Source organism: Salvelinus sp. IW2-2015, linkage group LG3 (assembly GCF_002910315.2).
Source record: "Salvelinus sp. IW2-2015 linkage group LG3, ASM291031v2, whole genome shotgun sequence".
Lineage (NCBI taxonomy): Eukaryota > Metazoa > Chordata > Actinopteri > Salmoniformes > Salmonidae > Salvelinus > Salvelinus sp. IW2-2015.
In genome coordinates this window covers 1,078,224-1,150,312 of record NC_036840.1, presented here as the reverse complement: position 1 = coordinate 1,150,312, position 72,089 = coordinate 1,078,224, and the positions used below count along the sequence as shown (strand labels likewise).

Here is a 72,089-nt window from a genome sequence, read left to right as displayed (position 1 = left end):
GTCTATGGGCCAGGAAAACCTGTAATCTATGGTTCAGTCTTCTTTAAGTAGCCACTACAAACTTAAGCTAATTTTAAACACCGCTAACTACAAATCAAAGGGAGTGATAGGGTCAATTATGCAATTGTTCTAAATGTAATATCCAAATCACCAGAAATAAATCCAATATTATTGGTTTTACATTAGCATAAGGTAATTTAGCAATTTGTTTTACATTTCATGGTTGCCCCATATCACTTAAATTGATTGTCAGCTAGTGGGGGCTCAAGTTAGCTTGTTAGTTTGTAGTGTCTGTTTAAAGAAAACTGAAGCACAGATTACAGTGTCTCCTGGCCCATAGACTACTTAAAGGGTGAGGAATCGTCAAGCAGTAAATTACTGAACTTCCACTTGAACTGGGAAACAAGGCTTTAAAGTGTTGAGGATATGATAAATTAGTTTGGTACTGGGTGTACTTCCTGCATCTCCACTAATGCCACTATTACAAAAGCTCTACCAAAAAAAGCATATTGTAAATACACACAACTTTCAATGATTTTTCTTCATGTGATAGTTCAGGTGTGAACTGCGTTTGTAAGTATTCGGGCAACGAAGACATGAATATGGCCTCTCCCCTGAATGAACCAGCAAATGTTTTTTTAAGCAAGTTCTCCGGATAAAACCCCTTCCACATTCATTACAAGTGTAGGGACGCTCTCCCCTATGCCCACGCATGTGGACGACTAAATGGCTCGACTTAAAAAAACGTTTGTCACACTCTTTGCATTGGTAAGGTCTCTCCCCAGTGTGAAAGCGCTGGTGTACCTGCAGATCCCCTCCTGATGGAAACGCCTTCCCACAKACAGAGCACATGTASGGTCTCTCCCCTGTGTGGAGCCTTATGTGCACAGTGAGATTACCTTTCTGAGTGAAACATTTACCACAGTAGGAGCAGGAAAAGGGACGATAATTCATATGAGTACGCATGTGATCCTTGAGYCGYCGGTTTGTTACGAAGGACTTTCCACATTGGTGACAATGGTGTGTTCTCGGAAGTTGCAATCCTTTCTTCTTTGGAAGGTGCGACGATGGCCTCAGATCCGACCTCTTATGGGCTTCCACGTGGTGCACGAGGCTGGGCAAGTTGCTGAAGGTCATTCCACATTTGTGACAGTCGAGCGTTTGGACGACACTGTGACTTTTTTCGTGGGCATCCAGTTGATTCGATTCGGGAAAGCTCCTTGCACAGTGACGGCACTGGAATGGATATTGTGGTGATGTCTTAAAACTCTTCCCGCTCTGTGGACAGATGAACATGGACTCGTTGTGTGGACACTGGTGTCTCAATTTCTCACGCAGAGAACCAAACTCTCTCCAGCACTTCAGGCAGCTAAAGGCAGTGCCCACACATTGCATCCTCTTATGATTTGACAGACTTGTAAAGAATTTGAATCTATTCCCGCAGTTGGAGCACTTGTATGGATTATCCCCACAGTGAATTTGCTGGTGTTGGACAAGTTGAGACTGATAATTAAAGCACTTCCCACACTGAGGACACTGGTGGAAAATGTTCATGTGTGATGAATTGGAAGTAGATGGGGCACACTCATTTGAAGCTGAAGAAAGGGGAGTCAACACCTGAAACGATACCCCTGCAACGGTGTCTGCGGAAAAATGAATACAAATATTGAACTCATGAGGAAGTTTCCCCTACCATTGCCCCACAATGGTCAGCTGTGGCTATCCAAAGGGTAAATGTACTTGACAAAAAGTTTGTGAGGTCTCACCTGTATCACCACCTTGCATGACACTGGTAGGAGAAAGACCAGAACCAGCCCTGTGAAAGGCACAAAACAGAAATGCAAATTGATGACCATTACTAAGTCAAGTGGTAAAGTTGTTTCAAACAACAAAAATGCATAAATTAATTCTCACATACAGTGTCTCAAAGTATTCACACCACTTGACTTATTCCAAATTTTGTTGTTACATCCTGAATTTAAAATGGATTAAATAAAAACAATTCTCACCCATCTACACACAATACCCCATAATGACAAAGTGAAAACATGTTTTTAGAAATGTTTGCAAATGTATTAAATTATATACAGAAATAATTCATTTACATAAGTATTCACACCCCTGAGTCAATACTTTGTAGAAGCACCTTTAGCACTGATTACAGCTGTAAGTCAAAACTGTAACTCGGCCACTCTGGAACATTCACGGTCTTCTTGGTAAGCAACTTCAGTGTGGATTTTGTCTTGTGTTTTAGGTTATTGTCCTGCATCTCCCAGTGTCTGGTGGAAAGCAGACTGAACCAGGTTTTCCTCTATTTTGCCTGTGCTCTATTTTGCCTAATTTTGCCTGTGTTTAGCTCCATTCCGTTTACTCCATAACGATTACAAGCATACATATAACATGATGCAGCTACCAGTATGCTTGAAAATGTTGAGACTGCTACTGAGTAAGTATTATTTTAGTGCCTTGTATTTTTATTTTTTATTTAACCAGGCAAGTCAGTTAAGAACAAATTCTCATTTACAATGACGGCCTACTTGTAAAGCCCCCCCAGCCAAACCCTTCCCTAACCCGGATCACGCTGGGCCAATTGTGCGCCGCCCTATAGGACTCCCCCGATCACGGCCGATTGTGATACAGCCCGGGATCGAACCCGGGTCTCTAGTGACGCCTCTAGCACTGCAATGCATTGCCTTAGACTGCTGCGCCATTCAGGAGGCCAAGCATGATGCATGTTTTGGAATATTTGTTATTCTGTACAGGCTTCCTTCTTTTCACTCTGTCAATCAGGTTAGTATGATAGAGTAACTACAATGTTGTTGTCCATCCCCAGTTTTCTCCTATCACAGCCATTAAACTCTAACCGTTTTATATTCACCATTGGCCTCATGGTGAAATCCCTGAGCAGTTTTCTTCCTCTCCAGCAACTGAGTGGACGCCTGTATCTTTGTAGTGACTGGGTGTATTGATACATGATCCAAAGTATAATTAGTAACTTCACCATGCTCAAAGGGCTATTCAATGTCTGTCTTTTTATTTATTTGGAACCATCTACCAACAGTTGCCTTTCTTTGTGAAGCATTGGAAAACCTCCCTGGTCTTTGTGGTTGAATTTGTGTTTGAAATTCACTGAGGGACCGAACAGATAATTGTATGTGTGGGGTACAGAGATGAGGTAGTCATTGAAAAATAATGTTCAACACTTATTGCACACAGAGTGAGTCCATTCAACTTCTTATGTGACTTGTTAAGCAAATATTTACTCCTGAACTTATTTAGGCTTGCCATAAAAAAGGGGTTGAATACTTATTGACTCAAGACATTTCAGCTTTTCATTTGTAAACATTTCTAAAAACATAATTTAGGTGTAGGGTATTGTGTGTAGGCCAGTGACAAAACATCTAAATGTAATCCATTTTAAATTCAGGCTGTAACAACTACATTTGGAAAGAGTCAAGGGGTGTGAATACTTTCTGAAGGCACTGTACCTTTTCTGTGCTGACTCGTCCTCTACATCTATGTCATCTTCATTCGCTTCATCACACGTTTCATCGCAGCCTATAATATCTCTTGTGCTCCCCATTGCCACTAAATGTGCTGTCCTCATAGCCACACCAGTGTCCAGATTTGTACGGTTTAACTGGTCAGGGAAGGCATCGGATTCAATATCTGATTCCTGAGGAATGTCAGAGGAGGAAACTGCACAGACAAAAACAAATACGTTAAAAAGAAATGTCATATCTGCCAGGCTGTTCTGAATACTTATCTCATATCCATAATTTACATTTTAATCTGTCAAATTGTTTATTATTTGGCTAATCCATCCAAGTTTAAATCCCTTTAAAATTAACAAGAAAGGTAAGGAACATGGTGAGAGGAAGTTCCTGCACATAAATCAGATTATGATCCTCAGATGCAGTTGTTACATCAATAAACCTTATCTGACCATGTGGTGCTAAAATGATGTGTAAAAAAAAAAGAGAGTCATTTTCTATGAACTTACTGTTTGTGTACAATGTTCTGCATTGTTTGTAATTCTGGAGCAGAAACTGGAGATCTTCTGAGTGAGAGAAAGACTGCAGGCATTCATCTAGGCCAGAGGAGCCAGCACTCAGCAACAATGCGGTCTAGGGAAAAGAGGGACACAAATAAAATGCCAAAATAGATTCCAGGCCAATTACAGTTATTAATTTGAATGCCGTTCTCTCAAGACTGTCTTACGAAAGTGATTTCTGTACCTGCTTAAAATCTGGCAGTGTAAGCAGCTCTTCCAGCCGAGTGAGGAAGTCACAGACCAGTTCCTGAAGCGCTTTGTCAAAATCAGGTCTGAATTCCTCAAGGAACACCACCTGAAAAGATGGAGTCAGCGAGATAATGCAAAAGGAAAACGGTTAGCCTACTTAATGATTGGTTGGGAGACCCTGCATGATCCTACTTTGGGTGCCAAGTCTTTTCTTCTCTCTTGCCAGGGTCTACTAGTTATGACTTATCATACAACGAAATGCAATTTTTCAAGGACATTAATAATAGGTTCTCCCTGGCTGTACCATCGATCCAGTCAAGCCATATGGCAGAGACTGCCTTTCCAAACTGCCTCAACTATCTGAAGCGGACTAGACACCATTCACTTTCCATTTGGATTATTTGTTGTGCCGGTTTGTTTTGCTTTTGAAGCGTTTCGAGATTCTATTTTGTAATGAGAAGTGCTATATAAGCAAAATAAATGATTATTAGGTTGAGTCAGGCTAAAGAAAATGTTAAAGTAAAACAGGTTCAAGACAAGCTTGACATGAACAGCTACTTACTTGAACGAAGTGTTCACGCTCAACTGGGTCTGTAATCAAGCTTTGGGTGAGCTTGGCGAAGTTAGCTTCAGGTGATTCCATGCCTGCATCATAGGACTGTAAAACAACGTGGAAAACACACCGAAACCAGATGGTCATTTTTAGACTTGGTGTTAAAGGGGGTGACAAATGGCACACAACTGTCCATACCAACAAACTTAAGCTCTTGATTTTAATGTGGCTGAATTATCAGGGTGTTAATTCTCATGTAAGTGTCCAGCAGGGGGAAAAAAGTTAAAATCTTGGCATTGTACTATGACATTTGATTTACCAACCTGAACCTGTGCAAGTTGAGAAGACTTTATAGAAAAAAGGAGGGTTTGGAGGCTGACAGGGTGTTCAGCAGAAAATCGCCCCAAAGTTACCTGCAAGAAAAGTGGTGATGGAGTTCGATTCTTTGCATAAAACTATTCTCTGTTCTTCACCAATTGAAGTGATTCTGTATGAAAGATTAGACAGAATTCCTTACCCTTGCTCTCAGCCCCAAAATAAGGAGGGTCCTCTGTCTGTCAGTCATAAGTTCTGGGACAGTTTGTGTTACCACGGTCACAAACTCCTCTAATTTCCCATAGTGCTTAATGGCCCTCTGTTGTGATACCTGCCACATAAATGCAGACATCAGTCGTAGAGGTGGAACCAAAAGGCGCAGGGAGGAGAGAGGGATGGGGGAATCTATAATGTGAAAAGCACAGTGTGTTACTGTTAGATGGCTAGCTAAATCAATTACGTTTAGCTATGCATATCTTAGCTACCGTTATGTCATAATAACATTGTCATAACAAATGTCTTAACAATCCCAGCAGACAATAGCCTGCGCCGAATTTGCATGTGGACACTCAATAACATAATAATAGCTAGCTAGCTAGTCAATAACATATTATAAACGGGGTGGTTTGAACCCTTAATGCTGATTGGCTGACAGCCGTGGTATATCAGACCGTATACCACGGGTATGACAAAATATGTATTTTTACTGCTCTAATTACGTTGGAAACCAGTTTATAATAGCAATGACACCTCGGGGGTTTGTGGTATATTGCCAATATACAACGGCAATGCTCTGTATCCAGGCACTCCGCGTTGCGTCGTGAACAGCCCTTAGCCGTGGTATATTGGCCATATACCACACCCGCTCGGTCTTATTGCTTAAAAATATCGAATGGCACAGCTAGCTAACGTTAGATATACAAGAGGTTTTGCTAGAAACCGCACAATAGCTAGCTAGATAGACGGCTACTTCCTTGACGTCAGGGTCGTTTTCACTAGACACCAAATGCTAGAATACTGACCCGAAACATGGAGCGAAGACCCGAATTTGTCCAATTAGAAACGCTCGTTTACATGTTCCGTTGCAAAACGTTTAGCTACGGTTTGCTATTATACGACCCTGGTCATAGCTAGCTAGCGACCTGGTTATTACGCCCACCTAGGTTAGAAAGCTAGCTAGCAAACACACAATATTGTTTTCTATCTTGCAAGTTACCACGAATACCGTATACATACCCATTATGGCCCATGTGCCAATCAATATCTTAGCTACTTTAGCTAGTGAGCGCCGCATGAGACAGTAGAAAGTAAATCTAGCTAGCTAACGTTACCACCATAAAAGAGGATGTGAAACCTTTGCCACCAAGTACTATTTTAACATCAGTGTCCAAAAAGTCTTCAAAATAAAAGTCATCAATTATGCTAAATGTGTAATATTTAACTATCAAGCTGTTCAATAGATATATGTATTTATGAACTTGATTATTGCCAATACAATCTGCATTTTAGTTATTACTAACTGTATTTACATGTAACCATTAACTTCATCATTAGTATAATAAGAGATCTAAGACATCTGTAACAAGGGCATTGTAGATCACCATGAGACATCTACATCATCATGACCATACCATTATAGACCATATCTGTCTAAAATAGTATGCCTACTAATCACTTCCTCATGCTGTGATTGTGAATTGAATAGTCATAATCAATGGCAGCCTAAGATGTGTCCCTATCAAGGACAACTATGTAAGGGTAGGGCTTACATTCGTTATATACTTACATTTTATATTATGCGAGCCACTTGACCTACTGGAGCTTCATGGGATTGGAGTCATAATTCTCTGTGATATGTCAGACCAAGGGACCATAGGGAATTTGGTCATTTCTGATAGTTGAAAAGGTATCCACAAATGTGTTTACCTGTGTTGTTCATGATGCCACTCCATTGCTAATCACTTCGTGCCAATATAGAGCATGGCAGTCACACACACTAAACCCTGTTCATATAATTCACTGTACACTATTCAGGAAGAAAATGCTGATTACACCCACAATTCTATGAAACTGTATGGAAGAGGGTGAATGTTTTAATAAACCGTGTGTTGCGAGTATGGTTGCACATTTTGGGGAATATTCAGTGGTGAAAACTTTACATGGGAATTTACAGAATATATGGGAATTAATATCACTTAAATGTAGATGGTCTTTTGCATTGGATATACAGTTGAAGTCAGAAGTTTACATACACCTTAGCCAAATACCTTTAAACTCAGTTTTTCACAATTCCTGACATTTAATCCTATTTTATTTTTTATTTATCCATTATTTTACCAGGTAAGTTGACTGAGAACACGTTCTCATTTGCAGCAACGACCTGGGGAATAGTTACAGGGGAGAGGAGGGGGATGAGTGAGCCAATTGTAAACTGGGGATTATTAGGTGACCGTGATGGTTGAGGGCCAGATTGGGAATTTAGCCAGGACACCGGGGTTAACACCCCTACTCTTACGATAAGTGCCATGGGATCTTTAATGACCTCAGAGAGTCAGGACACCCGTTTAACGTCCCATCCGAAAGACAGCACCTTACACAGAGCAGTGTCCCCAATCACTGCCCTGGGGAATTGGGATCTTTGTTTAGACCAGAGGAAAGAGTGCCTCCTACTGGACCTCCAACACCACTTCCAGCAGCATCTGGTCTCCCATCCAGGGACTGACCAGGACCAACCCTGCTTAGCTTCAAAAGCAAGCCAGCAGTGGTATGCAGGGTGGTATGCTGCTGGCATACTATTAAACATTCACTGTCTTAGTAGGATCACCACGTTATTTTAAGAATGTGAAATGTCAGAATAATAGTAGAGAGAATGATTTATTTCATCACATTCCCAGTGGGTCAGAAATGTACATACACTCAATTAGTATTTGGTAGCATAGCCTTTAAATTGTGTCAAACATTTCGGGGAGCCTTTCACAAGTTTCCCACAATAAGTTGGGTGAATTTTGTCTCATTCCTCCTGACAGCGCTGGTGTAACAGTCAGGTTTGTAGGGCTCCTTGCTTCCTGAGCGGTACGACAGCTGCATGGTCCCATTGTGTTTATACTTGCGTACTATTGTTTGTACAGATTAACGTGGTACCTTCAGGCGTTTGGAAATTGCTCCCAAGGATGAACCAGATTTATTTATTTTTTCTGAGGTCTTGGCTGATTTCTTTTGATTTTCCCATGATGTCAAGCAAAGAGGCACTGAGTTTGAAGGTAGATCGTGAAATACATCCACAGGTACACCTCCAATTGACTCAAATGATGTCAATTAGCCTATCAGAAGCTTCTAATGCCATGACATAATTTTCTGGTATTTTCCAAGCTGTTTAAAGGCAGTCAACTTAGTGTATGTAATTTTCTGACCCACTGGAATTGTGAAACTGTGAATTATAAATTAAATAATCTGTTTGTAAACAATTGTTGGAAAAATTACTTGAGTCATGCACAAAGTAGATGTCCTAACAGACTTGCCAAAACTATAGTTTGTTAACAAGAAATGTGTGGATTGGTTGAAAAATTAGTTTTAATGACCCCGAACTAAGTATGTAAACTTCCGACTTCAACTGTATTTACCATATATGGACACATTAACATAAACCTTTTACCTTATCATAAGTAAACAGTTGTAAATCATTAAATCCTTCCAATAGAAATAAAACAATTTAGTTACAAATTCAACTTTAAATGAGTTGACTCTTCACATGGGATGATTTCACTGAACAACAAAAGGGAATATTGAATGATCCCCAATGATCCATCGCATCTACCAAAAACGTTTTCAACATACATCTGTAAAATGATAGTCTAGAAACTAAAGCTTTGGTTGTCTTCCTCTCAGGCTTCCATGTCTTCTCCCTGGACCTCCTCAATGTGCACCTCTTGAACATCAGACTGAGGACTCATCTTCACGGTCACTTTCCAACCCTGTTGAGGATGGCTCGTTGTCAGGCTCGAAAAGCCTAAAATTTGCCCAGATGGCCAATTTTTCAAACCTTGTATTGGTCAGCCTGTTGCGTGCTTTGGTGTATGTGTTCCCAAACAAGGACCAGTTGCGCTTCGAGGCGACTGATGTTGGTGGGATTTGGAGGATGATGGACGCAACAGGGGAAAGAGCCTCAGATCCACAAAGTCCCTTCCACCAGGTGGCTGATGAGATATTTTGGCACGACTGCCATATTGGATCTCCATCCCATAGCCCTTGCTTGGAAGTGTACTTCGCCAGACTGCCAAGAACCTTGTCCTCATCCAGGCCAAGGTGGCGAGACACGGTAGTGATGACACCATAGGCCTTGTTGATCTCTGCACCAGACCGGATGCTCTTGCCAGCATACTTGGGGTCCAACATGTACGCTGCGGCGTGTATGGGCTTCAGGCAAAATTCTTCACGCCTTTTGATGTATTTCAGAACTGCAGTTTCCTCTGCTTGGAGCAACAGTGAAGTGGGCAGGGCAGTACGGATTTCTTCTCTTACATCTGCAAGCAGAGTCTGAACATCAAACAGGATGACATTGTCTCCCTCAATCCGTGCAATGGCTACTGCAATAGGTTTCAGGAGTTTCAGGCTGCTTACCACTCTCTCCCAAAATACATCATCCAGGAGGATCCTCTTGATGGGGCTCTCCATATCGGCAGACTGTGATATGGCCATTTCTTGGAGATGCCTTCCCCTTCAGGAGACTGTCAAACATGATGACAACACCACCCAAACGGGTGTTGCTGGGCAGCTTCAATGTGGTGCTCTTATTCTTCTCACTTGGGCTTGGTGAGGTAGATTGCTGTTATAACTTGATGACCCTTCACATACCTAACCATTTCCTTTGCTCTCTTGTAGAGTGTATCCATTGTTTTCAGTGCCATGATGTCCATGAGGAGCAGATTCAATGCATGAGCAGCACAGCCAATGGGTGTGATGTGAGGGTAGGACTCCTCCACTTTAGACCAAGCAGCCTTCATGTTCGCAGCATTGTCTGTCACCAGAGCTAATACCTTCTGTGGTCCAAGGTCATTGATGACTGTCTTCAGCTCATCTGCAATGTAGAGACCGGTGTGTCTGTTGTCCCTTGTGTCTGTGCTCTTGTAGAATACTAGTTGAGGGGTGGAGATGTAGTTAATTATTCCTTTCCCACAAACAATCGACCACCCATCAGAGATGATTGCAATACAGTCTGCTTTCTCTATGATTTTCTTGACCTTCACTCGAACTCTGTTGAACTCTGCATCTAGCAAATTAGTAGAAAAAGCATGTCTGGTTGGAGGGGTGTATGCTGGGCGAAGAACATTCAGAAATCTCTTCCAATACACATTGCCTGTGCGCATCAGGAGGTGAACCAGTTGCATTCAAAGCTCGAGCAAGACATTCATTAGCATTTCTCTGGCTACGTTCCTCCATTGAGTCAAACAAACATCTGATTCCAGGAGGACCATGAGCTGTTGCTATCGATAAGGTGTCTGATTCATCATTTTCACCTCAAATAGAAGTAGAGGGACTTTTGTCAGAGGTTGCTTGTTATGAGTGCTGAGGGAACTTTATGCAATTGGCCAGATGATTCTGCATCTTTGTTGCATTTTTCACATATGATTTGGCACAGTATTTGCAAATGTACACAGCTTTTCCTTCTACATCAGCTGCAGTGAAATGTCTCCACACATCAGACAGTGCCCGTGGCATTTTCCTGTAAATATTAGAAAAAAAAGGAGTAAAAAAACAACAAATACAATTCCATGTACAGATATAGTTAAACAGTTAGATTAAACAACTTCTTTGTAAGATAAATGTTTTAAATGAAACATGTATGGAAACAGGTGAATTAACACTTCAGTTAGCAGGCGAAAACCCACATGGTAGCAAAAGCTAACTAGCAGAAATTGTTAACAAGTTAGAAATGATTTAAACACACTTTGCTGTAGGCTACTGTTTACTAGTTAACAAAAAATAATGTATGCCATATAAAATATATTCACCCCACCCAGTATTGTAATCAAAACTTACCAGAAAGCATGTAGTCCTTGGCTCAGACAGTGTAGTAGTGTGGGCTCAATAGCATCTCATTTGTGTGCAAGATCTTGAGAATCAGCTGTACATGTGATGGAAGAGTGCACTGTGCATGCAGAGGGTTGCAATTCCATTGAATTGGAGATCGTTTAACCAAAATATGCCACGAGACCTAGAAATGCCTTATGTGTATCCCACAACAAAAAAAGGTTCACTTTTATGAGCTAACTTTTTTGATGAATTTAAGCAAAATTCCCGGGCTTAACTTCCCATGGAAAATCTCCGGAAATTTCCCGTAATGTTTCCGACCCTTTGCAACCCTAGTTGTGAGCAGCCAATAACCCAGAAAACAGAACACACAACCTAATGGCCTTGTGATAGCATGCGATTGTGCAGGTTGGTCACAAGTAACACAGAGAGAGCACAGTGCTGAGTGCCCCTAAAATAAATAAATAGAAGCTTAAGTATTAAAACCTTTAATAATAGGTATAACAAAGAATATCACAACCCTCCAAATATAACACCAGAAAATACATTTTTCTAGATTCCTTGAAAGTCTAGAAATACGCTTATCAAATAACACATTATCATTATTACTGTTAGAGTAAATACTTATATTACAATTGCACATGCATTTCACCAGTTCAACCTCTATCCATGACTACCACTCCTATTACATAAACATGTGTACATGCAAACAGCTCTACATGTCTAATACATCTGTAAAGGAATAATATTTGTAATGAAAAAAACAGAATATCACATGAAACTATAAAGTAGCTTCTTAACTGGTCCGGTAACCTTGGCAACCAAATCAGCTACTTGATGAGGTTCTGAGACATGATGTATAGAGAAAGACTAGAGAGTCTACACCCCACCTCACCTACCAAAGCCCCTCCCCCATCCGTGAATGACGCCATTGCTGCACGTTTCTGGAAAACCTACATTGGACAATTCCTTTGTTTCTGTGTTAATGATAAATTCTTAGTTGTTCCAATTAAATTCCGTGCATGAAGCCATTGCAGAGGGTTTGTTTGAAACCTACAATGAAAAATGTCGTTGTTTCCGTGTTAACAATAATTAGAACACCCATTAATCTCTCTGGACTAGTATTGATCTTTCCCCATAACTTGGTTGCTTTGGGGCCACTTTCGGCTAGCCGAATTGCACTCCCAACGTACGCACTAAGAGGGGCTACTTCAATAGTGCGAGGTAGGCGCCGTGGGGGGGGGGAAGTATTTGGGAATTTCTTCTAATGCGCAGGGCAGCGTTCACACAATTTTTTGAAGGACGCCTTCCTAGATTCTCTCCATGGCCATAATTGTCTCGGAAACATTGCCAACTCGATGTGCCATTAGACATTCTGTTTAAATGTTAAGGCCTGTCATGACTAGATTTGCTGCGCTCAACACGGCACATCTAATGTCAGCACGGCGGCCGACACGTATGTCCAGCCATAGGCGGGCGCCGCATTGGTTCCAGCATGGCGGATCGCATGTCCAGCCATGGGCAGTGCGCAGTTAGTAGGATCTCCGTGTCTTCATCTGGGTGATAGCTTGGCTTGTGAATTGCGCTTGATGGCACATTCATTACCGCGTATATCGCCCGCATACGGAGGTGACGCATGAATATGCTGCTTTCTCTCGTGGCTTGAGACTTGTAAGGTCTCAGCAATTTTGTCACTTTAACGCAAGGTGTTATTTCGGGCCGCAAGAGAGAAAAATCTGGACCTTCTGAACAATTCAGCAGTGTCTGTACCAAGTGGACAGCGGACTCGCCACACGCTCGCAAAATATGCGTGCCTACACAAATAGCGAGGTTGGTGAACTAGATATTAAGATGTCCAACTAGTGAAACTGCTCTCACGCTGAAAAATACAACGAGTTGTTGATCAGGGCGAAGACCTCTACACGTTGAATATTTGTGTAAAGAGGCTCTTCTCCACAAGCCACGCTGATGAAGAGATTGGTGTCTCCCTAGCAAGATCCATCTGCCTGACAGTGAGGTCTTCCCACACACAGAGCACATGTAGGGTCTCTCCTGTGTGGATCTTTATGTGCACATTGAGATTACCTTTTGGTTGAAACATTTACCACAGTAGGAGCAGGGGAAGGGACGATAATTCAAATGAGTACGCACGTGATCCTTAAGGCGTCGGTTTGTTACAAGGACTTTCCACATGGTGACAATGGTGAGTTTTCGGAAGCTGCAATCCTTTCTTCTTCTTTGGAAGGTGCGACGATGGCCTCAGATCCGACCTCTGGGGGGCTCCACGTGGTGTACGAGGCTGGGCAAGTTTGAAGGTAATTCCACATGTGTGACAGTCAAGAGTTTGGGCGACTCCGTGAATTTTTTCGTGAGCATGCAGTTGATCATTTCGGAAAGGCCATTGCGCAATCAGGGCACTGGAATGGTTGTTGCTGTGGCGTCTTAAAACTCTTCCCGCTCTGTGGACAGATGTACATGACTTCGTTGTGTGGACACTGGTGTCTCAATTTCTCACGCAGAGAACCAAATCTCAGCACTTCAGACAGCTAAAGGCAGGGCCACACATTGCATCCTCTTATGATTTGACAACTTGTAAAGAATTTGAATCTATTCCCGTTGGAGCACTTGAATGGATTATCCCCACAGTGAATTTGCTGGTGTTGGACAAGTTGAGACTGATAATTAAAGCACTTTCCCACACTGAGGACACTGGTGGAAATTGTTCATGTGTGATGAATTGGAAGTAGATGGGGCACACTCATTTGAAGCTGAAGAAAGGGGAGTCAACACCTGAAACGATACCCTGCAACGTGTCTGCGGAAAAATGAATACAAATATTGAACTCATGAGGAAGTTTCCCCTACCATTGCCCACAATGGTCAGCTGAGGCTATCCAAAGGGTAAATGTACTTGACTAAAAGTCTGTGAGGTCTCACTGTATCACACCTTGCATGCACTGGTAGGAGAAAGACCAGAACAGCCCTGTGAAAGGCAAACAAACACTGGGTTAAGTGGTAAGTTTGTTTGATAGACTGTCCAAATCCAAATGGTTATTTACCAACTGTACCATTTGAAAAACAAAAATACATTTATTCTCATACCTTTTTCTGTGTTGGGTCATCCTCTACATCAATATCATCTTCATTCCCTTCATCACAGTTTCATCGCAGCCTATAATATCTCTTGTGCTCCCATTTCCACTAAATGTGATGCCAACTCATCCTTTGGCAGTCTCTGCTTTGTATCCCAGTCCTCATCCCACACCAGTGTCCAGATTGGTACGGTTTAACTGGTCAGGGAAGGCATCAGATTCAATATCTGATTCCTGAGGAATGTCAGAGGAGGAAACTGCACAGACAAAAACAAATACATTAAAAACACACTTTGAGTAATATCTAGGTGAGTGTTCTGAACACCTAGAGACAAAACTTCTCAAATCCATAATTTACATTTCAATCCATCACTTTATTTGGCTAATCCTTCCAACTTTAAATCCCTTTCAAATGAACATAGGAGAGGTAAGGAACATGGTGAGAGGAAGTTCCTGCACATAAATCAGATTATGATCCTCAGATGCAGTTGTTACATCAATAAACCTTATCTGACCATGTGGTGCTAAAATTATACATACAAAAATTTATACTTTTCTATGAACTTACTGTTTGTGTACAAAGTTCTGCATTGTTTGTAATTCTGGAGTAGAAACTGGAGATCTTCTGAGTGAGAGAAAGACAGCAGGCATTCATCTAGGCCAGAGGAGCCAGCACTCAGCAACAATGCAGTCTAGGGAAAATAGGGACACAAATAAAATGCCAAAATAGATTCCAGGCCAATTACAGTTATTAATTTGAATGCTGTTGTCTCAAGACTGTCTTACGAAAGTGATTTCTGCACCTGCTTAAAGTCTGGTAGTGTAAGCAGCTCTTCCAGCCGAGTGAGGAAGTCACAGACCAGTTCCTGAAGCACCTGGTCAAAATCAGGTCTGAATTCTTCAGGAAACACCACCTGAAAAGATGGAGAGTCAGTGAGATAATGCAAAAGGGAAAATAATAGACCAATTAATTATTGTTTTATATTTATAGACCCTGAATGATCCTAGCCTGGGTGCCAAGCCTGTTTCTGCTGTCTTGGCACCCAGGCTAGCACAGTACCCACAGAACAAGAATCAGTGTTGTGGCATGTAAGGCTACGTGTTGTGGCATAGACAGGCATCCCAATTCTGATATTTGCTTACACTTTTGACCAATCACACCAGATTTTTTCACATCAGATCTGATTGGTCAAAATACCAATGACTGAAAAAAAATCTGAATTGGGCTGTCTGTGTAAACGCAGTTTAGACAAATTAGTTAGTGAATGACTAGTTATGATTTATAATAGCGTAGGCCTATTCACTATTCAAATGCTATCTTGATTAACAATCTTACTGAATCTCAACAACTATATTTTCCACGAACATCATAACTAACTTGATTCAGGCCAGAGAAAATGTTCAAGTAAAGGCCCGCACAGACTGCATGATTTTAGCTGCCTTATGCCACGATTTTGCCATCCCAGACAAAATGTTCACGTGGTGGGCAAATTCTTAGGTCGTAAACAATTGTCGGACGTCTTGGCTTGTTCAGTGTGACAGGGTCTACCGCTACCTCCGCCTTTGTGCAAGGAGGAGCACTGCCAGAGCCCTGCAAAATGACCTCCAGCAGGCCACAAATGTGCATGTGTCAGCATATGGTCTCACAAGTGGTCTGAGGATCTCATCTCGGTACCTAATGGCAGTCAGGCTACCTCTGGACATTTGTGGCCTGCTGGAGGTCATTTTGCAGGGCTCTGGCAGTGCTACTCCTTGCACAAAGGCGGAGGTAGCGGTCCTGCTGCTGGGTTGTTGCCCTCCTACGGCCTCCTCCGCGTCTCCTGATGTACTGGCCTGTCTCCTGGTAGCGCCTCCATGCTCTGGACACTACGCTGACAGACACAGCAAACCTTCTTGCCACAGCTCGCATTGATGTGCCATCCTGGATGAGCTGCACTACCTGAGCCACTTGTGTGGGTTGTAGACTCCGTCTCATGCTACCACTAGAGTGAAAGCACCGCCAGCATTCAAAAGTGACCAAAACATCAGCCAGGAAGCATAGGAACTGAGAAGTGGTCTGTGGTCACCACCTGCAGAACCACTCCTTTATTGGGAGTGTCTTGCTAATTGCCTATAATTTCCACCTTTTGTCTATTCCATTTGCACAACAGCATGTGAAATGTATTGTCAATCAGTGTTGCTTCCTAAGTGGACAGTTTGATTTCACAGAAGTGTGATTGACTTGGAGTTACATTGTGTTGTTTAAGTGTTCCCTTTATTTTTTTGAGCAGTGTATATACTATTTCGGCCCCCTCAGGTTCTCCGGCAGGTTATTTTTATTTTACCTTTATTTAACCAGGTAGGCCAGTTGAGAACAAGTTCTCATTTACAACTGCGACCTGGCCAAAATAAAGCAAAGCAGTGCGACAAAAACACAGTTACAAATGGGATAAACAAACGTACAGTCAATAACACAATAGGAAAATATATGTACAGTGTGTGCAAATGTAGTAAGATTAGGGAGGTAAGGCAAAAAAATAGGCCAATAAAGGTGAATTAATTACAATTTAGCATTAACACTGGAGTGATAGATGTGCAGATGATGAATGTGTAAGTAGAGATACTGGGGTGCAAAAGAGCAAGAAGATAAATAACAATATAGGGATGAGGTAGTTGGGTGTGCTATTTACAGATGGGCTATGTACAGGTACAGTGATCGGTAACCTGCTCTGACAGCTGATGCTTAAAGTTAGTGAGGGAGGTAAGAGTCTCCAGCTTCAGTGATTTTTGCAATTCGTTCCAGTCATTGGCAGCAGAGAACTGGAAGGAAAGGCAGCCAAAGTAAGTGTTGGCTTTGGGGATGACCAGTGAAATATACCTGCTGGAGCGCGTGCTACTAGTGTTGCTATGGTGACCAGTGAGCTGAGATAAGGCGGGGCTTTACCTAGCAAAGACTTAAAGATGACCTGGAGCCAGTGGGTTTGGCAACGAATATGTAGCAAGGGCCAGCCAACGAGAGCATCCAGGTCGCAGTGGTGGGTAGTATATGGGGCTTTGGTGAGAAAACGGATGGCACTGTGATAGACTACATCCAGTTTGCTGAGTAGAGTGTTGGAGGCTATTTTGTAAATGAKGTCGCCGAAGTCAAGGATCTGTAGGATAGTCAGTTTTACGAGGGTATGTTTGGCAGCATGAGTGAAGGAGGCTTTATTGCGAAATAGGATGCCGATTCTAGATTTAATTTTGGATTGGAGATGCTTAATGCAAGTCTGGAAGGAGAGTTTACAGTCTAGCCAGACACCTAGGTATTTGTAGTTGTCCACATATTCTAGGTCAGAACCGTCCAGAGTAGAGATGCTAGCCGGGCGGGCGGGTAGCAATCGGTTGAAGAGCATGCATTTAGTTTTACCAGCATTTAAGAGCAGTTGGCGGCCACGGAAGGAGTGTTGTATGGCATTGAAGCTCATTTGGAGGTTTGTTAACAGTGTCCAAAGAAGGGCCAGATGTACAGTTGAAGTTGGAAGTTTACATACACTTAGGTTGGAGTCATTAAAACTCATTTTTCAACCACTCCACAAACTTCTTGTTAACAAACTATAGTTCTGGCAAGTCGGTTAGGACATTTACTTTCTGCATGACAAGTCATTTTTTCCAACAATTGTTTACAGTCAGATTATTTCACTGCATCACAATTCCATTGGGTCAGAAGTTTACATACATTAAGTTGACTGTGCCTTTAAACAGCTTGGAAAATTCCAGAAAATGAATATCATGGCTTTAGAACCTTCCGATAGGCTAATTGACATAATTTGAGTCAATTGGAGGTGTACCTGTGGATGTCTTTCAAGGCCTACCTTCAAACTCAGTGCCTCTTTAGTTGACATCATGGGAAAATCTAAAGAAATCAGCCAAGACCTCAGAAAAACAAAACAAATTGTAGACCTCCACAAGTCTGGTTCATCCTTGGGAGCAATTTCCAAACGCCTGAAGGTACCACGTTCATCTGTACAAACAATAGTACGCAAATATAAACACCATGGGACCACGCAGCCGTCATACCGCTCAGGAAGGAGACGTGTTCTGTCTCCTAGAGATGACCGTACTTAGGTGCGAAAAGTGCAAATCAATCCCAGAACAACAGCAAAGGACCTTGTGAAGATGCTGGAGGAAACAGGTACAAAAGTATCTATATCCACAGTAAAATGAGTCCTATATCGACATAAGCTGAAAGGCCGCTCAGCAAGGAAGAAGCCACTGCTCCAAAACCGCAATAAAAAAGCCAGACTACGGTTTGAAACTGCACATGGGGACAAAGATCATACGTTTTGGAGAAATGTCCTCTGGTCTGATGAAACAAAAATAGAACTGTTTGGCCACAATTATCATCATTACGTTTGGAACTTTTTGGAATTAGTGCTACAGGATGCAAATTTCTGCTTGAAAAAGCTAGCCTTAGCTTTCCTAACTGCCTGTGTATATTGGTTCCTGACTTCCTTGAAAAGTTGCATATCGCGGGGGCTATTCGATGCAAATGCAGAACGCCACAGGATGTTTTTGTACTGGTCAAGGGCAGTCAAGTCTGGGGTGAACCAAGGGCTATAATCTGTTCTTAGTTCTACCTTTTTGAACGGGGCATGATTATTTAAGATGGTGAGGAAAGCATGTTTAAAAGGCATTTAAAGACTATTCCAGAGGCATAGTAACTAAAGGCTGCCTCTCCATGACTCCTGGTCCCAGGCTTTGGGATAGTTAAAAGGCCAGTGCGCCAGAGGACCTGAGAGACCTACTAGGTACATAACTTAAAAGCATGTCTGACATGTATTGGGGTGAACAATCGTGGATTGATTTAAAAACCAATAGAAATTAATTCTAAAAATGTACAGGCAGCCAGTACCGAGACCTTACAACCAGTGTAATGTGTGCTGTCCTTCTGGTCTTGGTCAGTACCAGTGCTGCAGCCTTCTGTATGTTTTTGCAGTTAACCAATGACTTTCTTGGGTAGACCAGACAGAAGAGCATTACAGTAGACAAGCCTGGTTGTAACACAAGCATGGATGAGTCTCTCTGTATCAGCCCAAGAGAGAATTGGCCACACCTTGGTATTGTTCCTCTGGTGGTAAAAAGATGTCACATTCCTAATGCGTGAGTCGAAATGGAGTTCAGAATCTAAAATAACACCTAGGTTTTTTACCTGGTGTTTTATCTGTCTTGTCCGTGAATTAATAGGTGCGGACAGATTCTCTCTGTGCTTTGGCTCCAACAAGTACCACCTCGGTCTTGACTTGATTTAGTTGGAGGAAGTTGTGAGCCATCCAAGTATTTAAATCACTAATTCAGTCGAATAATTTATCTGTGGATCTAAAATCCTCTGGTGACACTAATGTAAAAAGTTGTGTATTGTCTGCATAGCAGTGATAATCAATGCTGTGCTTTCTGATAACGCTGCCAAGGGGTAACATATATAAACTGAACAGAACCCACTGGTTAAATATGTTAAATTAACCACTGGTTAAATTAACTCACTGGTTAAATATGTTAAATTAGAACTGGACCGGAGAGGCCAACCCACCTCTCCAGTCTGTCCAGAAGGACATCATGGTCAACAGTGTTGAATGTAGCACTTAAATCCAAGATTACAAAGGACAGAGAGCTGTTTGGCATCTGTGTTGCCTCGAAAATAATTTACAATTTTAACAAAGGCTGTCTTTGTGCTAGACCTGAAAACCATATTGAAAAAAAAGAAGCTGTTTGAAAACCAATTTCTCCAGACTTTTGCTTAAGAATGGAAGTTTGGAACATAGCCGAAAATTGCTAAAAGCTGAAGAATCTAGATTACTTTTCTTCTGAAGGGGTTTCACCATAGCAGTTTATTGCAGTGGGGAAAGTGCCTGTGAACAGGGAGTGATTAACAATAGCTTTCAATTCTTCAGATATGCAATTAAAAACTGTTTTGAAAAAGGTGGGGATAGGATTGAGAAGGCAGGTAGAAGGCTTAAGTTTTGATATCACTTTCCTGAGCATGTCTGTGTCAACCAGGGAAAATAAATCCACAGTGCCTTTGCGTGGTAGTCAGGTCTTGCTTGACTGATAAACATTAGGCTGGGTATCTCTGAAATATGCTGCAAACTCATCACATTTAGATGTAGAGTAAAGTTCACATAGATTTGCGAGGGTAGGATTGATCAGGCCATCAATGGTCGAGAAGAGCACTGTCTAATTATTCTGATTAATAGTGATCAAGTTACAAAAATGAGCCCTTCTGGCATTTCTAATTGCTTTGTTATACATGCCAAGATGCTCTCAGAATATCATAATGGACTTGTAACTTTTACTTTCTCCACTACTCCTTTCTGCAATTTCTCTTTAAAAATGTATTAGTTTCCTCTCTCAAATGCAAATAGCGAGTTGAAACCACTTGTCAAGGAGGAAGAAGTGATCTCTCATCTTTGTTGTTGTGAGTGACAGGAAGAGGGGCTTGGTGTGTGTGTAAACCAGAGGAAGAGGTGAAGCGAGCGGTTTCATGCGCGCTAAAATCTGTCCAAAATAAGCCCAATGCGTTTCAATGGGCTTATTTTGGACCTAAGCTTGTCGCTTGCCTTCCCGCCTTTGGGACAACAACCCCCTTTGTTAGGGTGGAGACGTGCATCTCATCATTATATACAGATCTCTGGTGTAAATGAGAAGGCGCACAGGAGCAAAGGAGACGAAACCAAAAAGACAACATGAGAACAAGTGAATATAAACGCTCATAAAAACAAAAACATGTGATTCTTGCGATAGTTACTTGGAATATCTCACAAAACATCAATTCAAATTAAATTTGATATAATCGGCCAGCCCTACAATGGACTAATAAACAAATACCAAAATATAGTTTTTGGGTGGAATTTTCCTTTAAGTACCTCTACTTTCCCTAAGCTCCGAAAAAGTTATTGCAGTATCAATAAAAACACGGCCAGCAATGACACCATTCATAAAAAATAAAAAATAAAAAAATTGCAATGCTTTTATTGAGCAATGCCAATGCTACGGGGCTTATATTCGGCATTAGCTTTTCTATGTTGTGATGTGCCTCTTCAATTAGAAAGTTAAGCTTTTTATTACAAGGACCGCTCAGTCACAGAGGTAGGAGGAGCAGTGTCTGTCAATCGACATAGCAACAGCTTGTTGTTCTTTTGACGCCAATGCGTGATACGCCCAGCTGACGTAGCCTAAGTCGACTGACGTAGCCTCGCAAGCCAATCGCAGAATGTGACAACAGAACTGAGGCAAACCTTACAACCCAGCCAGGTTGATGTCAAGATTTTAATTTGGTCACGTTGCACAGTGTGACATGTAATAATCGTAAAAGACTGAATCTGACATAGTGTGGGAAGGCCTTGTAGGTTCAAGACAAGCTTGGCATTAACAGCTACTTACTTGGACGAAGTGTTCACGCTCAACCGGGTCTATAATCAAGTTTTGGGTGAGCTTGGAAAAGTTAGCTTCAGGTGATTCTATGCCTGCATCATTGGACTGTAAAACAAAGTAAAACATAAAAAAAGGGGTGTTAATTATCTCATAAAAGTGTCCAGCAGAACAATAGCTCCAATCTTGGCACAATATTTATACTTTGATTCACCAACCTGTGCATGTTGAGAAGACTTTATTCTATAAAGGAGGGTCTGGAGGCTGACAGGGTTTACCTGCAAGAAAAGTGGACCAGTCAGATACTTTGCATAAAACTATTTTCTACATTTTACCTATACACTAAGAAAGTCCCCCTACTTCCTGGATAAAGTCTCATACTGTTTTTTAATGGGCTTCAATATATCATCAAATTCGTGAAAACACAGTAATTTGAGATATGTGAAATTCTTCCTGATGCCTTATGGTTTTCGATTACAAAAACACAATTGAAAACCTTCATAAAAGGCCTCGGGTAGAAGTAAATTAATCCACAAATACAATGTAATATCTTAAATGCCCATGTTCCCATGATTTTTTAAAAAGCCCATTCAAAAACAGTATGTGACTGGATGCAGGAAGTAGGTGGGACTATCCCAGCATATTGAAGTGATTCTGTATGGCATAATGTGGCATTTCTTACCCTTGCTCTCAGACCCAAAATAAGGAGGGTCCTCTGTCTGTCAGTCATAAGTTCTGGGACAGTTTGTGTTACCACGGTCACAAACTCCTCTAATTTCCCATAGTGCTTAATGGCCCTCTGTTGTGCTACCTGCCACATAAATGCAGACATCAGACGTAAAGGTGGAACCAAAAGGCGCAGGGAGGAGAGCGGAATGGGGGAATCTATAATGTGAAAAGTACAGTGAAGTGTGTTAGATGGCTAGCTAAATCAATTCCATTTTGTACGAAGATTAACATAGCAGAACTAACTAAATTTGCTAGTTTTGCATATCTTAACTACAGATAGTTATTCATTGAGTGATAAGAAATGTTACGGTTCATATAACATTGCCAGCAGATAGCTAACGTTAGCCAACTTAACGTTATAGTTTAGCTTGCACTTAAGTATTAGCTATAAGGCTAGCTTGCACAGAATGTGCCCAAGTGGACACAATAACATAATTCAAAACTGAACGTTAGTTAGTCAATAACATGACAGATCGCCGTAGCGGCACTGCTAGATAGATCAAGGGGTTTTGCTAAAAACGGCAAAGTAGGCCTAGCTAGCTACCCAGCTACTTCCTTGAAATCAGGGTCGTGTTCATTATACACCGGAGGAGAAAAAAACGGGCCGGGACAACCTGAACTTATCCAATAAGAAACGCTCGTTTTCATTTTGCGTTGCAAAACGTTCAGTAAAGTGTACACTAATGAGGACGACCCTGCCTGATCATGGCTAGTTGGCCACCTAGCTAGAAAACCCAACCTAGACAGATTTGTAGCAAACAAAAACAAAATATTGTTTTATATAATATAAGTTACCACGAATACATACCCATTATGGCCCATGTGCCAATCAGTATCTTAGCTACCTTTGCTAGTGAGCGCCGCATGAGACGGTAGAATGTAAACCTAGCTAGCCAACGTTACTGCCGACGAACAAAGAGGATGTGAAACCTTTGCCACCAGTAGGCCTATTACGCTTCAAAAATTGTCTTCAAAATAAAAGTCCTAATTAGGGGTTCACAGCAATGATGAACTGTACACTGAGTGTACAAAACATTAAGAGCACCTTCCTAATATTGAGTTGCACCCAATGTCCTCAGAACAGCCTCAATTCGTCGGGGCATGGACTCTACAAATCTGGCCCAAGTTGATTCCAATTCTTCCCACGGTTGTGTCAAGTTGGCTGGATGTCCTTTGGGTGGTGGACCATTCTTTATACACACGGGAAACTGTTGAGCGTGAAAAACCCAGCAGAGTTGCAGTTCATAACACAAAACGGTGCGCCTGGCACATACTACCATACATACCCCGTTCAAAGGCACGTAAATGTTGTGTCTTGCCCATTTACCCTCTGAATGGCACACATACACAATCCAGTCTCAATTATCTCAACTCTTAAAAATCCTTATTTAACCTGTCTCCTCCCATTCATCTACACTGACTGAAGTGGATTTAAAGCTGCAAAATGTCATATTTTTAGGCGACCAAATTTACATAGAAATGTGAGTTATAGATCTGTCATTCTCATTGAAAGTCTAAGAAGCAGTATGTGGGTATGTACGGATGTATTGTGATGGAAGGTGGGGTGTGTGTTTTTGTGTTTGGAAAAGTGTGGAGTTAAGTGAGTGACACTAGCAGCACTAGCTGCAGTAACCCATGGGGAGGGGATCACACTTGGATAATCAGAGAGGGGGGATATTATTGTGGCCCTGGTGGCACAAAATAAATATAATAAAATTGTCACATGCGCCGAATACGCCGTGAAATGCTTACTTACGAGCCCTTAACCAACAATGCAGTTCAAGAAATAGAGTTAAGAAAATATTTACAAAATAAACTTAAGTTAAAAAAAGTATTAATTTAAAATATATATATTTTTATTTCACCTTTATTTAACCAGGTAGGCTAGTTGAGAACAAGTTCTCATTTGCAACTGCGACCTGGCCAAGATAAAGCATAGCAATTCGACACATACAGAGTTACACATGGAAAACAAAACATAGTCAATAATACAGTAGAACAAAGAAAACAAAAAGTCTATATACAGTTTGTGCAAATGAGGTAAGATAAGGGAGTTAAGGCAATAAATAGGCCATGATGGCGAAGTAATTACAATATAGCAATTACAATATAGCAAAATATAGAAAAAATCTAAAAGTAACAAGAAAATTACATAACAATAATGAGGCTATATACTTGTGCCGAGTCAATGTGGGGGTACAGGTTAATCGAGGTAATTTGTAAAGTGACTATGCATAGATAATAAACAGTGAGTAGCAGCCGGGTGGCTATTTGATTAATTGTTCAGAAGTCTTATGGCTTGAAGGTAGAAGCTGTTAAGGAGCCCTTTGGTCCTAGACGTGGCGCTCCGGTACCGCTTGTTGTGCGGTAGCAGAGAGAACAGTCTTTGACAATTCTGTGTGCCTCCCTCTGACACCGCCCAGTATATAGGTCCTGGATGTCAGGAAGCTTGGCCCCAGTGATGTACTGGGCCGTACGCACTACCCTCTGTAACGCCTTATGGTCAGATGCCGAGCAGTTGCCATATCAGGCGGTGATGCAACCGATCAGGATGCTCTCGATGGTGCAGCTGTAGAACCTTTTGAGGATCTGGGGACCCATGCCAAATCTTTTCAGTCTCCTGAGGGGGAAAGGCGATGTCGTTCCCTCTTCACAACTGTCTTGGTGTGTTTGGACCATGATAGTTTGTTGGTGATGTGGACACCAAGGAACTTGAAACTCTCGACCTGCTCCACTTCAGCCCTGTCGATGTTAATGTTAATATAATCAAAGGTCTGACTGCACAGAGATGCTTGGGAAAATGGTCACAATGCGGGACCAGCGTATCTTTCAGGGGAAGGGGTGTATCTGATCTCATTCACCAAGGACTTGACGTTTAATCAAATCTCCCCGTTTTTGCATGCCTTCTCAAACAGCTGTAACTGTATATGCATTTATAAATCAAGTAATTTCTTGAGTTGGGCTCAGGGATGGAACCAATGTTGAGCATTTGAGCTTATGGTTGTTTGTCGGGGAAAGGGGTTGAGTGTCTATGAGTGTGTGTGTGTGTGTGTGTGTATCCCACATCTGTTGCTAGGGTGTAATGAAGTTAGGAACAATATAGGATGAATCACAATAATGGTTTGATAAAATAATTGCTTGCCAAAAATGTAATTTTTGTATTGGCAATCCTGGTTATAGGTAACAATCCTTTGCATGAACTGCCTACATTATTACTAGTTAATTATGGAAATTAAGACGCAGTATTTTTTATATATATATTGTTTTAATAGCTATATATATAATGCAAATCGAGGTGAGGACGATGGAAATGCTTTTGGGGGTTGATTTGCTTCAAATCTGTGGGTGGCACGGTGTGTTCTTTTCGAAGGATGGGTCCCGGTCTCTCGGGGCCTCTGGGGGAACGGGGGTGGTCTGCCGGTCCAAACACAACAAGACAGTTGTGAACCCCTCTCCAACCCAACTTGGGATGGGGAGGGGTTCTAGCGGGCGGAATAGTGGGGAACAATTGGAGGTTTACTTAGTAGCAATGCAAATATCATGGTATGGACACTCAATCACCATGGTACTTTTTAATGGTGAGTTTACAAACGTATATTATGATAAATAGATTTGAAATTTGGATCTCATTATGGTAAATGGTGAAGTAAGTATAGCCAGTTATAATTGTAATGGCTTAGCAGATAATAAGAAAAGACGATCAGTATTTACCTGGCAAAAAGAGAAGGAATATAATATCTATTGTTTACAGGAAACTCATTCAACAATTTTAGATGAAGTTGTGAGAAAAAAGGACTGGGGGACGAAATATATATCTCCCATGGGCAAAGAAATTCAAAAGGTGTGATGATATTAATTAACAGAAATGTTGATCCGAATGTGCAAATTGTCCAATCAAGGTAGATGGTTGATTTTAAATATGTTATTGGACCATAAACAGATATGGCTCATTAACCTATAGGGTCCAAATAATGATGATCCAAGCTTCTATGAAAATATATATAAGAATTTATCAACACTACAAGCAATACAAGACTATTATTATGGTGGGTGTTAATATTACGGTTTTAAATACCTGTATGGACCGTAAAGGAAATCACACTACAAACTATCACCCTCATGCACTTAAGGAAATCACGAATGTCATGGATATACACTGCTCAAAAAAATAAAGGGAACACTTAAACAACACAATGTAACTCCAAGTCAATCACACTTCTGTGAAATCAAACTGTCCACTTAGGAAGCAACACTGATTGACAATAGATTACACATGCTGTTGTGCAAATGGAATAGACAAAAGGTGGAAATTATAGGCAATTAGCAAGACACCCCCAAAAAAGGAGTGATTCTGCAGGTGGTGACCACAGACAACTTCTCAGTTCCTATGCTTCCTGGCTGATGTTTTGGTCACTTTTGAATGCTGGCGGTGCTCTCACTCTAGTGGTAGCATGAGACGGAGTCTACAACCCACACAAGTGGCTCAGGTAGTGCAGCTCATCCAGGATGGCACATCAATGCGAGCTGTGGCAAAAAGGTTTGCTGTGTCTGTCAGCGTAGTGTCCAGAGCATGGAGGCGCTACCAGGAGACAGGCCAGTACATCAGGAGACGTGGAGGAGGCCGTAGGAGGGCAACAACCCAGCAGCAGGACCGCTACCTCCGCCTTTGTGCAAGGAGGTGCACTGCCAGAGCCCTGCAAAATGACCTCCAGCAGGCCACAAATGTGCATGTGTCTGCTCAAACGGTCAGAAACAGACTCCAGACTCCACTCCAGTTACATTGTGTTGTTTAAGTGTTCCCTTTATTTTTTTGAGCAGTGTATTAGAACTAGTGGATATATGGAGGCTTAAATATCCTGACCTAGTGAGGAATACATGGTGGAGGCTCAGTCAAGCTAGTAGTCTTGACTACTTTCTTATGTCATTCTCACTGGCACCAAAAGTTAAAAGAGTGTTGATAGGGGACAGAATTCGTTCAGACAGTCAATTGCGAAAGTATTCAGACATCAATCTACACACAATACCCCATAATGACAAAAACAGGTTTTTAGAAATGTTAAAAAGCTGAAATATCACATTTACATAAGTATTCAGACCCTTTACTCAGTACTTTGTTGAAGCACCTTTGGCAGCGATTACAGCCTTGAGTCTTCTTGGGTATGAAGCTACATGCTTGGCACACCTGCATTTGGTGAGTTTCTCCCATTCTTCTCTGCAGATCCTCTCAAGCTCTGTCAGGTTTGATGGGGAGCTATTTTCAGGTCTCTCCAGAGATGTTCGATCAGGTTCAAGTCCGGGCACTGCCTGGGCCACTCAAGGACATTCAGAGACTTGTCCGAAGCCAATCCTGCTTTGTCTTGGCTGTGTGCTTAATGTTGTTGTCCTGTTGGAAGGTGAATCACCGCCCCAGTCTGAGGTCCTGAGCACTCTGGAGCAGGTTTTAAATCAAGGATCTCTCTGTACTTTGCGCCGTTAATCTTTCCCTCAATCCAGACTAGTCTCCCAGTCCCTGCCACTGAAAAACATCCTCACAGCATGATGCTACCACCACCATTCTTCACCGTAGGGATGGTGCCAGGTTTCCTCCAGACGTGACGCGTGGCATTCAGGCCAAAGAGTTCAATCTTGGCTTCATCAGACCAGAGAATCTTGTTTCTCATGGTCTGAGAGTCCAATTGGTGCCTTTTGACAAACTCCAAGCGGGCTGTCATGTGCTTTTTATTGGGGAGTGGCTTGCGTCTGGCCACTCTACCATAAAGGTCTTATTGGTGGAGTGCTGCAGAGATGGTCGTCCTTCTGGAAGGTTCTCCCATCTCCACAGAGGAACTCTGGAGTTATGTCAAAGTGACCGTTGGGTTCTTGGTCACCCCTCTGACCAAGGGCATTTTTCCTACCGATTGCTCAGTTTGGCAGGGAGGTCAGCTCTAGGAAGAGTTTTGGTGGTTCCAAACTTCTTCCATTAAAGAATGATGGAGGCCACTGTTCTTTGGGACCTTCAATGCTGCGGAACTGTTTTGGTACCCATCCCCAGATCTGTGCCTCAACACAATCCTGTCTCGGAGCGCTACGGACAATTCCCTCGACCTCATGGCTTAGTTTTTGCTCTGACATGTACTGTCAACTGTGGGATCTTATATAGACAGGTGTGTGCCTTTCCAAAAAATTTCCAATCAATTGAATTTACCACAGGTGTACTGCAATCAAGTTGTCTCATAGCAAAGGGTCTAAATACTTACAGTTGAAGTCGGAAGTTTACATGCACTTACGTTGGAGTCATTAAAACTCGTTTTTCAACCACTCCACAAATTCCTTGTTAACAAATTATAGTTTTGGCAAGTCAGTTAGGACATCTACTTTGTGCATGTCGCAAGTAATTTTTCCAACAATTGTGTACAGACAGATTAATTCACTGTATCACAATTCCAGTGGGTCAGAAGTTTACATACACTAAATTGGCTTGGAAAATTCCAGAAAATGATGTCTTGGCTTTAGAAGCTTCTTATATGCTAATTGACATCATTTGAGTCAATTGGAGGTGTACCTGTGGTTGCATTTCAAGGCCTACCTTCAAACTCAGTGCCTCTTTAGTTGACATCATGGGAAAATCAAAAGAAATCAGTCAAGACCTCAGAAAAAAATTTGTAGACCTCCACAGGTCTGGTTCATCCTTGGGAGCAATTTCCAAATGCCTGAAGTTACCACGTTCATCTGTACAAACAATAGTACGCAAATATAAACATCACGGGACCACGCAGCCGCCATACCGCTCAGGAAGGAGGAGATTAACGTACTTAGGTGCGAAAAGTGCAAATCATCCCAGAACAACACAAGGACCTTGTGAAGATGCTGGAGGAAGCAGGTATCTATATCCACAGTAAAACGAGTCCTATATCGACATAACCTGAAAGGCCGCTCAGCAAGGAAGAAGCCACTGCTCCAAAACCGCAATAAAAAAGCCCGACTACGGTTTGCAACTGCACATGGGGACAAAGATTGTACTTTTTGAAGAAATGTCTCTGGTTTGATGAAACAAAAATAGAACTGTTTGGCCATAATGACCATCATTATGTTTCGAAGGAAAAAGGGGGATGCTTGCAAGCCGAAGAACACCAACCCAACCGTGAAGCACGGGGGTGGCAGCATCATGTTGTGGGGGTACTATGCTGCATGAGGGACTGGTGCACTTCTCAAAATAGATGGCATCATGAGGTAGGAAAATTATGTGGAGATATTGAAGCAACATCTCAAGACATCAGTCAGGAAGTTAAAGCTTGGTCACAAATGGTCTTCCAAATGGACAATGACCCCAAGCATACTTCCCTTTCTGATATTCTGCATAGCACCAGGGACATGTAAAAGACAAACCTGACCTCTCTCCTCTCTGGGCCACAGTTGACTGAGCCCCAGCTGAGGGAAGAAGTGCAACTGCCAACACCAGAGTCCAAAGGGATACATTCTAATAAGTATATCACATAAGTATATTATGCAGAAAATACATCTTAATTATCTATGTTACACAACTAATTCTGATCCATCTGCCACATGTTGCTTCAATATATCTACATAATTTTCCTACCTCATGATGCCATCTATTTTGTGAAGGGCACCAGTCCCTCCTGCAGAAAAGCACCCCACAACATACTGAATTATAAGTGAAATAATCTGTCAGTAAACAATTGTTGGAAAAATTACTTGCGACATGCACAAAGTAGATGTCCTAACCGACTTGCCAAAACTATAGTTTGTTAACAAGAAATTTGTGGAGTGGTTGAAAACGAGTTGTAACGACTCCAACCTAAGTGTATGTAAACTTCCGACTTCAACTGCATTTATTATTGCCATCGAAATGTTAGCTGTTAAAATGAGATCCAACAATAATATCAAGGTGTTTCAAATCCAGGGCTTAAAAATATAGGTGTCATTGTACTCTGATGATTCATGTTTTCTTTTTAATCCACAATTTGGATCCCTCCACAGCCTCATAGAGGATCTAGAAACTTTTTCTAACCTCCCTGGACTACAACCAAATTATGATAAGTGTACTATATTTCGTGTTGGATCACAAAAAAGTTTGACATTACCGTGTAGTTTACCAATAAAATGATCTGATGGGGATGCGGGCATACTCGGAATAAATATCCCGAAAGAAAGAAATGAACTCACTCCAATACATTTTTATAGAAAGTTAGCAAAAATAGATAAGATCTTTCTACCATGGAAAGGAAAATAACTGTCTATTTGTGGAAAAATCACCCTGATTAACTCTTTAGTCATATCCAAATGTACCTATTTGCTTATGGTCTTGCCTACACCTAGCGACCTGTTTATTAAATTATATGAGCAAAATATATTCAATTTTGTTTGGAACGACCAAAATTGGTTAAAGAAAATTGTGATAAATAAAAAAGTATACAAGTTTCATTTAAGGACCAAAAAATGTACAGCTGTGCTATAAAAAATATATAAAGATTGCAAAATAGTTGGGAAGAGATTTGATGTACCGATTCCATGGTAAAACAATGCCAGAATCAAATATTTTAATTTTTCTATTTGAATTATTATACAAAATTCTTACAACCAAAAGAATGTTATATACAGTATATACAACCATCCCAGCTCTGCAGATTTTGCTGCGAAGAGAGATTCATTAGATCATTTGTTTTGGTACAGTCCATATGTAGCTTGTTTTTTGTCACAGGTCTAGGATTGGTTGGGAGAAGTGCAACATTTACCTGGAGCTAACTCTGCAGATAGCACTACTGGGTGATTTGAAAAGTAATGGTCAATTGATCAATAATATAATAATATTTTTAGCAGAAATGTTTATCTTTAATTTACAATCTGTAGAAACCATGAGAATAGAAAGGTTCAGAACATTTGTGAAACATCACAGCACAGTTTAATAAAAAATGTATGGTGTTATGAGATAGATGGGAGGGGTTGAGTGGAGCTGAAGGGTGGGATTAAAAACAACATAACTAATGTAAAATATACTGTGTCCGTAAAATGTATATATGTTCAGAACTTTTGTGAAACAGCACAGTTAAAAATATATGGCAAAATAAAATCAAACTAATGAGCTTCAGAGATAGATGGGAGGGGTTGATGGTAGTTGAAGGATGGGATTAAAAACAAACAAAAGATAACTATTGTAAAATACATTGTGTCCGTAAAATGTATATAGTATGTATAAGCTGGAAGTAGAAGCCTAAGTGTTGTTGTCCATTAGTTTACTCCAATAAGGAGAGGGGTGGTAGGGTTAGGGGAAAATAATGAAGGAAAACATATTAAAAAAATATATATATATATATATATATATATATATATTTACAAAAAATATATGGGGGATTAGAAATTATTGCTTCCCGTTCTTAAATTGAGTTTTTGCTTCAAACAGCTGAAAATACAATATTTTTGATTATGGAAAATATGTCCGGCTTAACAGATTCAGTCCAGATTTTGTATTTAGACTCATTACATCCGTTTTTTATGGTTTCAATAAAAAAAGTGTTGTTGCTCATTTCAAATATGGCCACACTGTACTTAGCACATAGGCTAATGCTAAAAATATTCTTCTCATGAACCATAAATCAGATTGACTCCAGATTTGGTATATACACTATGAATTAGCCTCTAATGAATTTGAGAATGATTAGTTGCTGTATGGTGCCACTAGATGACACCATAGCACACCAGGTCTATAAACACTGATGGACATAGGGCCATGACATATGCTATGTAAACCTTATGCACAGTGCCGTCTATACTCCTAAAGGTTGGATTTGAAAGCAAAAAAATTACTGTGCAGATCGTTTAGAAATTACAGCACTTTTTCTACATAGTCCCCCCCATTTTAGGGGAGTATTGGGGCAAAATTATTGGGACAAATTCACTTATGTGTATTAAAGTGTTTAAATGTTAAGTATTTGTTCCCATATTCATAGCACGCAATGACTATATCAAACTTGTGACTCTGTTGGATACATTTGCTCTTTGTTTTGGTTGTGTTTGCGCTAATTTTGTGCCCAATAGAAATTAATGGTAAAATAGAGCACTGCAGTCACACTAATTTAAATGAATGAATTACCCTTTTCATTCACTGTAAGTAAATTCAGATTTTTAACCACAATTCTATGGAACTGGAAGAAGGTGAATGTTTTCATAAACCACTGTCTTATGAGCAGCCAATAACCCAGAAAACAGAGCATACATGTATGTGACCACTACCAGACGGACAACATGTTCTGTCTCAATGTGAGACAATGGAGACTGGCAGGAGTTTATGGCAACTCACCATAAGCTGGTTGAAATGAACATTCAGTCACCATTAGTCACTTTCACAGTGGTGGAGACACAGCTGCTATGAGAAGAGACTATTCATCATTGTCTACTTTAGTTTCAACCAGTTACACTGGTCCAGATAAATGTGTCAATGACCATAAGCTCCTGCCAATCTCCATTGTTACGGCTGTGAGAAGAAGCGGAATGGTGAATGGACCCAAGGGCGTTGCCACAGCAAGTGTTATGCGAGTCACAAGTAATACAGAGGGAAAAGGATAATATAAATCAATACCAGCTCTCAAATTCATACCTTGACCATCGATGAGATCAAAATGATAGTTTTAACCATGTTTTGAGGCTATACAGTGTTGGTAGCCGTTGAACTAAGGCAGGGCTCTCCAACCCTATTTCCAGAAAGCTACCCTCCTGTAGGTTTTTGCTCCAACCCCAGTTGTAACTAACCTGATTCAGCTTATCAACCAGCTAATTATTAGAATCAGGTGTGCTAGATTAGGGTTGGAGTGAACACCTACAGGACAATAGCTCTCCAGGAACAGGGTGGGAGACCCCTGAACTAAGGTCATGAGGTATTTATACTGTAAGTTATATTCTGCAAGAAGCAATGGCTATATATCATTAATTAAAAAGTCCAAAAATGTATGTACCAATCACATATTCCCCCTTTAATAATATATATATATATATATAAAACAAAGAATTACACAAATAACACAAATATCATGTATTATCAGTATTAATTGCACATTCATTTCACAAACTCACCCTCTATCTACACTTCTGCTCCTATGACAAACATTTCTACATGGAAACAGCCCTTCATGTCTATAATACATCTTTAGCAGTAAAGGATATAAACTAATTGAGAGAAAAACGGAACAACATAAGCTTGTTTACTGATCCAGCCACCTTCAATGTATACAAACAGCAGCATCCTCCTCCCTGGCCTAGATCCTGAATCTTAGTGCAACAATGGCCACAGCGTTACTTTCTTTTCTTCACGTTGGGCCGAACCTTGCATAGTTCTTGTTGACCTGAGAGAGTCGGATTATTTGGCCTTGAAGTCCTGCCACATGTATTCTGGAGACAGAATCTTAGTGGGCTTGTTGTAAAGGAGATATCTGTTCAGGTGGCTTTCCTCCTGCCATGCTGCCTCGATGGAGTTGGCGGCATCAGCCTCCAGCTGCTCGCGGCAGTACTTTGCCAGCTTGTGCACGTCCCCCACATAGCCAGCGATGGTGGCGCCTCCCGTAGTCTCCTTCCCCCGCGGGAATGTAGGCCCGCGAGGCAGGACGGCGTTCGTAAGGGTAGTGCTCGTGGGTCTGCTCATAGTAACCCGGGTGAACAGCGGCCACCAGCCTGCTCAATGTTTCTGCCCCCCACCGGCCGTGGAACTTCGTGTCCACATCCAAGCAGAAGATGTAGTCCGCCTCCTTGCCTATCTGGTTCTCGATGGTGGTCCGGATCATCTCCATCCTCCGGGAGGAGATCTCCTACCAGCGGTTGCAGCCAGGGACTGGGACTTTCTACCGGGAGTGAGGACCACCGCTGGCACGTCTTCCCTCGGTCAGTGAAGATGTAGTAGTGCACTTAGAAATCCACCATGAAATGCTTCTCGGCAGTCTCCAGAAAGTCACGCAGGAAGCGCACATACCTAAAATACAACGAGAACCAAGTGGGTTTCAGTTGCCCGTCTCATATGGCAAGAGGATAACTCAATGTTCTGTAATTCTGACATAATATATAATCTAAATCAAGATATTTTCCAACTTTGAGGTAGGCCTGCTGAGACTGAGACTCACTAGCTTGGGAAAAAGGGTGTAGTGGAGACTAAGGTACTCAAAGGTTGGCAGTCAAAAGCGTGGAACTTTCAGCGAGGAACATTTAACAACAAAATGTGTGGGTTGTTCTTCTCAGGTAACCAGAGCAAGTGCGAACTAAGTTTGAACCTATTTTTACCGGTCACTCTTGTACATGTCCATGTGACATGTGTTTTTATGTACCCAGGAGGTAGTGAAAGGTCAAGAGAATTGATGGTCTAGCAGGGTCCATGCTCTATGTATAGGCTACTGTGAGTGTGAGTGAGTGAGCGACACGGGGAACAGGGAGGAGGGAGGGAGAGACGAGAGACAGCAACAAATCAAGCCGACTGGTGCTATAGTAGACACATTTTTTTAGTTATTTTTTATTTCACCTTTATTTAACCAGGTAGGCCAGTTGAAAACAAGTTCTCATTTACAACTGTGACCTGGCCAAGATAAAGCAAAGCAGTGCGACAAAAACAACAACACAGAGTTACACATGGGATAAACAAACGTACAGTCAATAACACAATAGAAAAATCTGTATACAGTGTGTGCAAATGAAGTAAGGAGGTTAGGCAATAAATAGGCCAATAGTGGCGAAGTAATTACACTTTAGCAATTTACACTGGAGTGATATGTGCAGATAAGGATGTGCAAGTAGAAATACTGGTGTGCAAAAGAGCAGAAAAAAAAAAAACAATATGGGGATGAGGTAGGTAAATGGGTGGATGGACTATTTACAGATGGGATGTGTACAGTTGCAGCGATCGGTAAGCTGCTCTGACAGCTGACGCTTAAAGTTAGTGAAGGAGATATAAGTATCTTCAGTGAACTTCAGTGATTTTTGCAATTCGTTCCAGTCATTGGCAGCAGAGAACTGGAAGGAAAGGCGGCTAAAGGAGGTGTTGGCTTTGGGGATGACCAGTGAAATATACCTGCTGGAGCGCGTGCTATGGGTGGGTATTGCTATGGTGACCAGTGAGCTGAGATAAGGCGGAGCACACCTAGCAAAGACTTATGGGTGACCTGGACCCAGTGGGTTTGGCGACAAATATGTAGCGAGGACCAGCCAAAGAGAGCATACAGGTTGTAGTGGTGGGTAGTATATGGGGCTTTGGTGACAAAATGGATGGCACTGTGATAGACTGCATCCAATTTGCTGAGGAGAGTGTTGGAGGTTAATTTGTAAATGACATTGCCGAAGTCAAGGATCGGTAGATAGTCAGGTTTACGAGGGTATGTTTGGCAGCATGAGTGAAGGAGGCTTTGTTGCAAAATAGGAAGCCGATTTTAGATTTAACTTGGGATTGGAGATGCTTAATGTGAGTCTGGAAGGAGAGTTTACACTCTAGCCAGACACCTAGGTATTTATATATTCTAAGTCAGAACCGTCCAGAGTAGTGATGCTGGTCGGGGAGGCGGGTGCGGGCAGTGATCGGTTGAAGAGCATGCATTTGTTTTACTTGCATTTAAGAGCAGTTGGAGGCCACGGGAGGAGTGTTGTATGGCGTTGAAGCACGTTTGGAGGTTTGTTAACACAGTGTCCAAAGAAGCGCCAGATGTATACAGAATGCTGTCATCTGCGTAGAAGTGGATCAAAGAATCACACACAGCAAGAGCGACATCATTGATATATACAGAGAAAAGAGTCGGCCCAAGAATTGAACCCTGTGGCACCCCCATAGAGACTGCCAGAGGTCCGGACAACAGGCCCTCCGATTTGACACACTGAACTCTATCTGAGAAGTAATTAGTGAACCAGGTGAGGCAGTCATTAGAGAAACCAAGGCGGTTGAGTCTGCCGATAAGAATACGGTGATTGACAGAGTCGAAAGCCTTGGCCAGGTCGATGAAGACGGCTGCACAGTGCTGTCTTTTATCGATGGCGGATATGATATCGTTTAGGACCTTGAGCGTGGCTGAGGTGCACCCGTGACCAGCTCGGAAACCAGATTGCATAGCGGAGAAGGTACGATGGGATTCGAAATGGTCAGAGATCAGTTTGTTCACTTGGCTTTCGAAGACTTTAGAAAGGCAGGGCAGGATAGATATAGGTCTGTAACAGTTTGGGTCTAGAGTGTCTCCCCCTTTGAAGAGGGGGATGACCGCGGCCGCTTTCCAATCTTTAGGAATCGCAGACGATACGAAAGAGAGGTTGAACAGACTAGTAATAGGGGTTGCAACAACGGCGGCAGATAATTTTAGGAAGAGAGGTTCCAGATTGTCTAGCCCAGCTGATTTGTAGGGATCCAGCTTTTGCAGCTCTTTCAGAACATCAGCTGTCTGGATTTGGGTGAAGGAGAAGTGGGGGGGGGCTTGGGCCAGTTGCTGCGGGGGGTGAAGAGCTGTTGGCCGGGGTTGGGGTAGCCAGGTGGAAAGCATGGCCAGTCGTAGAGAAATGCTTATTGAAATTCTTGATTATCGTGGATTTAACAGTGGTGACAGTGTTTCCTAGTCTCAGTGCAGTGGACAGCTTTACAGTGTCCCACAACTTTTTGGAATTAGTGCGGCAGGAGGCACATTTCTGTTTGAAAAAGCTAGCCTTTGCTTTCCTAACTGACTGTGTTATTGGTTCCTGACTTCCCTGAAAAGTTGCATATCGCGGGGACTATTCAATGCTAGTGCAGTACGCCATGTGATGGCATTTTCCTGTATTACCAAATGAGGAGAGTTACAAACCACACACCAGTCAGAGTTATACTTAAACTTAATCTTAAATTATATGAGCTTTACAATAGCCCTTTGACTCTCAGATCAATTCAGTTTCTATAATGAATTCTGAGAGTCCCTACAGAAGAATACAAAGATCTTTTATAGCCAAGATACACCCCTCTCAACTTACATGACGAACCACAGATCTTAGGAACAGTTCACAAAGGTTAAGATTTGTATGAAAGATATCTATAAAACATAGCAGACAGTTACTGCTGTCTCAACAGTTCTCATTGTAAAGACCAGTGTCTGGCCCCCTCCTACTCCAAACTGGAACCCGTCTCACCCTGGTACGGTATAGCACAAAAACACTACCTTTACTATCTGGAATGCTCTTTAGGCTTTATTACCCAAAGACATCGTAAATCTCCTCTGTCAGTGCTATCTCATAGAGGCCCATCCTCAGTGGAACACACACACACAATAGTCGACAGATTCTATTCTGTCGAATAAAACAACCATTCTAATGCAATACAAAGATTATAATATAATCTTTCAAGCACTATAACATAATCTTGCAATTTTCCACGACAGCCACAGGGTGTTTTTGTGCTGGTCAAGGGCAGTCAAGTCTGGAGTGAACCAATATATGTTCTTAGTTCTACATTTTTTGAATTGGGCATGCTTATTTAAGATGGTGAGGAAAGCACTTTTAAAGAACAACCAGGCATCCTCTACTGACAGGATGAGGTCAATATCCTTCCAGGATACATGGGCCAGGTCGATTAGAAAGGCCTGCTCGCAGAAGTGTTTTAGGGAGCTTTTGACAGTGATGAGGGGTGGTCGTTTGACCGCGGACCCATAACAGACGCAGGCAATGAGGCAGTGATCGCGGAGATCTTGGTTGAAAACAGCAGAGGTGTATTTAGAGGGCAAGTTGGTCAGGATGATATCTATGAGGGTGCCCATGTTTACGGATTTGGGATTGTACCTGGTAGGTTCTTTGATAATTTGTGTGAGATTGAGGGCATCTAGTTTAGATTGTAAGCATATCCCAATTTAGTTCACCTCTATCGTCCGAGTACAAACTCGGACGATAGATGGGGGGCAATCAATTCACATATGGTGTCCAGGACACAGCTGGGAGCTGAGGGGGGTCTAAAACAAGCGGCAACAGTGAGGGACTTATTTCTGGAGAGATAGATCTTAAAAAGTAGAAGCTCGAACTGTTTGTGCATGGACCTGGACCTGGATAGTATGACAGAACTCTGCAGGCTATCTCTACAGTAGATTGCAATTCCGCCCCCTTAAGCAGTTCTGTCTTGACGGAAAATTTTGTAATTGGGGATGGAAATGTCAGAATTTTTGGTGGCGTTCCTAAGCCAGGATTCAGACATAGCTAGGATATCAGGGTTGGCGGGGTGTGCTAAAGCAGTGAATAAAGCAAACTTAGGGAGGAGGCTTCTGATGTTAACATGCATGAACCCAAGGCTTTTACGGTTGCAGAAGTCAGCAAATGAGAGCGCCTGGGGACACACAGGGCCTGGGTTAACCTCTACATCACCAGAGGAACAGAAAAGGAGTAGGATGAGGGTACGGCTAAAGGCTATAAGAACTGGTCGTCTAGTGCTTTGGGAACAGAGAATAAAAGTAGCAGATTTCTGGGTGTGGTAGGATAGATTCAGGGCATAGTGTACAGACAAGGGTATGGTAGGGTACAGTTGGGGTAAACCTAGGCATTGAGTGACGATGAGAGAGGTTGCATCTCTGGAGGCACTAGTTAAGCTAGGTGCGGTCTCCGCATGTGTGGGGGGTGGGACAAGGGGGCTATCTGAGGCATGTTGAGCAGGACTAGGGGCTCCGCAGTAAAATAAAACAATGAGAGCTGCCCTAAACAACAGTATACAAGGCATGTTGACATTAGAGAGAGGCATAAAGAAATCACAGGTGTTGATTAGGAGAGGTAAGACAATAACTGGTGAGACAACAACGGGTAAACAGCTAAGACAACAACAACGGGTAAATGACAATAAATGGGCAGAGAGGGTCAGTTACCTACACACAGGGCCTAAGTTCGAGGCTGGGGCTGACAGACAAACAAAATGAAGTACCGTGTTAATGAACAGTCCAGCAGGCATCAGCTGTGTAGCCGAGTGATCATAGGGTCCAATGAGCAGCAATAGATGAAACAGGGAGCCGTTCGGTAGTCGATTACTATGCTAGGTGAGCGGGAGACAGTGTTCAGGAAGCTAGCGGGCCGGGGCTAGCAGATGGATCTTCACCACATCCACAACACAGAGGCCGGTTGAGATCCAGGCCAAATTGGCAGGAGAGGTATTGTAGTTGGTGTACTTCGTTTGCTAGCCGAGAGATGGGCCTAGCTCGAAGCTAACTGGTGCATGCTTCTGGACAAGGGCGTTAGCCACAATAGCCACTCGGTAGCAGCTAGCTAGCTGAGAAGATCCGGTATAATAGTCCAGATTTTGCGGGCAGGAATCCGGTGATGTAGTGGAAAAAAGAAGCAGTCTGACATGCTCAGGGCTGATATCGCGCTGTATAGACTGCCATGTATTATCCGGGCTATCTGGGCTAAAGTGGCTGGTGTCCGTGCTAAAGGTAAAGACCGCTAGCAGTGGCTAACAATGGCTAAATAGCTAGTAGCTAATTAGCTGGATAGCTTCTGATGGAGGTTCCAGCTATAAGGCCTAAAAAATAGCAGATCCGTACCACATTGGGTGAGGATGGTTGCAGGAAGGTATATTTAAATCGAAAATGGAAAATAAATATTGAAATATAATGAAATGTACACAAAAAAACCCGGAAAAGACTGAATATTTACATGGGACAAAATCAAATACGTCTTACTGCTGCGCCATCTTGGGGAAGAAAAAAAATAGCTGCCATAGCTAGGTTATTTATCATCCAATATGATTACGTAGTACCTTTCCTGACTGCATCAAGATACCACTCAGATTTTAACGTGACTTAAAAAATATGGTCGCAGGAAGATGTTTTTCAATTCATCAGGGGGTGTTGCAGCACCCTCAGCACTCCTACTGCCCGTGGCTTTGCCTAAGCAACATTAACATATAAAAACAGTTCTGTAGCAATGTGGTTTGTGCAATAGGCTATAGGCCCAATACATTATCATCAAATCAAATGAATTTATATAGCCCTTCTTACATTAGCTGATATCTCAAAGTGCTGTACAGAAACCCAGCCTAAAACCCCAAACAGCAAGCAATGCAGGTGTAGAAGCACCTGCATATCATCACTGCATATTGGCTATGCTTGAATTGCCATGCCAATGTTGTTCTTCTCAGACCATTTTGAAATTATATTTCAAAATTGTAGGTACATGATCACACTGGTAATAGATCATTTGTTGTATTTACTCTCATCTGACTCACCGTCCCTCTGCTCTCCCTGTCTCCGCTGACTAAAAGTGGGCATTCTTCCAGCTGATGGCGAAACTCAAGTTGCACTGCATTATTTCTGCCTCATGCACCAATTCATGTTGTTACTCATGGTAGCCTAGTGGTTAAGTAGTTGAAAGGTTGCTTGCTCGAATCCCTGAGCAGACTGGGTGGAAAATATGTTGATATGCCCTTGAGTCTCTCTCTAGTCATGGCTTTACAGGTTTCGAAATTTCACAGTATCAACTTTGCTGTGTGCTTGAGGCTTCTTTATATAGCCTAAGGCTCGAGGAAACCATGCCGACACGATGATCTGAGGTATCTGATTGGCCAGCGGTAGACCTATACGTGCACTTGATTTGCTCTATGGGCCTGCCGGATATGCAGAGTTCTACCTTCAGACACATGAAATGGTTCAAAATGGGAACACAACGAGAAAAAAATTGGATTGCAAGGCTTTATCATTGTTTTTGTTTTACAGAAATGTTAGATGATCGACTACGAATGTTATTCTATATTTGAGGCTCAGTGCTACCAGACATCCTGGTAGGGACGGCTGACGTGTGTGAGACTACTTACTTGCCAACAGCAAAGACGGTTGTGGCAATGCTGAGGTGCATAGGCTTGTAAATGCTGTCACAACCAAGGGATTAAAGGTGCCTTCTCAGACAATTGGTGCCAACCAAGGGGTAACAGCTACCACATTGGTGCGCCTGAAAAAACAAAAGATATGTTAAAAGCTTGTGAACGCTCAGAGATATTCAATGCATCATAAGCAACTCTTTCATAGTGACTACATTTCCTGTACTTCCAAATGCACCTTCTCCTACTGATACTATGTCTACTACTAACAATAATACATTCATAATAACTTACCCCTTTAACACACTGGGCTGCTTATACAGGAGTCTGAAAAGACCATGCAAAAAATGACATTGTAAAATAGCGTACTGCTTTCAAAATGGCTGCAGTTGGTGAGTTTTGCAAAGAGGTGGTATCGGGTGAGATGATTATATTAGAGTAGACCAAAGAAGAGTCTCACCCCTGTGGGGACAGCATGTCCCGTGTCCTACAACTACAGTTTTCCTGCCTGAAATTGACAGGGTCCTGCTGACACAACCTTCAGAGGGGGTTCAAGTTAATACTGAATGATAGCATCAGGAGAGGTTGTGGAGGGTTAGGGGTTCACAAAAAAAATATACAAAAATAAGTTGTTTGTTTATTATGTCAGTAACACAAATTGTCTTACCCCCAAACTTCTAGAATTCTGACGTCCTTATTTTCATCTTACTGTTGAAGATAAAAAGGAACATTTTAGGTGAATTAACTAGTATGTGAAATCAAACAGAAAAGAAGTGTAAAATGTAATTATTTACATATTTACAATGGTAATGTAATCAGAAAATGTGATCTCAAATTAGATCTTAATCCCTGGTCCTGACTCTCATTGTCATGAGCCCACAGGGCTTTTTTAGAAGGCTACATTTCAGCAATCACCTATAAAATAAATGATGGCATCGTGTCTTTCTGATGGGATTATATACGGGATGGGATTTCTATCAAGATTGGATTATATCATTGACAAAGTTACAAACAAATGAACACTAAACAAGTTCCCGATTTTACCCAAATGATGAGTAACAATATGTTAAAACCAGGACTCTAAATAGGAGATAGAGGATTGATTAACACCATGTACATCAGCTATGATATCGACAATGCCCAAAAACGTATAGTGCAAACACAAGTGTTGACACACATACAGAAGAACAATGGTGCGTAATCAGAGTACATACACAACAAGTGGACGTAATTCAACAATGTGAGCAGAGCTAATAATAGAAGTATATTATAATTAAATATCATGAATATCAAAAGTGGACATCACAATATTCATAGATTGACATAATAAATGATATCATAATCGTGGAAACCATCAGTATGACAACACTCATACTGTACATTGTATTCTGATGTTGTTCTAAGATTATGATTAAGTTTCTCCAAAGATCAGATATCACTAGTTTGACTTAATAAAATACGGAAAAAGCAACATACACCAAAAGTGTGATTCCAAGAACTGGCAGAGTGATGGAAGGACAGATATTTGTGCAAAAACGCATTGTTCCTCACAAAGTTTGTAATTCTATTCAATCAAACTTTGAGTGTTTGAAGTAATGCAGGACTGTATCACAAAGTCGGTATAATCTGTGCCTTTTACTGTTTCACCAGCAAGGATGTAGGCCTACCCAGTGCCAGTGGACCATGTAAATATGGGTGTGACCGATGCTCATGTGTAAGGTAAGAAAAGCACCATATATCTATAGAACAACAAACACACTATTGAACAGGTTAAGCATGTTGTTTTTATGTTGGAGGGCATTGAATGGCAGGAATACCATAAACTGTTCCACTTTTTCTTGTTAAAGTGGCACTCCAGTCTCCTTTTCACCAGATCTGTCACCTGATTTACTTAAAAAAAAACATATTTTGTTCTCTATTGCTTCTATATTGTTCCTCAAGCAAGGTTTGAGGCCGATGATGTCGCTGGAGGAAGTCTTTAAACAACTTTGACTTAAAGGAATGAACCGGAGGGTAATACCACCTATATTTGACCTCATGGTGAAATCCCTGAGCGGTTAACTTTCACTCCGGCAAGTGAGTCGGACACCTGTATCTTTGTAATGGCTGGGTGTATTGATACACCATCCAAAGTGTAATTAATAACTTCATCATGCTCATTGGGCTATTCACTGTCTGTTTTTTATTACATTTTTACCCATCTACCAATAGGTGCCCTTCTTTGCGAGGCACTGGAAAACCTCCCTGGTCTTTGTGGTTGAATCTGTTGTTGAAATTCACTGCTCGACTGAGGGACCTTACAGATAATTGTATGTGTGGGGTACAGAGATGAGGTAGTCTTTCAAAAATCATGTTAAACACTATTATTAAACACAGAGTGAGTCCATGCAACTTATATGACTTGTTAAGCACATTTTTACTCCTGAACTTATTTAGGCTTGCCATAACAAAGGGGTTGAATACTTATTGACTCAAGACATTTCAGCTTTTCATTGTTAATTATACTGAACAAAAATATAAACGCAGCATGCAAGAAATCAGTCAATTTAAAAAAATTAAATAGAAACTAATGTAGTAATATCACATGACTGGGAATACAGATATGCATCTTGTTGGTCACAGATACCTTATAAAAAAAGTAGGGGCGTGGATCAGAAAGCCAGTCAGTATCTGGTGTGACCATCATTTCCCTCAGGCAGCGTGACACATCTTCTTTGCATAGAGTTGAGCAGGCTGTTGATTGTGGCCCTTGGAATGTTGTCCCACTCCTCATCAATGGTTGTGTAAAATTGCTGGATATTGTCGGGAACTGGAACACCCTGTCATAAACGTTGATCCAGAGCATCCCAAACATGCTCAATGGGTGACATGTCTGTTTAGTATGCAGGAAATGGAAGAACTGGGACATTTTCAGCTTCCAGGAATTGTGTACAGATCCTTATAACATGGGGCAGTGCATTATCATGCTGAAACATGAGGTGATGGTGGAGGAAGAATAGCATGACAATGGGCTTCCGGATTTTGTCACAGTATTTCGGTGCATTCAAATTGCCATCGATAAAATGCAATTGTGTTCGTTGTTCGTAGCTTATGCCTGCCCATACCATAACCCGACCGCCACCATGTTCACAACGTTGACATCAGCAAACCACTCGTCTTTAATAATAATATAATAATATATGAGCTTCACCAAAGCCCTTTTTTGACTCTCAGATCAATTCAGTGTCTATAAATGAATTATCTGAGAGTCCTTGAAAAACAATTCTTAGTTTCATTTATAGCCAAGATACACCCCTCTCAACTTACAAAGAATCCTTTACCCGAAAGAGGAGTATCCCATAGCTAGACAGCATCAGCTATAAATCATCGTTCAGTTTGGTCTCCCAAGACAAGGCTTCAATCTCATTCTTGGTACCAAAACATTACCTCATCCAATGGCATATATCAATTGTCATTTGAGATACTCCCATCTCAAATACACCCCCTCTTGGATAAGCTCAGAAAAGACTGTGAGCCTCTTAGGTCATATACCAGATCAAGATAAGGGCAACCTCAGAGGGGACATACAATGGTTGCAAACACTGCCTTACTCCTTCCCCCCATGAGAAAAGTAGGGAGTGACTGGCGTACAGACATTGTATGAGATAACTAACTGATTCCCCATTAATAACGCCATCCCTTCACATGGTTTAGGAATAGTTACAGACACATTCATAATAAGAAAACAATGTTCCATTCTTTCCTCCTCCCCTTCTGATATTCTACATAGCACCACATGGTTTAACAGATACATTGACATATGAAGACAAGCCTGACCTCTCCCCTCTCTGGGCCCCAATTGACTAAGCTCTAGCTCAGAAAGGGAAAATGCACTGCCAACCCTATAGTCCAAAGGGCACCATTCTAATGACAATTATCTCACAAGCATATGATGAAAATAACATCTTATCTATGTTACCTAGCTAAATCTGATTCTGCCACGACAGTACTTACTGCCAAAATCTCCAACAGGCATTGGAGACAGCTTATGGTAGAGAAATGAACATTCAATTATCTGGCAACAGCTCTGGTGGACATTCCTGCATGCCAATGGCATGATCCCTCAAAACTTGAGACATATGTGGCATTGTGTTGTGACAAAACATTTTAGAGTGACCATTTAATGTCCCCAGCACAAGGTGCACATGTATAATGATCGTGCTGTTTAATCAGCTACACATATAAGGTGGATGGATTATCTTGGCAAAGGAGAAATGCTCACTTACAGGGATGTAAACAAATGTGTGCACCAAATTTCAGAGAAATAAGCTTTTGTGCATATGGAAGATCTCTGGGATCTTTTATTTCAGCTCATGAAACCAACACTTGTTGCGTTTATATTTTTTTCCATTGTACTATAATACAATGAGCTCAAGGAGAAACACCTAACATGAATGTAAAAATCACTTTAGTCTGACAAAGATCCAATGAGTTTATTTCTGACAAGTTTTCAAACGTAGTCTCATGTTGCTCATCCGAGTAAATCCTTTCCCACACTTAAAAGTGTTTGACGGATAATAAATGTAGCATCATGTACATAATAATATACATATATCATACACATGCTGTAGTATTAGTTCATTTACAAATGATTGAGTCATCACAGACAATTACTGAGTGATCATTTATTACAATCAGACCTGGGTTCAAATATGTATTTTGATATCTGGTATTTAAAATACACTGAAAAATGTATTTGAGATTTTTCAAATACAAAGCCCAAAACACATACTTCTATTTGAATGGCTATTTGTAAAAACCAAGTAGTATGAGTATTTTCAAAAACCTGGTTTAAATGCATGGGAGTGTATTTGAGTATTTTCAAATACATTAAAATACTTGGACAATGTAGGTGAAAGTTGAGATATTTGAAATAGTATTTGAACCCAGGTCTGATTACAATGGAAACAAAGTGTACCTAATTGCACTTCATCCCAGCATGAACCAGAAGGGAATCAGGTGCCTGACTGAAGTACTGAAAATAACATTTCCTCAGACAAGGACATGTGAACAGGTGACTACGCAGGAGAAAAGGGAGGACTCTGTTCCAACATACATCAGCTTGCCCCAAAACACATGAATGATTATTAAAGGACAACTTGATAGTTGCGGTCAAAACTTTTTTCATTACTTCAGGTACAGAACGGCCTACGTGTCATGCTTACATCATGTTAACCCTACTGTGCTCACAGAGTACAGTACGGTTGGCAGTGCACTAAGTAAAACCTCAGTGTCATTGTGAAGTCTGTGCCCAAAGTTCCTTAACAACCGATCACCTTACCAAGGGGAAAATAACAGAATGGCTACTTAGTCAATATATGGTGAAAACCTTGTCAGGACGATGTATATTACCTATAATACAATTTCATTTTTTTCTTACTTTTGGCTTTGAGCTCAAGGAGAAATAATCATTACACTAGTTAAAAATTCCTTTTTAAGAGAGCCAATGACATTATTTTTTATGAGTTTTCAAATGTATTCTCATGTTGCTCAACTGACTAAATCCTTTCCCACACGTGTGGCAGTAATGGGGCTTCTCCTCGGTATGAATAAACATGTGTCTTTTAAGGCCACCAGTTTCCGCAAAGCCCTTTGAACACAGGGAGCAGGTGAACGGGCGCTCGTTTGAGTGCCATCGCTTATGCGACGTGAGAGCGCATGACGTGCTGAAAGCCTTTCCACACGGTTTACAGCGGTAAGGTCGTTCCCCTGTGTGAAAACGCATGTGCACTAAGAGTTCCCCGGAAACAAAGAAAGCCTTCCCGCATACGCTACACAGGTATGGTCTCTCTCCTTTGTGCATCCGGAGGTGTCTAACTAATGTGTGCTTTTGATTGAACTTCTTCCCACAGACTGAGCAGGAGTAAGGCCGCTCTCCGGTGTGGGTGCGTATGTGTATTTTGAGGACTGCTGCACTAGTGTAACTCTTGCCACAGTGTTGGCAAATAGGCCTGTGCATCGGTTCTACGTCGTGACTTTTCTTGTGCAGTTGTAGATATCTCTCCGATTTGAATCTCTTCTCACACTGGTTGCAACGGAACGGCTGCACACTAGTGTGAACACTTTGGTGTCGTTTCAGGTCAGTTGTGCATCTGAAACCCTTCCCACACTGTTTGCAGGTGTTCTTATTGATTCTCTTGGCTGAGGAGGTCTTGGCTGAGGAGGTCTTGGCTGAGGAGCTCTTGGCTGAGGAGCTCTTGGCTGAGGAGCTCTTGGCTGAGGAGCTCTTCGCGGAGGAGCTCTTGGCTGTTTGACTGGACGGCAGTGAGTTCTCAGCTCCTCCAGAGTCCAGGCTCCTGCTGTCCTCCTCTGTTAGATGTTCCTTCCTGATGTGCTGCTGAAGATCCACCATTTCCCTGTGGGAGAAGGGGCACTGGGGGCAGGAGAAGACCTGGGAGGACATGTCACTAGCTGGTTCTGTAGGCAGAAAGCAGACAGAACAATTCAGACGCTTTTACATGACCTTCTATGACCCAGATCCTGGAGTGCTTGGTACCATGATCCGCGTTACAAAACATAATGCGAAGGGCAAACAAAGCCTGACCCAAATTAATCCTGGACCTACCCGAGTGGCGGGTCCAAATCTAGGACCAGAACAGCATGTATTGTGATGCAGCAAATGCGAATCACATTTCTGCCAGTTGTAAATAAGCTAGCAAGCTGCCGTCATCCTGAATGTGCCTGATTCAGGGACAGCTATATTGTTGATTCAGCCAGACATTTTTTAAGTACATTAGCTTATTATTTAGCAAGTTTCAGCATCTCCCAGTTAACATCGCTCGCCAACCAACATCCCATTGAAATGAATGGTTCCGCTAGCAGTCGCAGCCATTGTTGGAAACAGCCTTCAGTGCAGTGCTCTCAAAAGCACGAAAACATCCTTCTCCAAAACAATATACACAGCCCCACTATATTTGACGGTTTTATAAGTAGGAACTGATATCAACCTCTGTAATTCATTATCATAAGTATAACATTTGACAGTGGTGTGAACCAATTCCTGATTTTTCACCTGAAGGTCAAGGAGCGTAATTTTTTGTTGTTGCAAATAATATCTCTAGGTAATGTAACAAGTCAGGCTTTTACAAATCATTTAAAAATACATGGTGGAAATGGACTATCATTCTGAATCTCCTTACCATCCGAGTCCTCTGGTTCACTCAGAGGGGAGGTCCACTTAGCGTCATCCTCATCCTTCAATCCTCTCTCAGTGTCTTCATTTCTCTCACTTCCATCATCCTCCAAGGTCTTTTCAAAATGCAACTCTCCTCCTTCCTCTTGGTCTTCCTCACTGTCGATCTTCCACCCCTCTGTGCTCCCTTTCATGCCTTCATGTCCATCAAGACTTGACTTTAGGCCATGAATTTGAGGAATTGACAACGTGGACAAGATGTTGTCTGCGACCTGGTTGGAGAATTCATCTGAAGGGAGAGAGAATTTTCATCTCAGGAAAGGAAACGGTAAAATGCAACTCCACTAATGTACAGAAGAGCACATGGCTAACATGGTTGATTTCCTCTTATTAAGACTCACTTTTGCTCAAGTGACCCAGATGTCTATGATGCTGCAGCAGTGTCTTCAGGTGCTCGGGGTCAGAGACAGAATGCCAGAACTCCTCCAGGTCAGAGGGGGCAAGGCTGAGACAAGATGCTGTCTGAGAGGATAAAAGGAACATTAAAAAGGTTTCTGCAGCTCTCTCTCACAGAACATTCATATTAGGTGGGTGTTTTTTTTGTTCTTGCCATCCATAAGCCGTAAAACAAAGGCTTTTACATGTTTCCACTACATGAGAGTGCCTCGATTACTTCTGGAAGTCTGTTTTCACAAAAGCTTTAACAGCATTGTTTACTATCCAGCATCAACTTATTTTTGTTCTATAATATTTCATTCCATAATCATAGAGCACCTCATGGATTGTATATTTTAGCCATTTAGCAGACGCTCTTATCCAAAGTGACATACAGTTAGAGTGGGGGGGGGGGGAGGTAAGAAGGTGCAGTTCCCTTTGCCGCTTCGTAGGCAAGCACCATGGTCTTCAATCAAAGAAGCACTCCTCTCCTGTGTCTCTACATTAATCATTTAGGATTCAACTTTAGTTGACAAAAAGGACAGTCATGAACAAGAAACTCTGTTCCCAAAGACTGGATCTTATACAGTGCCATTACTAAAACAGTGACACCCCTAAGCGTGTGATACTGAAGAAATAACATGACAAGCCTGACCATCTCTAAAGATTTCATGCTATTAAGATAGAGCCTATACCTCTGTGAGGTCTGGTACAGGCAGCAACTCCTCCAGTCGGGAGAGAAACTCCCACACCAGTATCTGCAGTGCTGTGTCATACCGAGGGCCGTAACGTATTGGGAACACCACCTGAGAGAGGAAAATAAAACAAGCGTTGTTGAAACCAACACCTTGCTGGATTTTTCATTTTGTATGGCCTTTCATCAGTTACAGTAAAACAAGCAACATTTCACTACTGAGTTTTACATTGCTGGAACATGCTGTCCTATTGACTCTGAAAGCGACAACTATGATTCATTAGGATATTTCCCACCTGGAAGAAGTGCTTCTTCTCAGACGGGTCTTCGAGCAGGGTTTTGACCAGCTCCACGAAGTTAGACTCTGAAGCCTCCAACTCATTTCTACTCTGTGACTGGGCATGTAAAATGAATGATACAATCAGCTTCAAAAGAAAGACAATATAAGCTCCCTCTATTCAATAGCATCCAGACTACTTCAGACACTGAAAGTTACATACATCCTCGTGCACAGCATGTACTGAAGAAGTTTTGATTCTGTCCAAATGAAGTTGGATGGTCTGGGGGTCCGGTGGGTTTTCATTACGAAACAACTCTAAAACCATCTGAAAGTAGATTTTATGACAATAATAGTCATTGGACTAAGATCCTTTCTGAACATCCATGCCTCCACTCCTTCTCCACCCTCCCACTTCTCACCCTTGCTCTCAGTCCCAGGATGAGTTGGGTCCTCTGCCTGGAGCTCAGCAGCTCTGGAACCATCTCTGTCACCAAAGTCACAAACTCCTCCAGCTTCCCATAGTGCATCACATTACGCTCTTGAGCCACTTGCCACATGAAAGCTGACATCAGTCGTAGAGGTGGAACCAGGAGACGGAAAGATGATAAAGGGAACAGTGGACCTACAGTAAAATAAAAAAGGAGCCAGTATGGAAACATAAGGATTGGGTCTGTAGCCAACTACACAATACCTGTAGCCAACTACACACCACTAATATGGGCTTACCTGCCTGGTCTGAAAACAAGGGAGTCTGATCCAGGTTGTCATTAGGACTCTCAACTCTGTCTGCTGAGATCTATGGAAACCAACAAAACAAGAGGCAGTAATTGCACATCTTTAAAATATTAACAGTAAGGCTAGCCTGTTGCAAACAATAAAACAGTACGTTCTCATTTTATGACTAAATTAATCATTATCACTGTCATATGTTCTGATTAAAACTGGATTGCCATAAACAGTTGACTCATTGTTATAATTTTTCAAAAAGAAAATGTTACATTAATCTCCGCAATCTCGTATGTGCGTCCTCTGCTGCTGGTGTTGATATTGCACTCATTTGAACTGCGAACCCAGTGCCAAAAATAGTGGTTTCTTCAGTCGAACTATTAGACAATCTTATTTGATAATACCGATAATTACCGGTCTATAAGTCTATGGTATTACACACATAACTAGTCATGCTAGCAGTAGCTGGCTGTGAATAACACAGGTCTGGCAACTAGGTAAGTTACAGTAACCACACATGTTCTGTATCTTCGCTAACTAGCTACCTCGGGAAAGTTTGGGTTGGTTTGCCGATGTTTTATAAAAATGGTGAGCCAACTCAGGCTTCCAGGCCTCGGTACACCCTCTGGCATATCCTTAGACTTTTTCAGTGCTCTCACATGACGGTCCCTCGCAAGTCTCCATTTCTTCCTGCAAGTATCTGGATCAGAGTTTAAATATGTAGCAATTTCGCGCCAACTGTGTTCGAGAGCCTCTTTGTCGAAATGTAAACGCATTGAGGTATCATACAAGTGTGTATGCTCTTTGACAGCTTTTACGAGACGTTCTTCAAACGATTCAGCCATTTCCCCAAAATTCACAAGCTGGTTAGCTATCTAGCTAGCTAGATAAGAAGCAACATAACTGAACATTCACGGTCGTCGTTTACATATGACGTTTTAGGCCAAAAACGTTCTCTTCCGGTATCAACATCTTCTTCTTCTTCTGAGTTTAACAGCGGTTGGCATGCAATATGTTCCATTAACGGCCAGAACTGGACTATAATATTAATTAATTATACTTTACTACAAAATTGAATATATATATATATATACAGTCCCAGTCCAAAGTTTGAACACACCTACTCATTCAAGGGTTTTTCGTAATTTTGACTATTTTCTACATTGTAGAATAATAGTGAAGACATCAAAACTATGAAATAACACATATGGAATCATGTCGTAACCAAAAAAGTGTTAAACAAATATATCAAAATATATTTTATATTTCTGATTCTTCAAAGTAGCCGCCCTTTGCCTTGATGACAGCTTTGCACACTCTTGGCATTCGCTCAACCAGCTTCACCTGAAATGCTTTTTCAACAGTCTTGAAGGAGTTCCCATATATGCTAAGCACTTGTTGGCTGCTTTTCCTTCACTCTGTGGTCCAACTCATCCCAAACCATCTCAATTGGGTTGAGGTCGGGTGATTGTGGAGGCCAGGTCATCTGATGCAACATTCTATCACTCTCCTTCTTGTTCTAATGGCCTTTACACAGCCTGGAGGTGTGTTTGGGTCATTGTCCTGTTGAAAAACAAATGATAGCCCCACTAAGCGCAAACCAGATGGGATGGCGTATCGCTGCAGAATGTTGGGGCAGCCATGCTGGTTAAGTGCGCCTTGAATTCTAAATAAATCACAGACTGTGTCACCAGCAGAGCACCACCGCACCTCCTCCTCCATGCTTCACGATGGGAACCACACATGCGGAGATCATCCGTTCACCTACTCTGCGTCTCACAAAGACATGGCGGTTGGAAGCAAAAATCTCAAATTTGCACTCATCAGACCAAAAGACAGATTTCCACCAGTCTAATGTCCATTGCTCGTGTTTCTTGGCCGAAGCAAGTCTCTTCTTATTATTGGTGTCCTTTAGTAGTGGTTTCTTTGCAGCAAATTGACCATGAAGACCTGATTCACGCAGTCTCCTCTGAACAGTTGGGTGTTGAGATGTGTCTGTTGCTCGAACTCTGTGAAGCATTTATTTGGGCTGCAATCTGAGGTGCAGTGAACTCTAATGAACCTATCCTCTGCAGCAGGGGTAACTCTGGGTCTTCCTTTCCTGTGGCGGTCCTCATGAGAGCCAGTTTCATCATAGCGCTTGATGGTTTTTGCGACTGCACTTGAAGAAACTTTCAAAGTTCTTGACATTTTACAGATTGACTGACCTTCATGTCTTAAAGTAATGATGGACTGTCATTTCTCTTTGCTTATTTGAGCTGTTCTTGCCATAATATGGACTTGGTCTTTTACCAAATAGGTCTATCTTATGTATACCAGCACTACCTTGTCAAAACAACTGACTGGCTCAAACGCATTAAGACAGAAAGAAGTTCCACAAATGAACTTTTAACAAGGCACACCTGTTAATTGAAATGCATTCCAAGTGACTACCTCATGAAGCTGGTTGAGAGAATGCCAAGAGTGTGCAAAGCTGTCATCAAGGCAAAGGGTGGTTACTTTGAAGAATCTCAAATAACATATTTTCATTTGTTTAACACCTTTTTGGTTACTACATGATTCCATATCTGATACTTCATTGTTTTGATGTCTTTACTATTATTATACAATGTAGAACATTTAAAAAAATAAAGAAAAACTCTCGAATGAGCAGGTGTGTCCAAACTTTTGACTGGTACTATATATATATATATATAAACACACATACTACTGTTCAAAAGTTTGGGGTCACTTAGAAATATCCTTGTTTTTGAAAGAAAAGCCATTTTTTTGTCCATTAAAAGACCATAAAATGGATCAGAAATACAGTGCTGACATTGTTAACATTGTAAATGACTATTGTAGCTGGAAACGGCAGATTTTTTATGGAATATCTACATAGGCAACAGAGGCCCATTATCAGCAACCATCACTCCTGTGTTCCAATGGCACGTTGTGTTAGCTAATCCAAGTTTATAATTTTAAAAGGCTAATTGATCATTAGAAAACCCTTTTGCAATTATGTTAGCACAGCTGAAAACTGTTGTTCGGATTAAAGAAGCAATAAAACGGGTCTTCTTTAGACTAGTTGAGTATCTGGAGTATCAGCATTTGTGGATTCGATTACAGGCTCAAAATGGCCAGAAACAAATAACTTTTTTCTGAAAATTGTCAGTCTATTCTTGTTCTGAGAAATTAAGGCTACTCCATGCAAGAAATTGCCAAGAAACTGAAGATCTTAAACAACGCTGTGTACTACTCCCTTCACAGAACAGCGCAAACTGTCTCTAACCAGAATAGAAAGATAGGGAGGCCCCTATTTCACATGTGTATGCACACCTTTAGGAAGAGCGTGTGAGTATCCCTGGAAGTTGACACAAGCATATTGATACAACTATCTAGATTGTTCATATGTCTAACAATGAAAGTTAAAATAAAGACTCCTTCATACAAATATCTGCCTTCACATACACATGTGTCCAGGGTAAGTGCTATCTGGGATACTTGGGACATCCCTACCCTAAACCCTAACCCAAACTTTAATCCCTACATAACCCTAACCTTAACCCATACCAATTTAAATTTCAATGGGGTAACGTCAGAGTTGGGACGTCCCAAGCATCCTGGATTGTATGGGCCATTTCTTCAGGCCAGGGTTTTCAACAATGGACACATCAAAGTTACAAAAAAACAAGATTGTGGTTGAGTCCATATTTAAATGAAAAACAACCAAGAACTTAAAAAAGGCTTTGAGAGAGTCAAACAGAGTATGAAAATGAACATCTATGAAGAAATGTTGTGTTCGAAACAAGACAACTACCTGAACTATGGCCTATGAGTTTTATTTATGGATTCTCAAATTAGACCGCTTCCCACAGACACGGGTGAGGTTTCTCTCCAGTATGAATAAGCATGTCATCTAAGGGTGCTTTTGAGATTAAGCGTTTTTCACAATGAGAGCAGGGGAATGGGAGCTCGCCTGTGTGAGTCCTTCGCTGCAACACGAGTATCCAATACATTCTAAACATCTTCCCACAAAGTTGACATCTGTGGGGGCATTTACCCGTGTGTGTTCATGAGTGTACCAACAAGGCCCCTGAGGAATAAAATGTATTTCTACAAATGCTACATACAGTAAGTATGATTTCTCTCCTGTATGCATCCTGAGGTGGTGTGTTAGTAATTGCTGTTGGATAAATCTCCTCCCACATATAGAACAGGTGAATGGTCTCTCCCCAGTATGAGTAAGTATATCGGAAGTTAAAGGTCCCAGATGTCATAAACCCCCTGCCAAAATGTGCGCAAAGATATGGTCTTTCTCCTGTGTGGACACGTTGGTGCAGTATTAAAGTACCCTTTGATTTTTGAATTTCTTCTCACACTGGTTACAATGAAACAGCTTTTCCTCTGTGTGAAGACGTTTACATTCTTTCATGTGCCCTTTGGTGGAACACTGTTTGCAGATGTACTTCTTCGTTGTCCTGGCTGAGGAGTTCTTTACTGTTTCATTGGATGGCAGTTAGTTCTCAGCTCCTCCAGAGTTCAGAGCAACTCAACATTAGGAATGGGTCTTTCATGTTTTATACACTCAGTGTAAGTGAATTTGTCCTAATTCTTTTGGTCCCCTAAATGGGGGTACTATGTAAAAAACGTGCTGTAATGTCTAAAAGGTTCAATCGATATGGATGTACAGTTGAAGTCGGAAGTTTACATACACTTACGTTGGAGTCATTAAAACTCGTTTTTCAACCACTCCACAAATTCCTTGTTAACAAACTATAGTTTTGGCAAGTCGGTTAGGATATCTACTTTGCTCATGACACAAGTAATTTTTCCAACAATTGTTTACAGATTATTTCACTGTATTCACTGATTACTCACTGTATCACAATTCCAGTGGGTCAGAAGTTTACATACACTAAGTTGACTATGCTTTTAAACAGCTTGGAAAAATCCAGAAAATTATGTCATGGCTTTAGAAGCTTCTGATAGGCTAATTGACATCATTTGAGTCAATTGGAGGTGCACCTGTGGATGCATTTCAAGGCCTACCTTCAAACTCAGTGCCCCTTTGCTTGACATCATGGGAAAATCAAAAGAAAATCAGCCAAGACCTCAGAATTTCTTTTTGAGACCTACACAAGTCTGGTTCATCCTTGGGAGCAATTTCCAAATGCCTGAAGGTACCACATTCATCTGTACAAACAATAGTACGCAAGTATAAACACCATGGGACCATGCAGCCGTCATACCGCTCAGGAAGGAGACGCGTTCTGTCTCCTTGAGATGAACGTACTTTGGTGCAAAAAGTGTAAATCAATCCCAGAACAGCAAAGGACCTTGTGAAGATGCTGAAGGATACAGGTACAAAAGTATCTATTTCCACAATAAAACGAGTCCTATATCGACATAACCTGAAAGGCCGCTCAGCAAGGAAGAAGCCACTGCTCAAAAACCACCATAAAAAAAGCTAGACTACGGTTTGCAACTGCACATGGGGACAAAGTTTGTACTTTTTGGAGAAATGTCCTCTGGTCTGATGAAACAAAAATAGAACTGTTTGGCCATAATGACCATTATTATGTTGAGGAAAAATGGGGAGGCTTGCAAGCCGAAGAAAACCATCCCAACCGTGAAGTACGAGGGTGACAGCATAATGTTGTGAGGGTGCTTCACTGCAGGAGGGACTGGTGCACTTCACAAAATAGATGGCATCATGAGGCAGGAAAATTATGTGGATATATTGAAGCAACATCTCCAGACATCAGTCAGGAAATCCAATAGAATACGTGTGGGCAGAACTGAAAAAGCTTGTGCGAGCAAGGAGACCTACACACTTGACTCAGGTAAACCAGCTCTGTCAGGAAGAATGGGCCAAAATTCACCCAACTTATTGTGGGAAGCTTGTGGAAGGCTAACTGAAGCGTTTGACCCAAGTTAAACAATTTAAAGGCAATGCTACCAAATACTAATTGAGTGTATGTAAACTTCTGACCAACTGGGAATGTGATGAAAGAAATAAAAGCTGAAATAAATCATTCTCTCCACTATTATTCGGACATTTCACATTCTTAAAATAAAGTGGTGATCCTAACTGACCTAAGACAGGGAATTTTTACTAGGATTAAATGTCAGGAATTGTGAAACACCTTATCCAAATACATTAAACTCAGTTCATGTAAACTTCCGACTTCAACTGTAAATACCCTCAAATTAAAGCTGACAGTCTGCACTTTAACCTCATAGTCATTGTATCATTTCAAATCGAAAGTGCTGGAGTACATAGCTAAAACAACACAAAATGTGTCACTGTCCCAATACTTTTGGAACTCACCGTAAATTCCATGGAGGAATTAAATGCCACTGGGAGAAAGGCAAAACTGATAGATGTCCACAAATCACTGGACCCTACACACCACTAGCCAGCTTTGTTAGTACAATAATGGTGCTTTTATTGAATCTGTGTTTACCACCAAATCACCTACAGTGCATTCAGAAAGTATTCAGACCCCTCTACTTTTTACACATTTTGTTACATTACAGCCTTATTCTAAAATGGATACACATTTTTTTAAACTCAACAATCTACACACAATACCCCATAATGACAAAGCGAAAACCGATAAGGAAAGATAACAATTTAATCCAGTTTAGAATAAGGCTGTAACATAACAAAATGTGGAAAAAGTCAAGGGGTCTGAATACTTTCCGAAGGCACTGTATATAGTGAAGTTAACGAGTGGAGTGAGCAACAATGGAAAAAGGCTAAATAGAATTGAGCAATTGTTCAATTACTTTGAAATAATCTAAATATATTTTTGGGTCGATAGGAAACAACACAACAGATACTAGGTGGTGCCAAGTGTGTAAACACTTTTTATTTGAGGGTATTGTTTAAGATGTCCTGCTATATTAGAAATGTGGTTTACAATAGTGTTTTTGCCCATTGTTAGTTTTCCAAATGGGAAGCATTGAACTCAGGGAATTATTTCAGGGTAAAATCAAATCTGTTCGCATATAACCAGACATAACTTTAACATTTTACAGAATGGTTACAATATTTAGATAATGGTTACAATATTTAGAACACAAATTTTGCCAATCATCTCTGAAGTAAGTTACACCGCCTGGTATTATGACAAACTAGAAGATCTACAAACATGTCATAATCACCTGAAAATGTAGCAGAGAACTATATAGTGGTCCCGTGTGGCTCAGTTGGTAGAGCATGGCGCTTGCAACGCCAGGGTTGTGGGTTCATTCCCCACGGATGAATCCCCAGGATGAATCCCCAGGATGAATCCCCAGGATGAATATGTATGAACTTTCCAATTTGTAAGTCGCTCTGGATAAGAGCGTCAGCTAAATGACTTAAATGTTAAATGTAAATATAGAGCAGAATCTCCAAATAACATTTCAACAGCTTAGTGTTGGTTTATCAATACATTTGTCGACCTTTTCTCTCTTTTTCATGCATTCGTTGATGTATTCTCATGTTTCCCCTTTCAGAGAATCTTTTGCCACACTTTACACATGGGTAAGGTTTCTCRCCAGTATGAATTCGCATGTGRTTCACTAGTCTGMTGGAYGTGGAGAAGCCTTTGGGGCACTGTGTACAGGGGTATGGGCGTTCGCCTGTATGACTTCGCTGATGCACTTTCAGTTTACTTGCTAGACTAAAAGTATTCCCACATTGTTCACAATGATACGGTCGTTCCCCTGTGTGGATCCTTGAGTGTACCATCAGTTCCCCTGAGCAAGCGAAGGTCTTTCCACAAATGCTACACAAGTATGGTTTCTCTCCACTGTGCATCCTGATGTGTCTTGTTAGTACTTGCCGTTGAATAAATCTCTTCCCACATATTGTACACCCATAAGGTCGCTCCCCAGTATGAATGCGTAAATGAGATTTTAAGATATCGGATGTCCTAAACCCCCTGCCACAATGTGAGCAATCATAAGGCCTTTCTCCTGAGTGAACTCGTTGGTGCTGTTTTAGACTACCCTTCGCTTTGAATCTTTTATCACACTGGTTGCAATGGAACGGCTGCATGTCTGTGTGAACACCCTTATGTCGTTTCAGGTCCGATGGGCTTCTGAAACCCTTTCCACATTTAAAGCAGATGTACTTCTTGGTTGTCTTGATTGAGGGTCTCTGTATTGTTTGACTGGACGGCAGTGAGTTCTCAGCTCCTCCAGAGTCCAGGCTCCTGCTGTCCTCCTCTGTTAGATGTTCCTTCCTGATGTGCTGCTGAAGGTTCACCTCTCTCCTGTGGGAGAATGGGCACTGGGGGCAGGAGAAGACCTGGGAGGGCATGTCACTATCCGGTTCTGCAGGTAAAAAGCACATGGAAGTACACTGAACAAAAATATAAACGCAACATGAAATGTTGTTACCATCTTTCATGAGCTGAAATAAAAGATCCCAGACATTTTCCGTACGCACAAAACGCTTATTTCTCTCAAATGTTGTGCACAAATTTGTTTACATCCCTGTTAGTGAGCATCCACCTGACAGGGGTGGCATATCAAGAAGCTGATTAAATAGCATGACCATTACACAGGTGCACCTTGTGCTGGGGACAAGAATAGACCACTCTAAAATGTGCAGTTTGTCACACAACACAATGCCTCAGATGTCTCAAGTTGAGGGAGTGATTGGCATGCTGACTGCAGGAATGTCCACCAGAGCTGTGGCCAGAGAATTGAATGTTAATTTCGCTGCCATTAGCCGCCTCCAATGTCATTTTAGAGAATTTGGCAGTACGTCCAACTGGTCTCACAACTACCAACCACGTGTATGGCATCGTGTGGGCGAGCGGTTTTCTGATGTCAACGTTATGAACAGAGGTCCTATGGTGGTTGTGGAGTTATGGTATGTGCAGGCATATGCTATGGACAATGAACACAATTGCATTTTATCAATTGCAACTTTTATATCTGTGACCAACAGATGCATTTCTGTATTCCTAGTCATGTGAAATCCATAGATTAGGGCCCAATGAATTTATTTCAATTGACTGATTTCCTGTAACTCAGTACAATCAATGAAATTATTGCATGTTGCCTTTATATTTTTGTTCAGTATATAATCAGTCCTGCTATTTTACATTTTTCCCCCCAGATTGTTGTCAATATGTATATAGTATTTGACAAGGCAATGACCTCCAAAAAAAAGGTAATCCTTGTCAAAAATCTCATTACAATTTTATTTAACTATTTAACTAAATAACAACAAATTCTTATTTACAATGACGGCCTAGGAACTGCCTTGTTCAGGGGCAGAACGACAGATTTATAACTTGTCAGCTTGGGGATTTGATCTAGCAACCTTTCGGTTACTGGCCCAATGCTCTAACCACTAGGCTACCTGCCCCCTCAAATGAAAGCGTGGTCAAATTTGAAATGTAGTTGTGGTCGAGTAGAGTTTTAATACAAGCTCTATGAAAAGCCGTGTTAAGTAAATAATGAATGCAATACGTTCCTAAATGTTTTAAGTCAAACACAGATCTTATCTCAAGTCATATTGTCGCAAGAGAAGTTGGATTGCAGTGTGTGAGATTTTAGAAAATGTTTACACATTTACTTCACAGGCCTCACTGTCATGTTTGTACTAAAATTGTAAGACAGACAACTTCTTTCAAAATAAAAAACTAAACAAAAATCATTAAGATTGTGTTACATTTTGGTAAAATTATCCCATTAACGCATTTGGAGTCTCTATGAAGACATTCCCAAGGCAAAATGGGTTTGACAGACATCCCTCCTCTAACCACTACCTTGATAACTTCTAGAATAATAAACCCTAATTCACACATTGAACTATTCACCAATGTATTCAGAATGCTTTAGTATATTTCCAGCAATCAAAATCCCAAAGAAATCACTATTGTTTTCAAAAGTCCTATGTGCTGTTTAGCTTTCTTTTTGTTAATTTGTATGTTTACTATGCTTTTCCTTGAAGACACACTCCAAGTAGGATTGTGCCAAGCACTCAATATGAATGTGTAAATGTGATTTTAAGATCTGTGATGTTCTAAACCCCCTGCCACAAGGTGAGCAAACATAATACCCTTCTCCTGTTTGAACTCGTTGGTGGGGGCAGGAGAACACCAGGAAGGGCATGTTGATTTTACAGCAAGGTAAAATAAGTACGGCTACTGTCACGGGCGGGATCTGAACCCGGGTCTCCCACAGGAGAAACAAACACCTTGACAGTGAGACCAAGAGAATACTCTCTCTAAGGCTAAGGGTGAGGCAGGGCTACCTCATCACGAGACCATGAGCCTGACTCATGTCTGCTACATGTACAGTATGTACAGTATAGTGCTTCAGCTGAACAAGCAATATAAGATATACTGAATATTGGTCATCCATGTTGGATTGTGGCCTTCTGTCCCATAGAGGGTGAAGAAGGCATGGAAGAAATATGCAGGAATTCTACTATTCAAACTCTCAACAGTGTTTTCCTTATTTTTTAAAGTCAGCTATGCGTAGTGCATGGTCTGCATATAGGGCAAGCCGGCCCTGGACCACAGTCAACTGTTACAGTATATTGTCAAACAACTGTCATAACCCTGGCTAGCTAGCAAATTATCATTGTAAATGTACTCCAAAACTACTGCGGTGACTGATTACACAGCATCTTCCCAGATGGTTCTCTATTTCATCTCGTGACTGACACAATTATAATAGGTATTTTCAGCATGCAGTGGCCAGACCACAGTCAACTCATCCATAATAAATACACCCCCATAGAAGAACTCAACAAAGAGCATCTCAAGCAGATGCGTTTTTCTAGGAGGTCAACTCACTGTTACATCACATCAACTTCCCAACAATGTGGTAGTAACATTTTGAAACATGTAGGCTTCTAGGAATTGTGATAGCCACAGTAACCACTACCCCACCAGCTATAGAAGCAGACCTGGTTTCAACTTCACATAGCCTACTATTTGAAATAATTTCACAATGGAACCAATATAGTCACAAAACTGCAAACCCCGCCCATAAAGCAAACGCTAAACATATTTAAAAGATTTCAAATAGTATTTGAACACAGGTCTGAAGGGAATATATTATGAAATACTGAACTGTGTAACTTGTTAAAATCTACAATCTGGAATCTTAGTTGACCATTGGTTACCTAGAATTAGAGCTAAAAATGAATCCATGTCATATGAATTAATGTCTTACTTAATTCAACCATTAAATCCTTAGCTTTAGGGTACCAATACCCCCCCCCCAAAAAAAAATATAGTCAACGTATTTAACTCTTATTTTAATTTCTACATTGCAAACAGTGAAAATGATGTTTCATGCCACGAGAGGTACCGGATCCGGGAGAACAGGTTCCAGTTCCGGCAGGATCCGGCTCAAATAAAGCTCTGCTGGTGGAGTAGCTATAGCCACAATGGAAACAGCAGCTAAAAGTAGCCTGACTAGTCTAATGGAAAAAGCACTATCGCTTAACTTAATATTGTTCCAACTAGTAATAACAACCAGTTATCAATAACACAGTTTGGCAATCGCCATGAACAGTGCACAGATGTATGTAATGTACTCTGCTCCGAATGTCCTTACCGTCTACAGGCACTGGACGAGCGTGTAGTGATGATCCTGGTTTCTGCTGTCCAGAACTGGATTCACCAGCCTCTTCAAGTCGTTCAACGCCCTCATCAGTTCCCTTATAGGTTCCATTGTAACTGATTTCTGGTCGCCACTCTTCTCCACCCTCCTGTTCTTTCTTCCTACAGTCACGACCTCGAGCCTCCACTGAAGTTTGTTTAGAGTTTACCAAGGAAGTGAGGGACAGAGCGGACAGGATGGTGTCAGAGTCGTAGAACAAATGATCTGGAAAAGAAGGACAATCCAAACCAATTTTATTTAGTAATACCTTGGAGGTGAATACAGTTTGTGCAACATTGAAGGTGAAGACATCTTTAACAAAACAAGGCACATTTCGTTGGTGGAAAATGCTATCAAATCTAAAGAAGTTCAAAGAATTTACCCCAGCCGAAATAGATAACCTGGATGCTACCTACCTCTGTTTAGGTGTCCAAGGTGTCTTTGATGCTGTAGCAGTGTCTTCAGGTGCTCAGGGTCAGAGACAGACTGAACACACTCCTCCAGGTCAGAGAAGGCAAGGCTGAGACAAGATGCTGTCTGAGGGTGCGAGAGGAAAACTTAAAGTTAAAATGGAAAATGGAAAAGGAGAGTGCAGTCCAATACCAAATCAACCCCTAACTCCTACCCACTGGAAACGTGTTGATGTTCAGTCCATTTATTCATCTATTAAAGGGGGTTCATTCATTCATAACTGTAAACGCAACATTTTTCACATTTGAATTGACAGGATGAAGATGCAGTCATATCAGTACCTGTGTAAAGCTGGGCACCGGCAGCAGCTCCTCCAATCTGGAGAAGAACTCCCACACCAGAATCTGCAGTGCTGTGTCATACTTAGTACCATACTGCACTGGGAACACCTCCTTTAATGAAAATGTAGAGAGCCATTACACAGTGAGGTGAATGGTCTTGCCTACAACACCTGTTAGCGTCAATATGTATTAGTTTAATAAAATACTTGTTTTATCCATTTGCACTACTATTATTGATATTTGTCACAGTACCCAACTTGACACATAGCACACACATCACATGCTTGGGAGCATTGCATTTAATTTCAGATGCATGTGTAACGGATGTGAAATGGCTAGCTAGTTAGCGGTGGTGCGCGCTAGCAGCCTTTCAGTCGGTTAAGTCACTTGCTCTGAAACCTAGAAGTAGTGGTTCCCCTTGCTCTGCAAGGGCCGCGGCTTTGTGGGCGAGGGTAACGACGCTTCGTGGGTGACTGTAGTTGATAAGTGCAGAGGGTCCCTGGTTCGCGCCCGTGTCGGGGCGAGGGGACGGTCTAAAGTTATACTGTTACATTGATGCTGTTGACCCGGTTCACTGGTTGCTGCGAAAAGGAGGAGGTCGAAAGGGGGTGAGTGTAACGGAGGTGAAATGGCTAGCTAGTTAGCGGTGGTGCGCGCTAGCAGCCTTTCAGTCGGTCACGTCACTTGCTCTGAAACCTAGAAGTAGTGGTTCCCCTTGCTCAGCAAGGGCCGCGGCTTTGTGAGCGATGGGTAACGATGCTTCGTGGGTGACTGTAGTTGATGTGTGCAGAGGTTCGCGCCCGTATCGGGGCGAGGGGACGGTCTAAAGTTATACTGTTACACATGCCTGCCTGCTTGCTTTTCAGGCATATCCAACACTTTTGCTTGATTATGACACAGAACTACCCAATTGTGAAAAGTTAGATGTTTGATATTATCTCACCTGAAAAAAGTGTTCCCTCTTCGCTGGGTCTTCCAGCAGGGTTTGGACCAGCTCCACAAAGTTAGACTTTGATGCCTCCACTCTCTTGTTTTTGCTCTGAACATGAAATTACACCCCCAAAAAGTAAGTTAAGAACTAAAATTACAAAAAGATAAATGTTGTGATAGAGATTTAACAATCCACATACTCTGTGGTGTATTGCACACAACTTACCGCTTTGTGCTTTACTGTGCATGACTGGATTCTATCCAAGTGGCGTTGGATGGTTTGATGGTCCACCATGTCCTCTTTACCACAGCACAACTCAAGAACCAGCTGAAATAACAGGCACACTTTAATATGCAGGAATGGAAACCTTACACATTCAGAGTGTTTAATGTACAGGGTAGCGGGTGTGATTGCAGGGTTCAGTGAAAATCTTAGGCTTCGAGCTCCAACATGCAGGACTAAATGAAATTAAATAATGAAAATGGTCATAAAAAAACAATAGAAATAGACCTATATACATAATAACAACCGTAGCAGAGATGAATTTATACATGTCCATTGGGGTGGAGGCAGAGTAAAGACTAGAGGGGAAAGGGGGAATGACCATAGGGGAGCAGCAGGCAGACTAAATTACCATTGAGCGGGTGTGGGGACCAAGTGAAATAAAAATGATAACAATTATAATAAAAAAAGTAATAATATACATATTAACAACTGTAACAGTGATGAATGTATACTGAACAAAAATATAAACACAACATGTAAAGTGTTGGTCCCATGTTCCCTGAGCTGAGATAAAAGAACCCAGAAATGTTCCATATGCACATAAAGCTTATTTCTCTCAAATTTGGTGCACAAATTTGTTTACATCCTGTTAGAGCATTTCTCCTTTGCCAAGATAATCCATCCACCTGACATGTGTGGCATATCAAGAAGCTGGTAGCTGACCATTTAAAACAAAGGGGACACAAACTAAGAAGTCAATGACAACAGAAGTTGATCATGAAAATGTGAGAGAACAATCTTCTGTCTAAATCCCTGATCTTCAAGATCCAGGGGCTTACGAGGAACTAAGTTCTGAATCTCAATGTGGGATTGGTCACTTTTATATCCTCCCAACCCTCAACATTTCCACCTCTCTCACCCTTGCTCTCAGTCCTAGAATGAGTTGGGTCCTCTGCCTGGAGCTTAGCAGCTCTGGAACCATCTCTGTCACCAAAGTCACAAACTCCTCCAGCTTCCCATACTGCATCACATTACGCTGCTCAGCCACTTGCCACATGGATGCTGACATCAAGCGTATTGGTGGAACCAGGAGACACAAGGAGGATAGAGGGAGATTGAGACCTGTCATGAAAACAAAAGTGAGGAATTTGTTAACATAACTTACAACCATCAAATTAATACAGACCCCTGCAACTAGACAGACATTTTATGAGACTCCTGTTTCCGCGAATCCAGGACGAAGACCGTATAGCCAAGCTAAGGTTGGTCGGAAATTCTCTGTGCTACACCATAACAGTACCTATCCTGTAACTCCCAGTAATAGATACCAAAAATCTTTGGTTAAATTACATTATCTGGTGTAACAATCTGTAGCTAAGTTAAACTAAGCTCATGAGGCATGTATAAGTTATATTGTTCAAGAATAAATGGGCATACAGACAATTATTTTAAAATGACTGAAAATGGATGAAGGGCGATTCCGTGGTAACAGAATTACTGTACTACACAGAAATGTGTAATTATGGATATTAATGTCATTCTCCTTTTACAAGTTTAGACATCACAGCGCAGTACAATACAGCACAGTAGAATATAATTCAGTACAGTGCAGTATAGTAGAGTATATTTCAGTACAGTACAATATACTGTACTCTACTTTTCTTTACTGTACAATATTATACTCAGTATTGTACTGTGCTCTACTCACTGTACTGCTTTACTCACAGTACTGTATTGTACTGTACTCTACTTACTGTACCCAGTATTGTACTGTGCTCTACACACTGTACTGCTTTACTCACAGTACTGTACTCTACTCAGTATTGTACTGTGCTCTACTCACTGTACTGCTTTACTCACAGTACTGTACTCTACTTACTGTACTCAGTATTGTACTGTGCTCTACACTGTACTGTGCTATCCATTTGTTCCAATCCAGTCCGCCTGTTAACGTCAAGGCCAGGGTGGACTGACCAAATATCAACTACTTTTCAACGTCCATGGACGTCCAGTGTTGGTCGGTGCTCAGTGGTTGAGGATGCTTGTTACAATAAATTGAAAAAGAGGGGGCTCATGGGTAGGTGTCAGTAAGAGCTGGGAGAGGTCACATTAACTGGAGAGTGAGAAAAGGAGAGGTGTTGTCCAGAGTCATGACTGTTCTAAGACAAAACAAACAACAAAAAAACAGATATCTGAACATAACAGTACGCAAGTGGGAGGTCAGTAGCAGGTGACCAACTGTGCTTTGTGACTAATATGATTTCCCATTGTAGCCAATTGAGTTGCAGTAATTCTGTTACTGATTTTGGGGTAATTTCATTACCAATTTGGTGATAGAATTACAAGTTTTAATCACTTAATAATTAATTTAATATCAGTAAATTGGTAAGTCTATCATTACTTGTTACTTCAGTGAACTTTCATTATTATCCTCACGAGGGAGAGAAATGAGAAAATATCTTAAATATATGTGGGATTTTGGTAACAGAATTACAAGGCAATATTTCTTAAACTTACAGAAGGTAAATAATTTATTCAAAACTAAACATAAGTGTTGATATTAGCTGACAGGGGTCTTTAAGTCAACATGATTGTGTTTTGATGTATTTCTAATACTTTCCTGGTAGGCTAGATATTTTCCAAGACACCTTTTCTAAGACCCCATCAGTTTATCCAGAAATCAAAGCCTTTACTTATGACTCATTTTGAAGATAGAAAATGGTTGAAAAATGTATCTATCATGACTTAATTTCCCCAAAATATAGACTCTTAGCTTTCATGACACTCAAATTGATATGTTCCTATTAACTTAACATGTTGGTGCTCATGGGTCCATTTCGATGGAAATGTTCTGAAGGAATCGCAGACCTTTTATGTCGCAACACTTTCATACAGGTGTTGACTCCACTATGGGTTTTACCCAGATAGTGCACGCCTAGCTGCTAGTCACTAGCTATGTGAATTTAACCAAATATTGTTTTACATACTGCCCACATTTTCCTCCTCTAATGTTGAACATAAATACATTTTGGCTGAAGCATTTTAGGAAAACATTACTTATAAACGCCAGAGACAAACCTTTTGAATCCATATCGCCAGCAAAACAAGCTGCTACTGCTGCTACGACGGTATGTTAACGTTAGGTAGCTAGCTTGGAGGCTTGTTAAAATGTTTATTGTGACCACAAATCATGAGTCTTCAAAATAAAAGTCTCCCGTGTTGTAGCTAAGATCAAAGATTTTTTAAATAACTAAGACAGACCACAGTCTGTCGTTTCCAATGGGAACAAATTAGTCATAGTGGGCAGAACAAGCAAGGAGATGAGGCAGAGCCAATCACGAGCTAGCAAGATCCTATTGGCGCGTTCTAGTAACATTTGCATATATCCGTTAGGGAACGCCTTCTCTGTGAAGTGCTTGTGTAATAACTCATTTCGGTATTGTCACTCCTTAAAAACAACGCACGTTTTAGAAATGGGGTAAAGTCTACAAACCTTAGTCCACTCTGTTCGAAACAGATTATAGTTTTGGGAACAGAAAACTGTATTGAGATCAAATGTTTTTATCGATGAGAAAATGTGCAGAATTTCGGCTAAAATCCATCTTCTCCCACTGACGGTCACTAGGCTTCTTCTAACTACCATATTTGGTAGTGAGTGGAAATGCCAAGCGGATGCTTCACATTTATCCACCTGGTGAAATATCTGTCTCATTGTTCTATCTGTGGCTAGATCAAGAACAGCTATAGACGGAAGTAACGTGTAATCGTACCAAGAGCTCTAATCGCAAACATGACTACTCAAGAATACCAAGGCCACTTGCACTTTCCCTTCAATTAAAGTGTTTCAGGTGAATGTGAAAAAAGCTTGAGGAGGAGAAGATTACCAAATTCGTCGTTTCATCTAAAGATACAACATTTGGTCAATAGGTAGCCGAATTCTCAGTTCCGTTTCTGTTCGCTCCTCTGACAAAAACGGAACGTTAGCGCCCCCTGACGGAGAATGTTGTTAAGATCTAAGTCTGGACAGAGACAGGTCTCAGTAATGTTTGTAACAGACCTTATGATCTACATGTGATTAAAACTCATCTATGGTCATATTTTGCAAATACTATGAATATGAGTAGGCTATTCTGATCAGATCCATTCCTAAACAATATCTGTATAACATGTATACAGTGAGGCAAAAAAGTATATAGTCAGCCACCAATTGTGCAAGTTCTCCCACTTAAAAAGATGAGAGAGGCCTGTAATTTTCATCATAGGTACACTTCAACTATGACAGACAAAATGAGAAGAAAAAAATCCAGAAAATCACTTTGTAGGATTTTTAATGAATTTATTTGCAAATTATGGTGGAAAATAAGTATTTGGTCAATAACAAAAGTTTCTCAATACTTTACGTAAGAAGCATTTCAAGGTCCTGGAGTGGCCTAGCCAGTCTCCAGATCTCAACCCCATAGAAAATCTTTGGAGGGAGTTGAAAGTCCGTGTTGCCCAGCAACAGCCCCAAAACATCACTGCTCTAGAGGAGATCTGCATGGAGCAATGGGCCAAAATACCAGCAACAGTGTGTGAAAACCTTGTGAAGACTTACAGAAAACGTTTGACCTCTGTCATTGCCAACAAAGGGTATATAACAAAGTATTGAGAAACTTTTGTTATTGACCAAATACTTATTTTCCACCATAATTTGCAAATAAATTTATTAAAAATCGTACAATGTGATTTTCTGGATTTTCTTTTCTCATTTTGTCTGTCATAGTTGAAGTGTACCTATGATGAAAATTACAGGCCTCTCTCATATTTTTAAGTGGGAGAACTTGCACAATTGGTGGCTGACTAAATACTTTTTTGCCCCACTGTAACTGACATCGTATGACTAGTAACTCTAGTTATTTAACCACTTTCTACTTGTTTGGTTCGTACATCTACTGTATCATGTTACTTTAGTGTTTTCTCTACATCTTTTAAACTATCTGACTTCTACATTCATATTTAGAGGGCATTTTCAGTTGACTTTATTTTGATGTGTACTTTGCTGAAGATAATCTCTTAGTGTAGCTGTATTTGATGTAGTTACTTAGTTGATGTGTTCTGTTTGTTCCAGGTAACAGTGCCCCCACTCTCACCGTTCTGCCCCCCTCTAGTGAGGAGCTGTCCAGTACAACAACAGCCACACTGACGTGTCTGGCCAACAAGGGCTTCCCTTCAGACTGGACCATGAACTGGAAAGTGGACGAAGCCAGCCAGAAGCAGGAGACCAGTCTCGGGGTCCTGGAGAAGGACGGCCTGTACAGCTGGAGCAGCACCCTGACTCTCACTGCCCAGGAGTGGACCAAGGCAGGAGAGGTGACCTGTGAAGCCCAGCAGAAATCCCAGAGCCCAGGCACCAAGACCCTGAGGAGGGCTGACTGTTCTGGGTAGGACCCCACAGTCACACACCCCTGTGGAGAGAGTTCCTCTGCTTTAACACCCCTGCTGATTCCTTTGCTTGGACTCTTTTCTGAGTTCAGATGTTCTCTGTCTTATTGGTCACTGACATGTAGACTAACAGGGGGCTTTGCTTGAGTTCATGTGTCAATCCTCTCTGTAGACTGAGGTTGTATCTATCAGGTATGAAGGGAAGACCCAGATGCAGACCACTTTGAATAAACAATAGTTGAATGTTCCAACAGGGGCAGACAGTAGACAGGTCAAGGCAGGTAGGGGTCAGAAAACCAGAGGTGGGGCAACGGTACCGGACAGCAGGCAGACTCAGGGTCTGGGTAATCCAGGGGGGCAGAGCTACTGGTCAGCAGACAGGCTCAGGTAGAGTGGTCAGGCAGGCGGGCTCAGAGTCAGGACAGGTAAGGCAAGGGTCAAAACCGGGAGGGCAAGAAAAGAGAGACTAGAAAAAGCATGAGCTGAGACACAAAACGCTATTTGACTCAAACAAACAAGATAAACTGGCAACAGACCAACAGAGAACACAGGTATAAATACACAGGGGATAATGGGGAAGAAGGGCGACACCTGGAGGGGGGTGGAGACAATCACAAAGACAGGTGAAACAGATCAGGATGTGACAGTATCAGTGTTAGATGTGATGTGTTCTGTTTAATTACTATTAGATACTGTAGGAATGTTTGCTTTGATGCTTTGATGAATAGATGAAAATAAAGGTTTCCCTTTGGAACAAATCTTTTTCTTGTCTATTTCAAAAATTAGACTTTTGATCAATATCTTGGAGTCACCAATGTGACCACTCCTGTATTTATCTAAAAAGTTGTCAAAATAATATTACAAGTATCACATCTTTAAGATAGAGTCTTCTCTACCTCCAACCCCCTGGGAACAGAGTGAACATCTGGTGACAGTGTTGCTCTATTCTGGGACAAGCAGAACCACCCAGCCCTGTCTATGTAAATCTCAGTTTTACTCCCACAGCTACCAGTCTAACAGTTGACCACTGCCAATACCCTGGACTGGGATAGATGAGTGAGTGGACTGGTTTTAACCTTTATGGTGGATTCAGGGAGGAAGACATAACAGATATGGCACCATGCAATTAATGACAGATAAAATGGTTATTATACTTTATGATGATACTGTATATAGCTCCTCCCACCAGTAGTGTACAAGTGTCTGATGGTTGAGCCCTGCATCATGTCTCATTCACAGATCTAACAGTCAGTAACCTGCTCATTAAAATAGTTTATATAATGCTAGAAGATCACATCCATTGCAATCAGACATTTGGTTGTGAGGTCCATATGAGGACTTGTTTTGGGCCCTGAAGGGAATGTAACTTTGAAGTAATGTTGAGACCATAACAACTTTTGTTTTACTTCTGGAGATCTTGCTTTGCAAATGGACAGGTATTGTGTTTCAAAACATCAAATCACTTTTATAGGTCATGATGACAAATACTATAAGTCATAACCATGATGATGATAATGAGGGTCATGTGATCTGAATGTGTCACGGCCTGATCTGTTTCACCTGTCCCTGTGATTGTCTCCACCCCCTCCAGGTGTTGCTTATTTTCCCCAGTGTATTTATCCCTGTGTTTCCTGTCTCTCTGTGCCAGTTTGTCTTGTATGTTTAGTCAAGTCAACCAGTGTGTTTTTCCCCCGTATTCCTTTTCTATTCTCTTTTGCCAGTCTTCCTGGTTTTGACCACTGCCTGACTCTGGACTACTTTCTCACCTGCCTGATCATCCTGCCTTCCCTGACCTTAAATCTGTCTGCCCTTCAGTACCTATTGGACTCTGAACTGGTTTTGACCTTTTGCCTGTACACGACCATTCGCTTGCTTACCCCTTTTTGGATTAATAAACATTGTAATACTCCAACCATCTGCCTCCTGTGTCTGCATCTGGGTCTCGCCTTGTGCCGTGATAGAATGATTGCTTTCTAACCATATTGTCATGCCACAGTTGACCTCATCTACTGATCAGTGTTCCAAGTCACTGTCTCTTCCCCCTCAACACCTGCAGTAGGTCCCAGCTGTAGCAGAACAGTCACTGTGCAGTCTGACTGAGGGAGGTTTTTGTACGACTCTGTATCACTGTGTGAACACTGGACCACTGTGTACACTCTGACAGTAGTAATCTCCTGCATCTTCAGCCTGGACTCCACTGATGGTCAGAGTGAAGTCACTCCCAGATCCACTGCCACTGAATCTAGATGGAGTCCCAGAGATGAGGGTGCTTCCATAGTAAACCAATGCTTTAGGAGTTTCTCCAGGTTTCTGTTGATACCAGGCTAAACATGGTTTACCTGAACTACTACAGTCAGGATACACATCACTGCTGGCTTTACAGTTCATAGAGACTGGCTGTCCGGGGAGAACAGTTTTCACTGTAGGTGTCTGAGTCACAGTGATCTGTCCTCTAGATCCTGCAACAGAGAACAAATATCACCAAGTATTAATAACACATTCTTAACAACCTTTAAGTTCACTCATTGACTTTTCATTATTCAAACATGGAACTTAATTTTCTTTACCCTTGAAGCAGAAAGCAAGTGTCCAGATGAGAATGGTGATAAAAGTCATGTTTGTTGTGGGTTCTGTTGTCATGAAGAACAGCTCTCAGTCATGAAGTGTTAAACTCACAGGGATATAAACACTCCCAGACCACTGAAGCATGTGCTGTCTATGCAGAGCATCATCACTATGCAAATAATCT

General features: G+C 41.4%; 3 protein-coding genes, 3 pseudogenes and 2 gene segments (V, D, J or C); 1 reads left to right on the top strand and 7 right to left on the bottom strand.

Moving 5' to 3' along the window:
• LOC111981789 (uncharacterized) overlaps window positions 1-6,486 on the bottom strand; it is a 16,538-nt gene extending 10,052 nt beyond the window's left edge. The window contains exons 1-7 of the mRNA XM_070433761.1: window positions 6,348-6,486; window positions 5,314-5,516; window positions 5,120-5,209; window positions 4,806-4,901; window positions 4,239-4,349; window positions 4,004-4,127; window positions 3,489-3,699 (exon numbers count right to left, since the gene is read on the bottom strand). Coding sequence (XP_070289862.1) covers window positions 3,489-3,699; window positions 4,004-4,127; window positions 4,239-4,349; window positions 4,806-4,901; window positions 5,120-5,209; window positions 5,314-5,516; window positions 6,348-6,405 — 893 coding nt within the window. The 5' untranslated portion in view covers window positions 6,406-6,486. The remainder of the gene's footprint in view (window positions 1-3,488; window positions 3,700-4,003; window positions 4,128-4,238; window positions 4,350-4,805; window positions 4,902-5,119; window positions 5,210-5,313; window positions 5,517-6,347) is intronic.
• Window positions 1-23,464, bottom strand: part of LOC111981864 (zinc finger protein ZFMSA12A-like) — a 23,785-nt pseudogene extending 321 nt beyond the window's left edge.
• On the bottom strand, window positions 12,691-14,208 carry LOC139023355 (zinc finger protein ZFMSA12A-like; annotated as a pseudogene).
• Window positions 23,465-33,313: 9,849 nt separating the features above from the next.
• LOC111955659 (globoside alpha-1,3-N-acetylgalactosaminyltransferase 1-like) lies at window positions 33,314-41,575 on the bottom strand (annotated as a pseudogene).
• A 3,980-nt stretch (window positions 41,576-45,555) lies between these two features.
• Window positions 45,556-51,363, bottom strand: LOC111981763 (zinc finger protein 260). Of its 5 annotated transcripts, none has more exons than XM_024013210.2 (9): window positions 50,677-51,363; window positions 50,405-50,474; window positions 50,098-50,300; window positions 49,899-50,003; window positions 49,695-49,793; window positions 49,400-49,510; window positions 48,671-48,791; window positions 48,277-48,558; window positions 45,556-47,554 (listed from the first exon to the last, which is right to left on the bottom strand). In XM_024013210.2, the coding sequence occupies exons 3-9, from the start codon at window positions 50,245-50,247 to the stop codon at window positions 46,590-46,592; spliced, it is 1,833 nt and encodes a 610-aa protein (XP_023868978.1). In that variant the 5' UTR covers window positions 50,248-50,300; window positions 50,405-50,474; window positions 50,677-51,363; the 3' UTR covers window positions 45,556-46,589. The 5 variants fall into 5 exon arrangements, with proteins under 5 accessions (XP_023868978.1, XP_070289799.1, XP_023868960.1 ...); XM_070433698.1 differs by having other exon boundaries at window positions 50,409-50,474; XM_024013192.3 differs by having other exon boundaries at window positions 50,950-51,354.
• Window positions 51,364-57,236: 5,873 nt separating this feature from the next.
• On the bottom strand, window positions 57,237-67,117 carry LOC111981802 (zinc finger protein 260). Its single transcript, XM_024013250.2, has 8 exons — window positions 66,998-67,117; window positions 64,839-65,041; window positions 63,920-64,021; window positions 63,707-63,802; window positions 62,764-62,874; window positions 62,428-62,548; window positions 61,967-62,236; window positions 57,237-58,714 (listed from the first exon to the last, which is right to left on the bottom strand). The coding sequence occupies exons 1-8, from the start codon at window positions 67,008-67,010 to the stop codon at window positions 57,822-57,824; spliced, it is 1,809 nt and encodes a 602-aa protein (XP_023869018.1). The 5' UTR covers window positions 67,011-67,117; the 3' UTR covers window positions 57,237-57,821.
• Window positions 67,118-69,007: 1,890 nt separating this feature from the next.
• Window positions 69,008-70,099, top strand: LOC111981958 (Ig kappa-b4 chain C region-like; the record flags this gene model as incomplete). The annotated part of the segment is given in 1 exon segment: window positions 69,008-70,099. A coding segment is annotated over 1 exon segment (336 nt), but the record flags the coding sequence as incomplete, so codon positions are not given.
• Window positions 70,100-71,464: 1,365 nt separating this feature from the next.
• Window positions 71,465-71,956, bottom strand: LOC111981918 (immunoglobulin kappa variable 4-1-like). The segment is given in 2 exon segments: window positions 71,465-71,799; window positions 71,908-71,956. Coding segments are annotated over 2 exon segments (384 nt in total).
• Between the last annotated feature and the right edge of the window lie 133 nt (window positions 71,957-72,089).

Coding starts and splice junctions, on each gene's coding strand:
- LOC111981763 (XM_024013192.3), bottom strand. CDS start 51,249: ATGGCTGAATCGTTTGAAGAACGTCTCGTAAAAGCTGTCAAAGAGCAT. Junction 50,475..50,949: donor CCAACCCAAACTTTCCCGAG/GTAGCTAGTTAG, acceptor TGGTTTCCATAG/ATCTCAGCAGACAGAGTTGA. Junction 49,794..49,898: donor TACATGCTGTGCACGAGGAT/GTATGTAACTTT, acceptor TTACATGCCCAG/TCACAGAGTAGAAATGAGTT.